Source organism: Dreissena polymorpha, chromosome 11 (assembly GCF_020536995.1).
Source record: "Dreissena polymorpha isolate Duluth1 chromosome 11, UMN_Dpol_1.0, whole genome shotgun sequence".
Lineage (NCBI taxonomy): Eukaryota > Metazoa > Mollusca > Bivalvia > Myida > Dreissenidae > Dreissena > Dreissena polymorpha.
The window spans coordinates 65,171,070-65,232,017 of record NC_068365.1 but is presented as its reverse complement, the minus strand read 5'-3'; the positions used below and the strand labels follow the sequence as shown (position 1 = coordinate 65,232,017).

General features: G+C 34.0%; 1 protein-coding gene and 3 long non-coding RNA genes across 8 annotated transcripts in view; 3 read left to right on the top strand and 1 right to left on the bottom strand.

Moving 5' to 3' along the window:
- The first annotated feature begins 1,809 nt into the window (after window positions 1-1,809).
- LOC127851371 (uncharacterized) lies at window positions 1,810-10,946 on the top strand. The gene is made up of 3 exons (XR_008035745.1): window positions 1,810-1,926; window positions 6,230-6,379; window positions 10,910-10,946. It is a non-coding gene; the product is annotated as an uncharacterized LOC127851371 (long non-coding RNA).
- A 489-nt stretch (window positions 10,947-11,435) lies between these two features.
- On the top strand, window positions 11,436-15,142 carry LOC127851369 (uncharacterized). Its single transcript, XR_008035744.1, has 4 exons — window positions 11,436-11,812; window positions 12,538-12,696; window positions 12,874-12,924; window positions 14,385-15,142. It is a non-coding gene; the product is annotated as an uncharacterized LOC127851369 (long non-coding RNA).
- Window positions 15,143-18,206: 3,064 nt separating this feature from the next.
- On the top strand, window positions 18,207-23,720 carry LOC127850719 (uncharacterized). Of its 3 annotated transcripts, none has more exons than XM_052383996.1 (7): window positions 18,207-18,342; window positions 18,630-19,038; window positions 19,280-19,384; window positions 19,918-20,019; window positions 20,154-20,252; window positions 20,466-20,690; window positions 20,986-23,720. In XM_052383996.1, the coding sequence occupies exons 2-7, from the start codon at window positions 18,888-18,890 to the stop codon at window positions 21,039-21,041; spliced, it is 738 nt and encodes a 245-aa protein (XP_052239956.1). In that variant the 5' UTR covers window positions 18,207-18,342; window positions 18,630-18,887; the 3' UTR covers window positions 21,042-23,720. The 3 variants fall into 3 exon arrangements, with proteins under 3 accessions (XP_052239956.1, XP_052239955.1, XP_052239957.1); XM_052383995.1 differs by having other exon boundaries at window positions 18,230-18,342; window positions 18,703-19,038; XM_052383997.1 differs by lacking the exon at window positions 18,207-18,342 and having other exon boundaries at window positions 18,593-19,038.
- A 29,466-nt stretch (window positions 23,721-53,186) lies between these two features.
- Window positions 53,187-60,948, bottom strand: part of LOC127851619 (uncharacterized) — a 10,904-nt gene continuing 3,142 nt past the window's right edge. Inside the window, exons 3-9 of one of the 3 annotated variants that reach the window (XR_008035851.1) lie at window positions 60,476-60,576; window positions 58,879-58,971; window positions 58,325-58,425; window positions 56,842-56,942; window positions 55,359-55,459; window positions 53,762-53,854; window positions 53,187-53,308 (exon numbers count right to left, since the gene is read on the bottom strand). This is a non-coding gene — a long non-coding RNA (uncharacterized LOC127851619). Of the gene's footprint in view, window positions 53,309-53,761; window positions 53,855-55,358; window positions 55,460-56,841; window positions 56,943-58,298; window positions 58,426-58,878; window positions 58,972-60,475; window positions 60,577-60,948 lie in introns of all 3 variants that reach the window. The other 2 variants (XR_008035852.1, XR_008035850.1) reach the window with 2 other exon arrangements.

The window sequence follows — 60,948 nt, the reverse complement described above, 5'->3', positions numbered from 1 at the left end:
TCTCTCTATATAAACGAGATAACTTATATCATTGTCTCATTCCTATAATGTATAGTTATACCTACTTATGTAATACACTGTAGAATATACATTTCTGTAAATTGTACTTACATGTTTAATATTGTACACTATATTAGCTGCCTTTCCAACTGAAAATTCTAATTTATATCAACATATACTTTTAATATTAAGTATATTTTGCTCAAAGTAGTATGCGTTTTTATGGTAACATAATACCGTTTAAATTAACCGTAGTACAATAAAATAACACATCTCAGTAGCCTATTCTCATCCCGGATTTGAGCATGATCAAGGTAAACATTTTGTTATGAAACAAAGATCGGTTTACATTGATTTGGATGCTAAATATAGCTTTATTACGATATAGTGACTTTTGAATCTAAACGCGTAGTATTCCGCTGCGACACAAAATAATGTGTATTTTGTAATTTCTCACTTTTTCGAAGTAGATGTATGCTTCTTAATATTGTTAAGGAGGAATACTACATTAAACGTCGATGCTGATTCAATGTATACTTAACTTATGGTAAAATCTGGGCCAAGAGTGCGGTCGTGCTGTACCGTTTAACCTTAAACTTATCTACACACGTGTATTAAATGTTTTCGACAAACACAATGAATCTTCCTTTACATCTGCTGGAGAGATGCTCAATTTCTCCCTCGGTCGATTTTGTTGAAATGAAAGTGGCCAAACTGCCTTACGAAGCACAAACGAGCTTGACGAAGGACAAACACAAAGACCACAACACACAAGATCACACGAAACGACATGATCAACACATACTTAATTGATTGTTTAGCCAGACAGTAAAATCATAATGAGTTGCTAAAGAATAGAACATTAACTTCTTGTCGATTAATGAAATGACTTTGGTGCTTTCGTTTCTCTATGCGTGAACATTGTAGTCCATTTATAACTTAATAAAACGAATAAATTATTTAAAACGCACACACGTTTTGTTTGTGTTACACGTTTATGTTTGCTTACATAGTGTGGCAGAGCAATTATATATTACATTCTTAATAGTAATGCATTCTTGTCATACATTTATTTATGGCAATAATTGCAGTGCATTTGCTATTAAAAACCAGTTGGAAAGGTCACAAAGGGCTATTTAAAGGGATCTTTTCACGCTTTGGTAAATTGACAAAATTGAAAAAAGTTGTTTCAGATTCGCAAGGACTCCAGGAGTTACTGGTTCGAAACCAGGTCCGGGCAATGTTCTTTTCCTTTTTTTAATTTTATTCTTGATTTTTTACTGGAGCTTTTACGATCCAATGTTTACATTTATCGATATAAATCATTTAATGAATAAGTTAAAAAATGCCAAAATCTGTGAAAAGGCCCCTTTAAAAGGCATATGTAAATAATGTGTTTCTCAGCATTGTGGCTCATATTTATGCTGTTAGATCTACATTTAATTCATCACGATATAATTATTAGTTGTTACTCACACAAAACGCTTAACTCGTTTGAACGTTTCATTTTGGATCGTAAAGTCCGCCCATGAGCCATATTTTACACTTCGTTCGTTCTACCTTAAACGCGTCGATGTTTAATGTAACTGCGCGAATGTTATAATCTGGAACTGTATTTGTTCTACTTTACTGTTCCACGTTTGATAATCTAGGACATGCATTATTTACACTTCGTTCGTTCTACCTTAAACGCGTCGATTTTTAATGTAACTGCGCGAATGTTATAATCTGGAACTGTATTTGTTCTACTTTACTGTTCCACGTTTGATAATCTAGGACATGGGCACGATGTCCTAATATAGGACATGACAATTTCAGTAAATGTACATCTAAAAATACTATAAATGCACGACAATTGTACCTGTTTACAAGTGCGGGATATTTTGTTTTCAAAGTAATGTTTATATTGGATCTGTGATTGGCATGGTGAGTTACATCTAAGCAAGTGCTATAATAACGTTTTAAACTTATTTTAGTATTATATTTGTATTACATTTGGTATCTGTATTTCATCTATATAACAATATGAACTTTTTGACCTATGAAGGAAAACACTGTTCGTATCGTGTAGTCGAATTGGCAAAATCAAATATTAACGAAGTAAGATCATATGTGTCTTGTTCGGAGAAAACTGGGCTTAATGCGTGTGCGTAAAGTGTCGTCCCAGATTAGCCTGTGCAGTCCGCACAAGCTAATCCGGGACGACCCTTTACGCTTTCATGGTATTTTTAGTTTCAAGGAAGTCCCTTCTTGCCGAAAATCAAGTTTAGGCGGAAAGTGTCGTCCCTGATTAGCCTGTGCGAACTGCACAGGCTAATCTGGCACGATACTTTACGCACATGCATTTTGCCCAGTTTTCTCAGAACAATTCTCATAAAATGTTGCATTAGAGTTTTGCGAAGTTATGCATTACATTTTTGATTGAATGCAAGATTTAGTGACATCCATTTTTTAATTGTCATAATATATTCCACTGCAATATAAATTGATAAATCGTGTACTGTTGTGTATGTCTTTTTTTCCTTTTTTAAGTATGTGCTTTACGACTATAACTATTACCTCCTCTATTAGTTTAAGGTTTTAAAGCGCAAAAGGTATACCCTACAATGAATTATTGATTCAATTGTATTATGCTTTCTTGCATCAGTGGTTGATTTTGTTGAAATGAAAGTGGCCAAACTGCCATACGAAGCAAAAACCAACTTGACAGAGCGCAAACATAAACATACTAAATTGATTGATTAGAGCCGAAACGTGAAATCAGAATGAGTAGTTAAAAAAGAACGTCAACTGTTTGTAAATTTAGGATATGACTTTCGTGGTTTCGTTTTCCTATTCAAGAATATTATAGTCCATATATAACTTAATAAAACGAATTTATGATTGAAAACGCACATACCGTTTGCTTGTCCAACACGTTTATGGTTGCGGTTTTTGCTTACAGAGTGCGACAGATCAATTAAATATTACAATATAAATGATAATGCATTATTTTCATGCATTTATTTATGAAATACAAGTTGGAAAGGCCACACACGCTATTTAAAAGGTCTATGTAAATAATGTGTTTTTCATCATGGTGGCTCATATTTATGCGGTTAGACCTACATTTAATTCATCATAATTGCATCATAAATTGTTATTTTCACCTAACGTTTAATCTGTTTTAACGTTGGATTTGGATCGAATAGTCCGCCCATGAGCCTTAACTCTTAGTTCGTTCTACCTCAAACGCGGCTATGTTGAATGTAACTGCGCCAATGTTATAATCTGGGACTGTTTTTATTCTGTTCATACCATTTGACTGCATGCATGTTATAATCTAGGACATGAGAATTTACGTAAATGCACGTATGTCCTAATACAGGACATGATTATTTTGATACAGGTACATCTAAAAATACTTTATAAGCCAAACAATTTTATCGTGTGTATACGTGCGGGATATTCTGTTTTCACAATAATGTTTATATTGGATCTTTGAATGGCATAGTAATACTAATAAGCGAAATAAATGAATTATGTTCATTATATACACTAGAAACATATGTTGTCATAAAAAAGAGGTTTGGGGGACACCATACAGAATTTCAATTTGGGTTAAAAGCGCTTATGGTAAGATAACTTTTTGTTAACGATCACAAAGATCATTTTACCAAATCGATACAAATATTACACGGTCGCCGTGGCGTAGTAGATATGGTGTCCGCCTAACGACCGGGAGGTTACGTCTTCAATACCTACTTACATCACCCCAAGATAAACGAACTAAAAACGACATAAGATTTCTTCGAACGCCTGTTTGTTGTAGTTTGCCTAATACACATGTGTATCATATTTTATCAAAACCTTTACAAATACAAAAATATACTAATTAAACAAATCTGACCTCAAGGCTATTTTCTTAGGCTCTGCGAAATGTGTTATAAATATATTGAAGCTCATTCACAGCCGAGCCTTCAAGCCGCAATCTAGATTCAGTGGATGCAAAGAATGAATTCTCAATTTAAAAGAATGTGTTTAGTGATATCCTCTAATAGACCTTTTCGGTATTGTTAAGCAGTAACATGGGTCAATATTAGACGTTAGAGAAGGGTCGCAATTCTGAAAATATGGCATACATTTCCAATATTCCAACAAGAAGGCTTTGTGCAAGTATTAACACAAGATTTAAACTAATCACACAAATGGAAGTTTAATTGATGCATTGACTCTTTATGGATACGAGTATCTATTTAATCAAGACCGGGCGTTTTTCCTTCACGTCATTGACCTCCTACTGAGCTATATGACTAAACGGAAGACTGTTAGCGTGTGTATATGTGGAAGCTCGTGGTTGCGCTTATAAATTGAACACTGGCTTGCAAATTCCTGTTTAAGCATTATAATCTTTTTTAGATCATCGACTAATAAAATGTGGGTTTAGTTTAACCCATTTTATTTAAGCTCGATTGAATAGAAAGCCTATGGCTTATTTCAAACGCTATCGAGTCCGTTTCCTGGGACTAGAACTAGTACTTGGTGTATATGCGGGAATCGCAGTGGGGATCGAACCCGTGAGCAAAAGGTGGGTTTGATCATCGTATAGAATTTTAGTTGTGTTATGTTTTTAAGTATGCATATATCTTCTCGAAGTGTGTTCATAGGTCTTTAGCGACAAATTCGGATGACTTTCGATTTTGAAATTGCGTACATGTAAAACAACCTCATTCCTGACATGGCGGATATTCGACCAATGTATATCACTAAATAATTGTTTTCCTTTTAGCTATAGGCGTATTCTATTTCGACATTTTTAAAAAATGTTTTCTTATCGATGGATGATCACGGATACAAACACATTGTTCGGAAAACATATGCTTATAATATTCAATACTGTGTTAGTAATATAATATGCGTAAATATCGACATTTTCGCATTTTATTAGATTCCAATCAGTATCCAACATGTATTGTCGGAGTTTTAAATAAGACAGGGCAGTGGTACCGTCAGCTTGATCTAAAAAGGGATCGCCTGTTCCCGAAAGTAGAGCAGTATTCGTATTGCCTACACAGGTAGAGCTAATGATAGCGGAGATGCGATCAGTATGATGTGTTACCTATTTATATCCCTATACGAGTACTACATTTTCTTGTTGTTGTAACAAAAGCGAAAGTCATTATTATGTATTCACGTGTCGTAATATTTTGTCTTACATGTTCTGTATTGCTTGTTAAAGGTTTTCGATTTTCAGCTACAAACACTCTGTCATCAGCAAATAATACTATAACGTTTTCAGAAAATGTTATTTAGCGTCATTTTTGTGTATTGGTATTTAATTCCATTTAGATTCGTGACAGGGCCTAGTAAAACTCAATGCAATACAGTTTAAATTCTTACCGTATTATTTATGTCAATCCGATGATTTATCATTTACACGTCTGTTCTGGGTAACACTTTTTGCAATGTCAAAGTTTCAATTATTAAAAATATGAGTCTGAGTTTTGCATTATCTGAGCTCTTCTTGTGGCACATATTATCTCCCATTATTAGATCACTGTCTGTTTTCACAAAGTTTTTATAAACTTTAAACCATGATAACATTAAAGAATACAATCTGATTTCAAGTAAGGTACTATTAAATCAGTACTTTGCTATGTCGACTTTAATCCACACGTAGTTAAAACATATCCTGTTTTACTTTAAGCCCTGAATGACAGTAATCTCGTTAACACTTTACCAGCATTTCAAACATTGAGCTCGGTTGTATTTATTTGTGCGCGAGATCTTATCTGATAACAATAATCGTAACTTAGTTTTACCTTTTGTAATGTGATATTGATATTTCGTGTTGTAAGGGTTATCACTTCCATTATTAGACGTTGCATTTTATAATAAAATCCACGGAATACCGTAATTCAGTCAGTATTTACCTTTTGTGCGTAGTCATTTCAACATATTAATCGATTCAGTTACAGTATGTAAAAACATTTTAAATTTCCAATAAGGCGACGAGTGGAATTTTATTTTAAAGCTCGCGTTACCTTGCGACCCTTAGCTTTAATTTGCATTTTAATTTCCGCTCGAGTTTCACATATACCATTTTAATAAAAACATAACAAATACAGACTAAAGGAATACCACTATACGTGTTCCTTACAAGTTAAGCATCACACCAGGCGTGTTAAGAGGTTTTCATTAGGATATAGGATTGGTTTAATATGTTAACGTATCATTTGTTCAATTTCAGGGAAATGGAATGTTCAACGAATTTGTGACCGGACTATATCTTTGAAGAATCGTTGTACTCGCTATGGTCGAATAAACACATACATCGTTTGCATCGTTTTGCATATATGAGCATACTTTGTTCGGGGAAACACGAATAATGAAAGGAAAGGTAAATATCTGTTGACGTCGAAATATACACATAAGCGATAAAGTATTGTACAGAAACAACTATTATAACCATAAGTATCATGCATATACGTTCGTATCAGCTATATAACAATTTACAAATGTAATAGCATGTACATATTTAGAAGAACGTCATATTACTACAAAGGAACCTCACTATAATCGTGTGTGTAAACAAAGAATCAGAATATACACAACTTACTATATAACATTAATATGTATTATAGTTAAGATACAATATGCAGCGTAAACAGCGAAAACGTATTATACAAATATAAAGCGCATCACAAAATTGTTCATGATGTCATTATTAACACGTCGAACGTCATACAACCTATTCATTTCCACGTAAAATAAGGCGTCTTAGAGATTATTGATAGTTATTTCCTAAAATAAGGAATACATTTTTTATGATGGTGTGACAAACAGAAAAGCAGGTAACTATCAGACTCATCAAAATAAAAATAAAACTCGCTTGCAAAGACTTGATTTTGTTTTATCTAAGCATTACGTGGACTTAAAAAAACAAGTAGACAATTACTTATTATTTTCTACGAATATAGTGTACTATAAATAAAACATGCGAAAATAGTCTCTTCCATGTTATTCCACGTTCCTTAGGTGCGTTTGAAATACTTCGACTATGCTTTTTCGCATTTAACGTATGTAATCAGTTCAAAATCTATAGAAAAATGATGCGATGAAATGGTTGCTGTTTGCAGTACTGATAAGTGCGTACAATTAAGAACTCCTGTTTTGTAATAACACCTTACGTTTAGTGTTTATTACCGAGTAAAATACTCGCTAATTGACAGCAAGTGCCAACTTGTGTTATTACAACACTAGAATGCATTATTTATTACGTAACTGACATCACGCGTAACAAGTTAGTATGATAAGAAATGTACACAGCTTTCATTGCAAATGATAAATGATCTTAAAATGACTATGAACGCGCTTATCTCTATGTAGTCTATAAGCCAAATGGGTTGGGGTGTACAACTCAGAGGGGCTAAACAACACCTATCTTGCTTGATTGTAAACTCAATATAAAGAAACAAAATGTGTGATAACAATCTCAGTTGGGCAGCTATAAGTTATTATTGAGCTGTTTCTATGGCAACCGTCAGGCTTTGACGAAATAGCTAGTTTAGCTAGTATAATTTGCAAATATTTCTTCAAAATTGGTTCTAGAAAAAAAAAGTTTGGTGTTAAAATGAAGATTATGATTATTACCTAGTATGATCTGCAGTTAAATATGCAAATTAGTACATTTGCATATCTATGAATATAAATGAGATTGCAAGTTCCTAAAAACTAGCGAGCCTCAAAAATAGTAGGGTCAATATATGAAAATAAGTACCTTCAACCACCAAAAAAATGCTACAAAAGGTATTTTAACTGAACCTGGTCGGATAGAAACTTCTTTAAAACATATCAAAAGTTTACCACAATCGGACATCCGGAAAGTGTTTTTTTTCCAAGATGGCCGCCAAGATGGCCGCCAATAGCTATTAATGATCACAACTATGTAACTATACAATCAAATTTGATGAATTTGATGTCTATTCCTAAGTTTCAAGGGGCAAAGAACACATAAAGATCATCAGACATTGTTTACGTGTACACTAGTACTCACAAATCCAACATGGCGTCGAAAATGGCCGCCAAGATGGCCGCCAAATCCCAGAAATGATCATAACTATGTAAATATCCTCTCGAATTTGATTATTGGATGGCTATATTTGGGTTTCCAAGGGACGAAGAACACATTAGGATCATCATACATTGTATAAGTTTATTATATTACACCCAAAGCCAAAATAGCGTCCAAAATGGCCGCCAAGATATCCACCTAAACCTATTAATGATCATAACTATGTAACTATTCACTCAATTTTAATGGATTTGGTGTCTATACCTACGTTTCACGGGGCAAAGAACACATTAAGATCATCAGACATTGTTTAAGTTAACAATAGTACACACAAATCCAAAATGGCGTCTGAAATGGCCGCCAAGATGACCGCCAAAACCCATTAATGATCATAACGATGTAAATATCCACTCAAATTTGATTTTTTTGGTGGATATACATAGGTTTCAAGGGGCAAAGAACACATTAAGATTATCAGGCATTGTTTAAGTTAACTATATTACACACAAATCCAACATGGCGTCCAAAATGGCCGCCAAGATGGCCACCAAAACCTATTAATAATCATAACTATGTAACTATCCACTCAGATTAAATGATTGTGTTGTCTATACCGAGGTTTCGAGGGGTAAAGAACACATTTCGATTGTCAGACAAATAAGCAACCTAGAGGAAACGCACCCGGACGTTTATCGAAAGTTCGGTATTGGTTTTCACATTGTTTGTAGGAGCCATCATTGCTGGGCTGGGCTGGGACTTGTTCTTGTTATTGAGAAAAAATTGAATATATTTTAATATAGCACATGTGGTCTAACTCGCGGCAGTGGAATGACTGAGGAAATGCCAACCCCTTGGACCCTTTCTGCAACATCCGAGCACAACAGTGCGATGCAGGATTTCACATAACTGACCTATTCTACAAGTCCACAACACAAAGACTCAGCTGAAGCGTTCATCAAAGTGGATTATTCTGATCTAGAGAAAATGCGGACACAGATTACAACCTGATCACCATACACAGCTGACCCTACTCTCAGATACATGGTCAATGGGATAGTTGCTGGGTCACATGTGAATGATCATGCAATTGAGGCGGTTGGGAAAACGATCATAAGAGATATCATAGGAAAGTCGGTCTTTGCTTATAAATTTACGAGAAGTGGGCGAGGATACATATTTGCTCATCTTGATCCTGCATTACTCCGAAAGGGACAATAAGACCATTTTCTTCCGCTTTTATGTAAATAAATAGTCAAAGGAACGCAAAGTGTATAATATTAACCTTTTGAAAGAACTCGTGCTTATTCAGGCTGTAATTAATCAATGATTTTCAGCAACGGTAAAAAATCAAGTCTACAGAAGTTAGTAAAACCTGATCCTATTATGAAGTCATGTGCTGGTTCATTCTCTCTTCCGAATGTCGTAAATTCGATTTTATAATTATTCAACTCCTTAGTGATAACCTAATTCAATTAAAGTGTTTCTTGACTCCTATACTATGGCATTTTACATAACAACCATAACGTTTGAGTAACAAGTTATGGACTTGTGGTCCTTCGTATTGTGTTGATGGCCATTTTGGACGCCGTGTTGGATTTCTGTGTAACATAATTTGCTTACATTTTGTCTGATGATATTAATGTGATATTAATGTGTTGTTTGCTCTCTGAAACCTGGGTATATACACCAAATTCATCAAATTTGAGTGGATAGTTACATAGTTATATTTTATAATCATAAATATGTTTCGGCGGCCATCTTGGCGGCCATTTTGGACGCTGTGCTGGATTTGTGTGTAATATAATAAACTTCAACAGTGGTTGATGATCTTAATTTGTTCTTTGCCCCCTGAAACCTATGTATAAACATCAAAATCGTCAAATTTGAGTGGATAGTAACATTTTGGCGATCATCTTTGCGGCCATTTTGCCGGCCATTTAGGACGCAATGTTAAATTGCTTTGTAACATAATTAACTTACATTTTGTCTGATGATATTAATGTGTTCTTTGCCCCCCAGAAACCTGGGTATAGACACCAAATTCATCAAATTTAAGTTGATAGTTACATAGTTATGATCATAAATAGGTTTTGGCGGCAATCTTGGCGGCCATTTTCGACGCTATGTTGAATTTGTGTGTACTAAATTTAACTTAAACAATTTATGATGATCATTATGTGTTCTTTGCCCCTTGAAACCTAGGTATAGACACCAAATTCATCAAATTTGATTGGATAGTTACATAGTTATGATCATTATTAGGTCTTGGCGGCCATCTTGGCGGCCATTTTGAGAAAAAAATAACTTTCCGGATGTCCGAATGTGGTAAACTTTAAATATATCTTTTTAAGGACCTTCTACCCTACCAGGATCAGTTAAAATACGTTTTGTGGCAATTTTTTGGGGGTCAAATTGTATATTGACCCTACTTCGGTTCAATATCTCCAAGACAATTTATGAAAATTAAGTTGATTGAGGCCCCATCTTCAAAGGAGAAAAAAATACCAAAAGCTGCCAGTACCAGATTGTTATCAACCATTTTCATATGCTACTGGCATGCATCTTTCAAGATATATAGGTGGAGTTTTTCCCACCTTACTGGTACACCCCACCTCAATTTCGGGTACTTGTCTGAAGGACTAATGTAATAGGACGTGCGGCTAATGTTTGGATGACGGATATCCAGGTCCTTTGCTTATATACATACAATTTTATAATCAAGCAACCAATGCATATACCTTACCTCGCTAAGTTAAATTTGAATATCTCATTTTAATTCAATTACATTACTTTAGTGTTTTAAATTATTTTAACGCATGAATCATACCGTTTATTCTTTGTCATTTCATGTTTCAGTGTGTGTTACAGTTATTCAACCTTCTGATATTTAAAGGCAAGTATTTGTTATTGATATTGAAATGCAAGTAGTTGAAGAACAGCGTTATTTGGTTGTTCACATACCGGTTGAACTAATTAGAAAACAATGTTACAAAATTAAACAAAAATTGCCTAATTATGTCACTGAACACGTAGTGAATTATTGTTTACTAAGATGTGATGCTAATATAATTGTGCGTGCATTTGTTCAGAACGTATGTGTTGTTTTCTCATGTAAAACATACTAAGATCATAACCCTTATCTGTGTAACCAGTTTTGCTCCCAGGTAAACACCAGCATATGTATATATATATATATATATATATATATATATATATATATATATATATATATATATATATATATATTAGTTATACTAGGATTAGTAGTAGAAGAAGTAGTGGTAGAAGTAGTAGTAGAACAAGTATTACTTTTTGTCTTTTTGTTATTGTTGTATCAAGAGTATAATTGCTTTAACAAATTTATATTGTTTATTTCAGTTCTGCTAGCTTTCTCAGAACAAATCAGTTTAAATAAAACGATTATCGATGACGTACTTTTGATCGAATGTAACTCGTCATCTTCAGTAACATTTAAATTTAGTGATGAACAACGGGATTCGACAGTGTACATAGCAAAGTGCGAACATGCTGTGCGTCGATGCTATTTTGTTGATAGCAACCATAACAGTAAATTTGAGGTGTCATACACAGGCCATGGAGGACTTCTTCGTGTTATGCCGTTGAATATGGGTGTATGGGGAACATACATATGTTGTGATTCATATAGACCGAGAATATGTAATAGCACAACCGTGTTATTAAATGAGACAATAACAACTATCTTACCAATCAGTCTCAGAAACATAACAGCAACAAGAGGTATTGTTACATATGTCAGAACATTATAATTTATTATAATTTCAATTACATAGTCCGCCCTTATGTTTTTATTATTAAAGCGTCGGAATAGTGCACATAATAGCGACCGGAATTCTGTTCGCATAAACCTTTGAACTTTACATTCGATACTACAACAGTTTGGCTTGGTTTCTTGCCATAAATAGAGCGTCATATGCTGTTACGTTCCTCCCTGGCAGCTGAAGTTTAAATTATATGTAAAGTTGTTCTGTAATGAAGCAATACTTACATTTGTTTAAGTTTGAATAATAAAAGGGTTTTATAAGAAGAAATTTTGGTATTTAATTGTAACCTGCTCAAGACCTTTCTAACAATAAAAGAGCTGTCGATTCAATTTTGCGATACTTAATAACAGTGTTTTATTTTGTTTTGAACATGCGTTTAATTTGAAATTCGATATTTCATATATTTTGACTAGCTTAATTTTTAAATATTAGACACCCGATTTAATTTTGTGTCGGCTTGAAATTTTAAATAAAAAAAAGAATTTCGTAACACAATCAGGTTGGACATTATTACCACCATTCGGTGAACAAGAGCATATACACTACCCCAAACAAACAAAATATGGTGTACTATATATGAAGTTTGTATGTAACAAGAGTCATGAAAACAAACATAATTTGTCGCACAGTTCAACGCATGTAAATAAAATACATATGCAACTTAACTCTTTCTGCTTTTAGGTACAACAATCACTGACGTTAAAACACAATCGCCAAACAAAGACTCAGATGGAAAAGCGATATGGATCGCAGTTGGTGTTTCGGTTTCGGTTTCGGTCGTCGCTATCATTGCCATCAGTCTTGCGATTTGTGCAATGATTCGAACAAATCGACTAGAAGGTATAAACTGTTTATTATGATTCTTGATATAGTATTGTTCGTCGATATGTATTTTAACTAAACGAAAACACATGAATGTTGAACGTTGCATTTTGTTTTTGAAAAGGCATGTGCTCATCTTCATTTACTGGATGTAAAAACTATCTAATAAATATAACGTGTGGTGTATATTTTCAGCCAGAAAACCATATCGCCAGCGAGAACGAACCAGAAGTGAAAACCCGGAAAGTAAAACTATATAATAAATAATATTACTGCTCCGGCTACCATCATGTGCCACTACAATCAACTACTGCTATTCATACTACTGCTACTATAACTATTGCTACTACTACTACTACTAAAAATAATAATAATCTTATTACAACTACTACTATTTTTTCAATTATTACACCAATAACAACAAGTACTACAACAAAAACTACTACTCCTATTACTACTTCTTATATTATTACTACTATTTCTACTACAACTTCAACTACAACAACTCATATAAGTACCACTGCTGCTATAACGTCTGTTACTACTACCATTATTACTACAAATACTAATATTACTTTAACTATTACAACTGCAACAACAAAAACATTTACTACTACTAATACTACTATAACTGCTTCCAATATTACAACTACTACTACTTCTACTACTACTACCACTACTGCTGCTACTACTACTACTACTACTACTACTACTACTACTACTACTTCTACTACTACTACTACTACTACTACTACTACTACTACTACTACTGCTACTACTACTACTACTACTACTACTACTATTACTACCACTACTACTACTGTTACTACTACTACTGTTACTACTACAACTACTACTTCTACTGCTACTATTACTACTACTACTTCTACTACTACTACTACTTTTACTACTGGTACTTTTACTACTTCAACTTCTACTACTACTACTACTACTATAACTACTACTACTTCTAATACTACTACTAGTACTACTAATACAACTACCTCTACGTCTACTACTAATACAACAACTACTACTTCTACTACTACAACTCATTGCACTACTACTACTATTACTACTACTATTACTACTGTTACTAATACTACCACAAATGTTACTGCTTTTACTACAACTACAACAACTACTACAACAACTACTACTACTACTACTACTTCTACTACTGCTACTATTACTACTATTACTACTACTACTACCACTACTACTACTACTACTACTACTTACTACTACTACTACTACTACTACTACTACTACTACTACTACTACTACTACTACTACTACTACTACTACTACTACTACTACTACTACTTCTTCTTCTACTACTACTACTACTACTACTACTACTACTACTACTACTACTACTACTACTACTACTACTACTACTACTACTACTGCCTGATACTTCTACTACTACTACTACTACTACTACTACTACTACTACTACTACTACTACTACTACTACTACTACTACTACTACTACTACTACTACTATTACTACTACATCTTCTTCTTCAACTGCTATTTATACTTTTAGTACCACTACGACCATATTAACCAGTAATCATCAATAATATCATTAATTTACGTTTGTGTGTTTGTTTAACTCGCACTTTTCTGTATATACATTTTTAATAATATAATGTGAAACGAATGAAATTGAAATGTCGTGTTTGAACTTTTTATTTCAGTCATTACAATTGACGATGATGATGCAGAGCTTGAAACCATGTGTGTTTCTCATGTTGGTGAAGATCAGGGACTCATAAAACAAAAAGCTGTCGATCAATTGACGTAAAATGACGTTTCTTGAAGACCCATGCCAATCTAAATACGAACTGTGTTTCGTTGGTTAACTACTTAAATATTTTGGCTGTAGTTTCGCCCTTTTGTTTAAAACGGGCAAGTATATACACTTATCAAATATATTTGTTTTATGCAGCGACATCATCTATAGAAAAAGCAAAACCATAAAAAGGTGAACTTAATTGGAGACAATATACTATTTGAAGTTTGCAAGAAGACAGTTACATGAATTGATATAGCGTTTATTCTTTTTATATGGAAGGACTTGTTCGCCAATCCATTTATGTTGCTAAATGAGAGTTGCATATTGCTTAATGACAATTCTTTTTTGCTTTTCGACAACTTCGTGTAAACATATGATATTTGCGTGTTGGTATGTGAAACATGGTTATTTATTGAATGTTCTAAAAGCTATGTATAAGGAAATGAAATCCTGCGTAAAAGTGCATAAGAAATATACATGTTCATTTGGTACTTACACACAATTAGTTGAGTACGCTGTTACCAATCGATTTTCGTGTAACCTCGGCACCAGACAAGGAGACAAAACAATATCGACAATTTTGTTCCTCTTTACTGACGAGTTATCTACCTTTCTGCGTGCTGTAACTTCCAAGCGCCTTTGTGCTGTGTAAAATCTATATTGGCGGCACATACAAGAAGCTTCATTTCATATGTTGATACTATAAACATGTGAATTACATATTCTTGAGCGTATTAATAAAAACGCATTCATGTAGCATCATTTTGATTTAAGTTCTCATCGCTTTTTTTGGTTGTGCACTTCAATTTACCACTTGTAGTTACAATATCAATAGCACTATAAATTGCACCAGCAATAAGCAATAGTGTTGCAAGATTTTTTACGCAACAAGAAGGAAATTAAATGCGACGTGACAATGTGTAATATGTTTTTCATATAAAGCAGAGAAGCAGACATATCGGGATTATTAAACACCAAGTCATGTGTTGACTATTAAACCAATGGCTATTTTTTTCGAAAAAGTCCAGTCCCTGCGAGTCAGTAAACCGCCCGAGAAAGGCTATTTTTGTGTGTACAAGCTCTTCGATGAAAGCGCCCACGGGTATTACAACAAAAACAAATGGTTTCCATAAATTGACGCAACACAAGATCATGTACGACGTTCGTTTTATTGTGGCATTGGAACTGTGTCCTTTGTCGTCAATGTGTAATTGTTTAGCACTGTAATATTGATTGCATACTGTCAGATTTTTAATCTTGAACATGTTTTGGCAAATTTTGAATCTAGTTGAGGTTCCTCAAAACATACGAACAACACGTTATATCTTCAACACAAAATGCGTTCACTCTAGAAATTACATTTATGACTCGGTCATGATTTTACTTCGTAAGAATGCATTTCTGTGAAATATCAAGGATTAAATCTGGGTCTATTCGTATTTAAACCGTGTCAAAAACATATTTTTAAGCAAAACAAAAACATGTTAACCAGTCAGAAAACAGAATATGTGACTTCAGAATGAAACCTGTTCAGAATTTTCAACTTGACCATATTGTAATTTTAGTACGAGATAATAAACTTAAACCAAACAGGCCAAATAAAGGTGGTCACATCATTTTCATTTAATATGGCTGTAGGTTACCTTCTTATAAATGTTCTAAATTGTCAGCATACCAAACCTATATCACGGAACAAATAAAGAAACATGAAAGGTAATAACAAAGCAGTTCAGTCGTTGGCATAATGACTTCATAAGACTTAATCGACAATATTTAGGCAACATTGGAATCTGGTTCACGTGTTGCTAAAAACAAGGTTTAACTTAACGTTTACAAATCTGTGTAAAACGATTTATACCACTTTTCCAGTCATATGGTTCTCTTTTTCGTCTTGATACTTGGACGGGATGTTTATTTTACGAAATGAAAGTTCTTATCTGTGTGAATTGTGTCAAAGAATGTCAATTGGTCAATTAATGGGACAAACATTAACTACAATCGCACATTCTCGGCCCTTTCCGTCAAACATCGGATAAGTACCTCGAAGGAGATAGTATGAATACACATTTCGGAAGCGGTATTGCGGTCTACCTACGCGGGCCTACGCGAATCAAAATTACATAGTAAAAACAAACATGGCCGGTTTTGCGAGTTGTTTACATTTTGCAAAGATGAAAATGGGGATTTTCTATGCTCTGAAACCAGAGCAAGTACAAACTCTACAGGAATTATGGACGCCATCGTTGTCATTGTTTTTGTTGTTGTAACATTCTTAGAATGGTATCACGTGGGCGGACTACTTTCAACCCGTATTTCTCCCGAGTCCGATTATGATAAACTGCGAGGGGTACCGAATGACATTAACTAGTGAACCGGACACGCACCTGACTCAATAGTGATACGATTTGGTTAAATCAATATATTTACAACAATTTATTTTTTTTTTTTTAATTCGGTCCACATTTGTCCTTAAAATTGTGTTCATAGCTCAAATCATAAACACCAAGAAAAAACTTTAGAACCTTATTCATCACTCAGTCTTGATTAACCATGATTAGAATGTTTATCTTTACAAATATGTGACAAAAGCGATTGCTCAACTCGTATTTCGAACCTAGGTCACCAGTTCAACTATTAGTATAGCTTTTATACCACTCTTGAAGCCTAATGTATGACTCAATCTTAATAAAAAAAGGTCAGATTGTTTATCTTGACATTTTTGAGTGTGAGTTTAAACCTGGGTCGAGTATGTCATTATACTAGGTCATCATTACCTTTCTCTGAAAATCCATAGTGTCCCTCGAGTTATCATATATAAATGACTGAATTTGGTAAATAACACTTGGTTAAAACATTTGTAGTTGCTTTATCAGTTTAATGTTCTTTTCTAGTCAACGGTTTCAAACACTAGGTCAAAATATATATTATGCAACAATTGGTGCACCTGGTACTCATGTGAGCGTTAAGAGAAATCATGATAAGTTTGTTAATAAAAGAATATTTTCTAGCTAGGTCGTAGTATACAACTTTAAAAATACTACTGCAAAACAGGGTAACGCAATTTTAACGGCAACACAAAGGATATGTGGATCCACGTGAACAAAATATACTTTTTTGGTAGATTTTCCTATTTACACGAATGATAAGCGAAATTAAAATTGCGACGCAGCCACGGTAGAACATTTAAATTCGTATGATTATGGTTGAATAAAAACATAACTTCAGAAATAAAACATTTTTTGCAATGCTTTGTCCACTGTTTAATTTGAACTTCCTATGCAACTGGAATAGTGGAGTCATTACATCAAATACGACGTAATCTTACAGAATTACAGTTACACTATTCTATAGTTTAGCTATTGTTCAATGTTTGAAAAAGTAAATTATCACTTTTAAATCGTATATATGTTCCTATAAACCGCATAGCAGCATTAATGTTTACCTTTCACATCTTCTGTTTATTGTAAGGACACTGGTTAAGTATCAATTCATCGCTTGAACAACTTTCACTATTTTCGCTTCATAAAATCTTTATAGATTATGAAGTCCAACAAACATATGTTGTCTTTATGTGCATACGTTTTTTAGTCTGATTATTAACTATTCAATGGGACATTTCGTAGATAGTTATTTAATCACGGTTTTCAACGAAACCATACGGAAACCATACGGAAGTTTATCCAATCATTGTCAATTGTGGCCATCTAAGTTTAAAAGATTTACCCTGCACACCAGGAGAAGATTGATATTAAAATGTGTGTTCTATTCTGGAATTTTATATGTAATTGAAAGCTGGATAATAATGTGCACCTCATTTCTCTTCGTCTACATATTGGTGCTATTATGCACATCAACAAGGCGTTAGTTTTTTCGTGTACATAATATATTTTGACTGGCCTAAGGGCTGGTGTATATAAAACAAATATAAATTTTAATTAAACAAATAGTAATAAAACAAATATAAATAATACTTTTAATAATAATAATAATAATGATAATACAAATAATAATAATAATACAACTAATACTAATTATATAAAATATGTATAATATCGATAATGATATGTGTAATTTGCACTTTGCAAGAGCTTTATTAGTGCATTTATAATTATATCAACCTGTAAATATATATTTGTATGAAAATAAGGTAAATTATCGATTAATTAACATCATTTCACAACGCAAAATAATATGTGATAACTATGCGTGGCTAATAATAGCTAGACCAGTTCTCAATATAGACGTGAGGTCACCAAGGATTTTAGAATTGAAATGTGAAGAGCATGTTGATGGTACGGTGTACACCATATTTGAGAGAAAGAAAGTAGGTACTACAACATATGAAAATATATTTAGTGTGGTAAACAATGCATCGCTGTGCAAGGTTTTAAATCAAACACCAGATATGGATTCGTTTTGTACATGCGAGTACAAGAGTTATGCCTCGTGTACGGTGACCGATATTCACCAGGCCAATGTTAGAGACCAATGGAAGTGTAGGACGTTTATTAACGACCGGTTACACCGGGAGAGCGACCCTTTCAGCATTCCATTTGGTATTTTGAATATATCAGATTATATATAAATATACACGTTTAAGTTCAAAGTATTGTTAAAGATATATAGCGCGGTTTTATAGCTTATTGTGATATGCAAATTCAATATGATTAATGTCATTCTAAATGTAAAACAATCTGTCAAGCATGTATTTGTAAACGAACATAGACACGATGATTAAATGCGTGTCTGAGTTGTTAATTACTGCAGTATCAAGAATTAATACGTATATACTTGCAGTTGAGTATATGATTGCAATTGGAATAACAGGAACTAAACAGTCCATGTCGGATTTGAGCGTTATCAATTTAACAGAACCATCGCTTATATCTACCATGGGGAAAGGTAAAACGTTGATATGCTTGTATCACGTTGCACAGTGTTCTGATTCTAAGGTAGTTCCTTGACTGTGTTACATCAATATGGCATCAGATGTTTTAATTATATGATAAATATTCTAAACAGGGTCCATAACGTAAATTCGAAGCTTTTAATATGTTTTGTATTTTAGCGGTGACTTGTTAGAAATATGTGCATCAGTATAACTTAACTTTGCCGTCAAAGATTACTATCTAAGAGACACCGATTTTACAAAAACTAAAATGTTATATATGTTTTTTAAATATGTTCACAAAAACAGATCAATTCATATAAAATATACGTTCTGTAGTTTAACGATGTTAATCTTAAGTCTAGAAAATACATGCATTTTATAGATTAATATATTTTTTCTGTGAAGTCTTAAATAGAAATGTATTGTTTTCAATATATTATGTGTGTTTACAACTCAATACAGATATATTTATATAAAACATATACGTGTTTATGCTGTATTAAAGGGAAAATTGTTTCATGTTATTTATATCTTACCATTGTAGAAACATCAGTTCAGCTTTCTGAAACAATAACAGCTGTGTATAACGTTACGAACAGTGAACACAAAACAACAGAAGCTACTATTAAAATATTCCCGTTCGGAGGTATACATATTATAATTGACCTATTGTATAGCTAAAACGTCTATTAAGATAAATATAATATTCTAGGCAATATACCCTTTTTTGGTATTGGCAAATTATTACATTTTCAATTGTTTCCATCTGCCCATGTGTAGATCTACCAGTTGTTATTATCATTGCTGCCATGGGGTGTTTGGTCATGATTGCTGTACTGGCAGTTGTATGTATGTTCCGGAAATTGCAACGTTATGCAGGTAATTCTAACAGTATTGCGTTTATTTGCATTGCAAATGCAACAATACACAAGTTTCAACAGATAAAACAAAGATTTGAAAAAAGTGACATTCTTAAGTATTGTATGTGTGAACTTACCAAATTGTGTATGCACAATATTTTGTTTTTTCAAAGTGTGTAACGATATGTTAATAGAAAACATTGTATCACAACGTTTCGTCACTTATCATCAGGTCGATCAACAACAGACGATCAAGCACCTATGTTTGAAGTTGGAAGGATTCCGATGATACCTAGTTCATCTATTACTAGCAATCTGCAAGAGCGCAATATAATGAGTACAACATTTTCCGACTTAGTAAATCTGAATGAACATACCAGTGCAAACGTGCACAATGATGACATTATACCAGAAACGCAAACAGAAACGCAATATGACGAGATAGCAGATTTAAGTGGTAAAATACATACATTATCTAAGTTGCTTGTAAGGCAAGTGAATATTTAACAAAGATATGGAACTGTATAAATACTACACATATTTGTGCGATGTTTCAAATCTACATAACTGGTCTATTTTAAGTATACTAAGGCGCCGATCATTTACGGCCGCATCGTTTCTGAGTATAAAGTAAATACGAGTATCTATCCTGCGTGTACATTTCTGCTACGTTTATTTGTATAGACATATAATGCATTACACTATTTTATTATTTTATCTCTTCTCAATTCCTAGACTTTTTTATGTTTCAGACCAAGATGAAGCATCAACACTGCCAAGGTTTGCATCTCGTTTATGTGCTCTTTAGAGCAGTTCTTATATGTTTGTTTGCTTCAGTTATTTACATGGGTATATTGATGCGTTTATTCATTTAAGTTATCTCACATACGTTTTATACGTGCTTAATGGTAATTTGCATTATTTAAATTGATTTTTCTTCGAAATGATGTATGTTTAGTGCGTACGTCAAACGCATGTTGTCATTTGTATTAGTGTTACTGACGACGAACTGTATATACTTAAATAAAAATAATTAATTATACTATGTTATGTTCTGTTTAATGTTTAGAACACCAAATGTTCGTTATGAAATTCTTCTCCAAAGAAGTGCGGACGATGCGCATTACAATATGGTGGTTCAAAATCACAATTCAGTCTAAAATATCGAGAAGGTTTGTGGATCTTTGATAGCTAATGCAACTAGATGAAGTGGTATCTGCATACATCGATGAAGCACGAACTGGAGTGTTTGAATTCGAAAATACTTCGCCACATAATATGTAACATATTTAATTAATTGTGTAGTTCGTTTTGCTGTCGCAATTGTATACATCAACATGCATGTTAACTATTGGATGTTATTGTTTTTCATACAATGCTATATGACTGAATACTAGTTCATGTTGTGATAAAAATAATGAGAATTAATGAATGAATTGACATTATAATTTCTGAAAAAGAAATTGATTTATAAAGGGAAGAATTTAATACACAAGTATTTTATCCTTACCATATTTAGTTATTTAAACTTTAATAACTTGTTGAAATCATAACATTTTTACATATAACCAATCTGATGATTACTTGATAGCATACATTTTTTCCTAGCTTTAGGCCTGTTGTCATTATTAACATCAAACAAATTTAAATGACAAATCTTGAATAATTAAGTGGGTATATTTATCAAAACTATTCAACTAAATTCAAACACTTCTCATGCAACCTGACAATAAATAGTCGACCAACAAATTATGTAAATGTAGTTGCATGTAATACTTTAAACGTCGCATGTATGTAGTGTTTATTTACGAGTTCGATACTTAAAAGGAACGAAAGTATAGTATTGAACTCTAGCATTATTTAATACAATAATAATGATCGAAAATGATGAAACAATTGTTTATATGATATAAACGTATACATAACTTATCTTACGATTTCCTTGACAACGCAAACTAAATCGAAGCGCTGGCAGCAACGAAAGAGGTCTTGGGGAGATAATGTGTATATTGTTAATGAAACACCTACTGTTTGCAATTTATGTAAATTGAAATGTTCAAATGAACATTATTATGGTATGAAAGTACAAAACGGTGCATTCTTTCAATTAATGAGCATCAGTCAGGGACCTCAAATATGGTTCATGCTTGTTGCTCAGCCTCAGATTGAGAACTTTAATGTATGGTACAATCCTTAAAACATTAGGCATACTCATAAATTTGACCTGAGTTTGCGTTCTTCACCATAACCCTAGAGAACTGTGTCTCACATTTGACTTACTTTCGTTTATTCACATGTTGTGCAAAAAGTCATGTGTTATGTATCTATACCGTCTTAAGTGTCAATATTTTCCTATACAGGCATATATTTTCGTTACTTTTATGTCATAAAGCGAAATATGGTGCTTTGCAATTCGTCAATATAAATATCTAATTATGTTATGCATTTTGTTGAAACATACTTCTTTTCCTTATTGAAGAGGAAATTATTGTGTGTAATGTTGCTTTGCAGACTTTCATTCCAGTTCTATTTTGTAACAAACAGTAGTCATTGTTCAACTAATGCGGCGGATCCAGTATGACCCATTCATATTGTACATTACAATATAAAGAAGTGAAACTCCAGCTGCTGGAGCAGTATTGAATTCTCATTAAAAACAATTAGTTGGTCCTTTATTTAAGGCAAGTGACCGATTGCCCAAACAATACAAAACAGCACAATACAGCACATTACAAACCAACATAAACACAAAATATGAATAAAGCTGGGGTCACCGCCTTGGAACGGTCAATGCAAAGCATACCAGTACTGATTTAAAGGAAGCACTTTATATTGTCCGTTCAGTATCGCACTAAATTGTGGTGATATATATGGGATGAGGTGCCCTTATTAAGCCAGATAGTGTTTTATTTATGTACTTTCGAATCTCGGTCTAAATAATGATATTTTTAACTTTATAGAAATACCTGCATTTTGTTTCTTTTGCTTAACCAAAACATATTAAGCAACACGGAAAGTAATGTACTAAGTTCAACCGGCTTCAAGCAAGTGAAGCAGGTTTACACATTGTGTGAAATACAGTTCAATGGTCCACAAACAAGTTGAACTGGCAACACAATCCTATAGGAATTGACACAGTTTATTTATTGTTTAAGTCGCGTTCTTTATTATATAGTTGTAAATAGATTTAAACAATGAAACGGTTTCACTTTATAGGTTAATGGTTGTCTAACTTGTGTTGAACAATAAGAAATTCGACACATAAGAATATATTTAACTCTTGTATTATATGCGTTACGAAAACTTAATGATAGCTTTCTTACAGGGTGAAATTTATTCGTCGGCCCTATGTTCGTGATCGTTTCAAATCCGCATGTCATTGCTATATGGTCTGGCTTTGAAACAAAGGAGTAACAATTTGAAAATATCCATATGTAAACCTATCGGATATGTTGTTGTTATTACAATTCATCACACACTTGCATTATTGCACACCTTGTTGTTGTTATTGGCGTGTGTGGAGTCTCGATACCATCAAAAGAGATCATCAATTATTTCATTTGTACAAATTCATGTCAAGAAATGATTTGTATGTAATTTGTAAGTGTTTTGATATCTCCCGATAAATTTTGTCATATCTAACTCATTTGTTTATGCTTTGTAGCCTGCATATTTGCCCATATTCGCCCTGGTATATTCCTAAATTTACCTTGCATATAGCATGGTATTCATAGTTTAATCTCCAGATTATTATATACTAAGCAATGCTTTATTGGTTAAAAACCTGCCAGCTGGCAATGAAGGAGTTGATAACACCGCGAGCAACCAATCCGATATTGATTTTTGACAGACACCGTAGAAGCGTCCAATTTCCGCTAATTTGTCTGAAAAAAACACACAGTGATGAATTATTGGAATGAACGTTCCATTGCATTTTTTACTTTAATTTAAGTCGACTTTGTTGAGTAAAATTCGTAAATGTAATAAAAAGCACTATATATGATGCGAATCTTTCTCAGACAGGAAATACATTATTTATGCAAACTTATTGAAATAGGCTATTTGCTTAATCAACAGTCTAATTTGAATGCAAAGTGTATTGCATGCTCACTCTTTTCCGTTCAACAATATAACAAGTGCACCTTGCTATACCTGCGCAATTAATATTCAAACAGAACTATTTGCATGCGTATCCTACAGTTCACTCTGTAATTGTTAGGACAGTCGGTTGACATAATAATATATTTCCAGGCATAGATATATCACCTCATTAATGTGTCACCAGATACGTGCATATGCCATTTTCAGCTTTAGTTATTGCTTATTAAAATATTACTCACTGTGGCATAAACACATAGTTGTACTTGAATTTGTTACAAAATCGTGAAAAATGTGACAATTTTTAATGTATTATGCAATTTATTTATCATTCAATATAGGGTACTGTTGTGGATCTAAACAAACTTACATTAGTATTATTTATATGAACATGGGAAAACTATTTTTTATTATTATTGAATTTATCTATACATGTTAGCGACGATATTGAAAAAAAAACAAATACGTAAATTAAACTAGAGTTTTCATCATTATATTTGCATAGGATACAACAATCAGTACACATGAGGAAAACACTCATTTTGTTTTTTTTGTCATTTTTGAAACATTGAATGTAAGCAAAAGTCAAATCCAAAGTTTAATGTTTATATCTATAATAATGTTTGAGAAATAGGATTTTGAACGCATTCATCCTAACAAGATATTATAGCTAAGCACTGGTTTTTATATTAAGTTTAAGTGACTTGGAAGTTTTGTGTATATTCTGTCAAAACTGTACAAGGAAAATTTTCAAGTCATAAAAGTGCACAGGTTTATCAACATCACTAAACATGCGTCGCACGTTATGCACCGACGTTGAGGGGATGGACACAGGTTTAAGCAACTGCCTTCAGGTAGATGGTCTCTGCATCGCAAAGTCTGGAAAAGTATAAGGCATAAACATCTGTTAAATATTGAAAACATTATTATTATGAAAGACTGACACAATTTTGCGAGTGCTCATTGCAATATGTATAATAACATTGTCAGATCCTAAGTCAATATCTAGTGATGAATATACCTTCAATTTGATCTCAACAGTCCAAAATGTCGATCAGGCTCGAACTGTGTGCGGCAAGCTACCATCATCGAGTACTTCATGTGTGTGTGCCGCCCTAATTTAAAATGAAAATAGTATTAACTCGCATCAGTTTAATAATCTGTTTAGAAAATTATTAAACTAAAGTACACATATAATGCCTTTATTAACCCTTTTTTATTTGTTAAACATAGATCATTCTAGAACATGTGTTAATATGAAAGATTCCATTATTATACAATACATATTTACAGTATAATATGTAAACATTTAATGATTTGTATGTTTTGTCCATAGCATTATCCTTTACAGTGCAAAACTTTCAGGAAATATTATTTTATGTAAATTTAACGTTCTTACCAACAACAACTCTTCACAATGCATACAGAAGTACAAATTGTTTCGCCAGCACACGTATCAAGGTGAACTACTGCATCTTTTTTTCCTGGGCCATAGTGGTGAAGGTAGTGGCGAACATAGCTAACAGCAGTGAATTAGCCTTTCCGGATGATTCGCCCTCATAGACTTAGTAAAACTCCTGTTTTTATGCAAAACAAACAAGAACCGCTGCAGAAAATAAGAAAAATCTCATTAGAACTATGGTTTGATATTAAACTATGCATTTCATGGTTCCCTAAAATAATGCCAAAGATTTTCAATATGGGAGACACGCCATCGGTATAATTGTGCACAGATAATTATGTTTCTCAACAGTCTTGCCCATAACTAATGTTTTTAGATTTTGTAGGGGACACATTTTCATTAAGTTTTAATATTATCAAATCAACATCAATTGTAAAAGTATCAATAAATAATGCTTGTTGGTCTGTTTTGAAAATAAAGTTGGTCAATCAAGTCTAGATATTAAATACACATATCATCGTGGCCCTGGGAGATTTCATATGGGATAGTTCGTGCTGAACCTTCTTGAGACATATTAACAATTCAAAAGAGCCCGCCATTGTAAATGTGTAATCAATAACAAAGTTATCGTAGCAAAGTGTTTTACTTCCGGGTTAACACTTTCGTTTTCCATGTTCTCTTCAAATACACTTGTTTATCGAAATTAAGGATTATATAGAGAATACTATGTTAGTTTGATTGTATACTTAAATTTATACCACGAGTGAAGAAAGGTTAACATGGCGAGGCTTGCCGAGCCTTGTAAGCCTTTATGAGATAAGTGGAATAAATTTAAGTATACAATCACACTAACATAGTATTCTATTTATCCTACATTTTTTTATATAATTTATGCATGCTGCAATCAAAATAGTAGTATTTAATTGATAAAATAAAAGCAAAAACACAAAGTGCGTAGTTATATTAATAGCGATCTTTCCCCCTTAACGGAACTCGAAATAGTCCTAAAGATTTTCACGCAAAGAAGAGTAACGAGACAAAATATCGCTAAACGCCTCGATTCAAATTTAATCAGCGTTCAAAATGTTACACACTCAAGTAAAACACAGACGGTTTTGTTATAACTACAATTCTGTTTCACAACTGTAAAATACCAGAAACACAAATGGCTGCCCTTTTGAAATTTACAAAATGTGTAGACACATACGTGAAGCATGATTCAGCATTTATTCCCGCCGATATTGTTAATTTTAGTCTATAAACAACTCTTCTTTTATTGTTGTACTCACCGAAGTTGTGTAATAACCATGCTTATTTTCGTAAAGTTTAATTTAATTCAATGACGAGTTAAAATTCTGGACACATTTTAGATGTTAACGATGTTTCAAAGATGTTAACGGACGACGTATGACCCAGTGATCAGGGAAAAACTGTATAAGCGCCTTTGAACGAACATCTCGAGTATGAAAAGGGCGCTATATAAATGTGGTATAAATCTTCGCCATCATCTTTTCCATTTTAAAGCACTTGATGTAAGCAGGCAATTCATTGTAGAATAAGATAGACATTCTTTGATCGACTGACAAAAGAACGACTTATTTATCAAAGAAATTGCCCTTTTAATTCAACATTGATTTCCTTCAAAAAGTTAAAAAAACAATTCACTGACACTTTTTCTCAAATTTAATCCATCAATTGTTCAACAAAATATCGCGATAGTCGAGTACATTCGACATTTTAATGAAATCGAAAATGCAGTCTCACCAGTTTCATTCCAGTTTTATATCCTAACACTGTTATTCACATTCATAATATTTTGGAATCGTTCGATGCTTAAAATTGTTGTCCGTAAAATATTTAATTGTTAAATAAAAACCCTCCACGTCTGAATTGTTGTCCTAAAACCCAGAGTCCAGGTAGTTTCGTCATTGAATTTACGTCACATGAGATACGTCATAAATTGCGTAATCAATTGAATGAAAATACAAGTACGGAAAGCTGGTTCTTCATAAATGTTAGTGGAGGACCAAAATAGTATGATAGTATGACTCACAACCTGTGCCCATATATAATTTAGTATTAAAGTAAGATATGTATTATAGACGTTAATGCACGGCTGAGCCGGGCCGGGCAGTGATAATCGGCCCCAGATCGCAAACGGCCCTCGGGCTGTTATGCTCTTTGCGGGCCGATTATCACTGCCCGGCCCGGCTAAGCCGTGTATTAACCTCTAAATAACCCATCGTAAACACACACATTCGTAAACTCGTAAAAGATCTGCGTACCCAATTACCTGAGTCACGCAATCAGGGGTGGAAGGCCAAAAAAGTAGTCCCCATGTACATGTTTCAAAAAATATCAGTGAGATAAACCTGATCTTAAAATATCCGTGGAGAAAACCTTATCTTTTCTCTATGGGTCGTTTTGTGTTCTATAAAATCATTTAGCTGTAGGATAAAAAGGTATTTCACATATCTTACCTGATTTAAACTTTTATCCTTCAATTTCAGAATTGATTTCCACGATTGATGGACAATGTATTCCAAAGTAACTCACAAACAATCAGAGAACAATGTCAATGTATAATAACTACACGCTATTTTTTTAGTAGAGGTCGCTTTCAATAAAGCAACGGTTGCATCAAACCAATAAAATGTAATACCCGTACATTGTCGATCAAAGTTCGGGGCATTTCATTCTTAAACCATATGCATATATATCACGCTTTCAAAATATTTTTGATAATATAATTGTAATTGTATTTCAATTTTTATAACGTTACGCTTCAAGACAGCGTAGCTAAAAACAACGTCGACTTCATACATTTATTTTTCATTCATTGTGTTGGATCGGTTTTTGGGTGCGTAGGCGAAGAATTAAAGCCGAACGGAAATCCATACACCTCACGTTTTTTACACGTTTGTTTTGGATTAATCAATAATTTTAGTCCCTTGGCTTTTGCGACAGGATAAATAGGGCGGTCAGGTAGAGAATTTTTTCAAATTTTATCAGAGGACTTGTAACTGTAATATTGATTAGTATGCGTTTTTGCTTACTCTCGACGATTCAATATTTATTTAATAACACGAATTACAGCTTATTTTTAAAGGACAAACCTTAATAAGTTTTTAATGGTTCATTAGAGCTTGAACAATGTATTGGGTGGTTTCATGAATGTCATTATACGTGCCCTTTCTAGTTTCATAACTTGTTAACAGATGGTTTATTGCCATAAAACTCAAGTTTAAGAGGATACACATTGATCATACTGATTAACGTTGACTCTAAATACATGCAGTAACGTAAATGACGAAAAACCACAAGGTTAAAAATAACTTAAACTGTAAACATGTCTGCGAAAAATAGTTTTGTTGTATAAATGTATTTGGGGTTATATGTTAACCCTCAGTGACACGATACCTGTTTATTACCGAAACCCAGCTTTTAACAAGTTATATAGTAAGTTCGAAATACTAGTACACATTTTAGCTCTCTTGATTATATAGAGGATATGTGTTGGATTCGGTGGATTATCGATTTTAATTCACGAGTGATCAAAGAAAATAGTGTTTTCACGAGTGGCGCAGCCACGAGTGAAAATATTTATTTTCTATGATCACGAGTGAATTAAAATCGATATTCTACTGAATCCAACAAATTTTCTTTTTATTTTATGCCTTTTTCACAGTTTATATACATTGTTAAAGAGTTTAACTAAAGAATTTCGCTGGGATAATGACGTCATTTCGTCAAAAAATGACGTCATTTCACAGTAAACAGTGAAAATTATCGATAATTTTCACTAATAATTTTCATTGTTCAAAACAGTGAAATTATCAGTTTTAATTCACTGATATTTCTCTATAAACCACCGGAAAGCATAAAATAACAAGAGCACCGCCTTGCGGGTGCAGACCGCTCATCTATTTTTCTTTTTAAAGGTGTAGGGACTTGTCTCAATTTCAATCACAAAGGAGGGAGGGGTGGAGTGGAGAGGGGTGTATAGAGTGGGGGTGTGGTCATTTACAATTTACATTATCTTCCAAAAATTCAAAAAAAAAAAAATTTTTTTAGGGGGGGGGGATTCTTGGGTGGGATGGTTGGACGGTATTTCAAAAATAAAATAATAAAAATAAATATTTGTGTTTTTAAACCATGTTTGAAAAAAACAAGAGATGTGTTTGTCAGAAACACGATGCCCCCTATTGCGCCGCTTTGAATTTTTTTTTTTACCTTTGACCTTGAAGGATGACCTTGACCTTGAACTTCCACCACTCAAAATGTACAGCTTTATGAGAAGGCCGCTTTAAAATATTATTTTTTGACCTTTGACCTTAAAGGATGACCTTGACCTTGAAGGATGACCTTGACCTTGAACTTCCACCACTCAAAATGTGCAGCTTCATGATAAGGCCGCTTTGAATTATTTTTTTTTATTTGACCGTGAAGGATGACCTTGACATTGAAGAATGACCGTGACCTTGAACTTCCACCACTCAAAATGTGCAGCTTCATGAAAACGCCGCTTTGAATTTTATTTTTTGAACTTGAAAGATGACCTTGACCTTGAACTTCCACCACTCAAAATGTGCAGCTTCATGAGAACGCCGCTTTGAAATTTATTTTTTTTTACCTTGAAGGTTGACCTTGAACTTCCACCATTCAAAATGTGCAGCTTCATGATAACGCCGCTTTGATTTTATTTTTATTTTGTTTGACCTTTGACCTTGAAGGATGACCTTGACCTTGAAGGATGACCTTGACCTTGAACCTACACCACTCAAAATGTGCAGTTTCATGATAACGCCGCTTTGAATATATATTTTTGACCTTTGACCTTGAAGGATGACCTTGACCTTGAAGAATGACCTTGACCTTGAACTTCCACCACACAAAATGTGCAGCTTCATGATAATGCCGCTTTGAAAATTTTTATTTCTTTTTTACCTTTGACCTTGAAGGATGACCTTGACCTTGAAGAATGACCTTGAACTTCCACCACTCAAAATGTGCAGCTTCATGAGAACGCCGCTTTGAATTTTATTTTTTGAACTTGAAGGATGACCTTGACCTTGAACTTCCACCACTCAAAATGTGCAGCTTCATGAGATACACATGCATGCCAAATATCAAGTTGCTTCAATAATTAAAAAGTTATAGCCGATGTTAAAGTTTTCGGACGGACAGACGCCATATATATGACATTTGTCCTTGAAGGATGACCTTCACCTTCGCCTTTCACCACTCAAAATGTTCAGCTCTATGAGATACACATGCATGCCAAATATCAAGTTGCTATCTTCAATATTGAAAAAGTTATGGCCAATGTTAAAGTTTTCGGACGGACAGACACCATAAATTTGACATTTGACCTTGAAGGATGACCTTGACCTTTCACCACTCAAAATGTGCAGCTCCATGGGATACACATGCATGCCAAATATCAAGTTGCTATCTTAAAAAGTGAAAAAGTTATGGCCAATGTTGAAGGAAGTTTTTTTCGGACGGACAGACAGACTGACTGACACTGACGGACAGTTCAACTGCTATATGCCCTACAGGGGGGCAAAAAAATTATTTCTTTGGGTGGGGGTGGGGGGTATAGTGTGAGGGTGTGGTGGTCATTTATTAGATGATCTTTAATTAAAAAATTATACTGGGGAGTATTGAGGGGGGATTCGGGGGGATTCGGGGGGGAGTGGGGGATGATTTGGACAAAGTCAATTGTGGTATTTTCAGTTAAGAGTTGTTTTGTCAAAGTTTTAAGCGAATCTAATCATAAATAGTTATGGCAATTTTAGCAAAATTTAATCATTTGACCTTGAGAGTCAAGGTCATTCAAAGGTCAAGGTAAAATTCAACTTGCCAGGTACAGTACCCTCATGATAGCATGAAAGTATTTAAAGTTTAAAAGCAGTAGCCTTGATACTTTAGAAGTAAAGTGGATCTAAACACAAAATGTAACCTTATATTCAAAGTTACTAAGTAAAAAAGGGCCATTATTCCTTAAAATGACAACCAGAGTAATGCAACTTGTCCTTTACTGTCCCCTTATGATAGTTTGCGAGTGTTCCAAGTATGAAAGCAATATCTATGATACTTTAGGGGTAAAGTGGACCAAAACACAAAACTTAACCAATTTTTCAAGTATAAAGGGCCCATAATTCCGTCGAAAGCAATGGCTTTGATACTTTAGGAAAAAAGTGGACCTAAACACAAAACTTCACCAAATTTTCAATTTTCTAAGTATAAAAAGGGCACATAATTCTGTCAAAATGCCAGTCAGAGTTACATAACTTTGCCTGCACAGTCTACTTACGATAGTAAGTGAGTGTTGCAAGTATGAAAGCAATGGCTTTGAAACTTTAGGAAAAAAGTGGACCTAAACACAAAACTTAACCAAATTTTCAATTTTCTAAGTGTAAAAAGGGCATATAATTCCGTCAAAATGCCAGTCAGGGTTACATTACTTTGCCTGCACAGTCCCCTTACGATAGTAAGTAAGTGATGCACGTATGAAAGCAATAGCTTTGATACTTAATGAATCAAATGGACCTAAACACAAAACTTTTTTCAATTTTCTAAGTATAAAAAGGGCACATAATTCTGTCAAAATGCAAGCCAGAATTATCTAACTTTGCCTGCCCAGTCCCCTCATGATAGTGAGTAAGTGTACCAAGTTTGAATGCAATAGCATTGATACTTTATGAGAAAAGTGTACCTAAACGCAAAACTTAACCGGACGCCGACGCCGACACCGACGCCGACGCCAAGGTGATTACAATGGCTCATAATAATTTTTTTTCAAAAAATAGATGAGCTAAAAATTATTATCGTACTCGTTTGATTAGAAACCACCCGTTAGAGCTAAACAAATCTCCACAGCATTGATATTGGGGAGGTACAGAATCGGCTGTAATTGGATATGATAATATGCTATGGTTTGTTTGTATTTATACAAATATTGTAGACTTTATAGACATTCGTACTTACACTGTTTATATATACTGGGTTAATGACTGTTGTTGAAGTAACGTATAAAATTATAAAGCCCATAATATTGCCCCCCAAAATGATAAAAACAACAACATTGCAATTGTTTGCATTACTAGCTCCAAACAGGTTTCCGTGGCGTAGTGGATATGGTGTCCTCCTAAAAAATGGGAGGTAACGATTTTGATCCCCACAGTGGCAGCTTTCTTTAGAACTCCCCTAGCTTGATCTTTTAGTGAACGGTCGTTTAGGATAGGGATAACTTTTTTCTTTAAATTTCAATTTAATTAATTTTCATTAGGCTAAGAAATACAAAATACAGTGAGTGTTCGTTACTTTCAAGATCAATTACCTCAGCGTGTTTCACAGTTAAGACTGGTCTTCGACAACTAGTTAATCAGTGTGGCGTTATTCATGATTCCGATTGTATATTGACCAATTTAAATGGCCCCCTCGTTTTTTAACTAGCTGCGATTAATATGTATATTTAACACACTATAGTTATACTTTATTTTGCTTATTTTTCTTAGCATAAACTATTGAGTTAATAGTAATCTTTTTGATATTATTTGTTTTGAACTATTGTGTTGTGTTCTCAATAGTGTGGCACTTATCCCAACGAGTCTGTGATATCGATCACATGTTATCGACCAATGCCGTTGAGCAAACAATGCTTAATGTGCTATAACTCGTAAATGCGCATGAAAGTTATACGTATTCAACACATTATATAAACAGTTGGGCAATTGCACTTTACCGGTACGTAAAACCTAACACCTAACAACACCTAGCACCTCACACAACACCTAACGCCTAACACCTAACGCAACACTCCTAACACCTTATAATCCATTTTATCCTATATATTTCCTTAGTATCGGGGGCTACCGCCCCCAACCCCCAGCTTTGTCAATAGTGGTTAACAACTGCGTACCGGTAAAGTGCAATGTAGCCTTAATAAGTTGTCAATGACAAAATTGTGCCCCTACTTATTGTTCGTATGACTATTATAAATTAAGGAAGCATTTGATATCAATTTTCAGCGTTGTCAATACGTATTAAGATATGGTAAGTCCATTGGTCAGAACCAAAATTCGTTACTTTGTTGCGCTTCTGCAATAGGACATATTATGCACGTGCGTGACTAGCTAGTCGTCAAATACATTGATGCTCTAACGATCGATCAGCCTGAAATCTTCTATTTGGTCAACCGCGCTTTGCATTTCAGACAGAAACATTTATTAATACACATATATATCCTATTAACCAACAGGAGAAATAGTTTCCGCTACACAAACGATACATGTAACCTCACTTTGCATATGATGCTGACTGAAATCGCACCTTCACAGGAAACGACAAAAACAATCCACAGTATTGGTAGGTTGCAGCGTACTTAGATGTTAACCAATCTTTGGCATTGAACACCTAAGTGTGTTTGAATATTTTTATTGAAACTTTAAAAACACAACGCGTTGCAGTGGTACATCGCCATGTTATCTACTTCCAGCTGTTATGACCACCATACACGCCATCACTATATACATATGAAGAAACCACACTACCTCTTGTCAACCAACGTATGTATATCAGAATAAATCACGGTACCACTTATAGTAAATTATATATGTTGGTTAACAAAGTGTTCATCTTACGTACGAAAAGTTAGTTGAAATAGTTTCATAGTGGTCTTTTAAATACCCGGACATAACTCGCTTGGTTACTTGCAATTATTAATGTGAATGTAATCTTGACGATCATCGCCATATTCCTTCTTTAATATTTACTAGGCGTTGACCTAACAAAAATAGCAGCATGAGAAGTATCTATATTATATCTAATTATCAAAATAACAAATAACACCATCTATAGAATATAGGAAGTATCTCAGAAGAAGTGATAATTACTCAATATAATACGCCTGGCAACACAAACCACGTGTGCTTATAATCACGGCCACTTGTGTGTGTGCTGCTTCAGACGATACGGTTTATGATACACTGATAGCAAGCATATCCTTTTCAAACATGCGATACTCAGCTAATTTTGCGTATTGTTTATCGTAAGGGATTCTAAAAGAAGCGTTAATGAACTTTTATTGACAGATACTTATAAATTGTGCATATGATGTTTTAATTTTAAACTGACAGCAGGAACATTCAATAACTAATTAATTAATGTATTCAAATATGTGAAGACAACGATCTGTTTAGGCCATTATGATTGACCTTGTACATTAATCATTAACGTGATAAATTAAGGAGTGCAGTTTTTGTATCAAAGCATAACACCAATCTCAGCTCGTTATAAGGAATATTTTTATAATGTGTGTAATCTCAATGAAACATGCATATGCTTGGGAGCGTTAAAACTTGTTTTGTTATACCAAACAGAGGTTATCGGTTAGTATGTTTATACAGAGAACAAACTGTTCAACTATTTTAGAAATAACCAGCAAGTACTTCAAATCACTAAAATATCGCCCCATTTGTGCAAAAAGGTACCATGAGTCTTCTTATTTCCATGTCACATGGTATCTTTTTGCACCAAGGTGGTTATATAATGTTCATGTCTACTTACGAATGTTGAAGGACTACTGCAGGAACATGTTTACTCTTACAGCCGTATTCCGGATACAGAATCATGCTCTTTTGTCTGGATTTATCAAGTAAGTATTATGAAACCAAATGTTCCGTCTGCGAAACTAACATTTCGTCTGCATATCCAATAGGGCTACGACACTTGCAATCGTCCATAGCCGGGCGCAATTGTGTATTGCCGAAAACAGTTTTAATAATTTTTCAGTGACATAATCATGTTAGGGCTACACGAATCTTTATATACGTATTTCTGTAAAGTGTTAAGTTGCAAACAAAATAGCAGCGTTCGCACTTCTATTCCATTTTTATATTCTTCATTCTTTACCTTCCGAGTTGTACTCTGTATTTTGGTGAGTTAATTGCGTTGTTTTCAACATTTCATTCTTAAGCTTACAACACAATTAAAACAACACAAATTTTGACAAATGACCACATTTTAAAACTCAGTTGGCTTATTTATCAATGTTCCATTTAGAGATAATTTGAAATCTATTTTAATATGTATAATTTTCAAAGTAAATTAAAAATGATACATTATCTCATAATCAACTAGTATAGTAAGAAGAATTGTCAGTTATATGTAAGTACATGTTTACGTGTGAGAAAACGACAAAAGACAAGCGCATAACTTTACTAATGGCAAGCCCACTACATATATGACTAAATGCAACATACTTCTTGTCCATACTTCACCCGATTAGCTTACACAGATGCATCGTTTGAACTTGATTGTGGAAATGGCTTTTAAGTAGTTTTACACGGGACCGAAACTTGTTGGTGTATTAGCATTAACACTAAAACATAACACACAGAATTTCTCGACAGATGATATTGATAGGGTATCAATACAAAGACGGTACTTAATGGTATCAATCTAAATAATGTATGATAATGAAAAACCATGTTAAAATCGTTTCATAATTGGAAGCAATCAATACAATACCTATCTACGAATTATATAGAAAGCCCAGCATATACAGTGTATCTGCGTACAAATCAAGTTCATTTGAGTTTTAATGATCTCGAAAAAATATAACGTAAGAGTGCGTTATTTCAAACAGTGCATCTCCAATCACGTTCTGTTTAATTAATTTCCTGATCTAGTTTTTAAGAGACACTGCTCATTTGTGCCTGATGAGTCTGTGTATGTTTACTAACGATACCAATCATTCTCATGTTATGCTCTCTTTGTTCGTCCTTTTTTCTGCGTCAATCGTCCATTGTTCAGTTATTCGTCGACAATATGTTTATTTCGCAAACAATAGCTGCCGCAATCGTAAGAACATCAAGATCTTCAATTACATTTGATAAAAAACGCACGCGGAAACTTTAAACTTCTTATGTATAAACATGATCACTGTTCATATAAATAAACTTGAAGTGGTAATTTGTCAAATAAGCATGAAACATGCTCAAAGTATTAGCGTGTGCGTATTTGCGTGATTGTGTGTGTGTTCATCCTGCTTACTCACAATATTTAGCAAATATGTCAGAAAATATTTTTTATCCGATTATATATTTATTTTTTGTGTTGATAAGTTGAGAACGAATATAAAGCCATAGTTTTTATTACATGAATTACTGTAAAACCATTGCAAAGTTCATTTTCATTTGAAATTGACATGATAAGTTTCTGTACACATAAACGTATCGATTAAGAAGATTACGCATTTATATAGCATCGTTACTTCATTGTTTTCTAGATAAAACTGGTAAACAACCGGAATACAATTAACTATCGTTTTGCTTACGTCGTTATTACATTTTTCGTTTGCAGATCGCAGCGAAACCAATACATTCCCTTGTTATACGTTCTTAAATTCGTTGACTATTACCGAAATAAGTAACACATAAATATGTATTATTTCAATTGGAAAGGTATTTATTTAAGTCACGAGAAGGTCATGTTAAACAATCATGTAATTTCATGCGATCTTTATAACCAAGACTCAATGTGGCATGCATGTGTATCTAACGCAACTATGGACATTGAAACATGTGTGCTAAAATATTAATCGAATAGCTAAATCAACCATAAAAAAGAGTGTCATTGTCACAACGATGCGCGCATCAATTTATTTTGTTCATTAAAAGATTCTACAAGTCTAAACTTATTTGAATTATTATTAATATAATTGTTTACTTTCGCTTTTTAAATTGACCTTGACTTTGCGTTTCGTTATACAAAGTCATTTTTGTAAGTTATTTGGAAAAAAAACAAACTACATCTGCCCTCAAATCGTGATGTTGGCATTGGACCAACGGATCTGGTTTTTGAGCGTGACGCATCATGCATAATCGTAATCACTTTTGCCTAATTATTTGAAAATACATCCATGCTTAACTAATATGCACTATACACAGTGTTCAGTACTTTTTCAATTACTTTGAGCTTTGACCGTTGATATTATGTTGTGACCTTGACCTTTAACCTAAGAACCGGGTGCGCGCACTATTCAACCTGAAGATGCATACAACTTAGGTTAAGTTATTTTAAAATGCATATAGTTGACCTTTGATCTTGAATTGTGACCTTTGAACGTGGCAATTTTCCGCAGCAATCTGTCGTATTAAGGTGATCAGTTACTCAACAACTCATAATGCTCCACATGAAGTTTTATGGACTAATTTCCACAATTTGACCTGTGACTTGAATTTAAACTTTGAACATGAGCCTTAAGACCTTGCTTTTGTATACGCCGCCTGATCATGATGATGACTTCTGTCAAATAATTTCAATATCAATCCGTGCTTTACAAAGTTATTTTCCGGACAAATAAGTATTGCCAACATGACCCCTTTAAACTTTTCGGCATGTTATAAATAACGCTATTTGGAAAACAATCTCAACGACTGTGGCATTGCCTAACAATGGTTAACACAATTCCTTAACAGGACTAGGCAAATAATGTTCACTGACAAGTCATTGTTTCGCTTGATTAACTTAACATATTACATAAATATAATTTTGCTTTCTATACTTCGTTTAGGAATAATGGTGCTATGAAAATTATAAACAATATTAAACCAAACAAAAAATACAAATCTGCTTTGCGCAGCGCAACGGTGAATTGTATTCACGTTAAAACGTTCCTTTAAGACGTAACTAATACTTTTGCTCTGCGGTTCTAATTTCACAAATTTATTGAAATACTTGTAAAACACGCAGCAATACTACCATCATAGCTTATTACACATAGTTTCGATAATAAAACGATTACATTCATTCTCGAAAAATAACCAAACTATCACATATAAAAATTCAGACCTGATTGACACGATAATGTTTTATTCGTCATAATCGTTTAGTGCATTGACTAAATTTGTCTACGCATGGGGACTAGCGGCGAGATATTGGTAAGAAGACGGCTGGTCGGCGTTAAGTGAGTTCGTCGACCTTATTAAATTGCTGTTATCCAGAACTATAACATCATCCAGCTTTATAATATCTGAAAATATAGTGATGATTTATTTCATAAGGGCTTACCAGTTTTAAAATATAACCAAAGAATAATCTTGTCTTTACATAATTTGAATGAATGCACGTATGTTATTGTCAATTCATATGTTGCATAGAGCTGTAACTATTACCTGTTAAATTCTTATAACAGAATACATCAATTGTCCTTCTTTATTGATGCTTGCATAGTCTTTTAATTAAGTGTATATACAACACACTTGCTGCTAATTACAGTATCAACATGTTTCAAAAACATATTTAACCAAAAGTATTCAAGGACAAAGAGTGATGGTTTTGCTTTAACTTGCTTAAATGGCTTGTGAAAATAACTTTTTGCGAGTTATTTGATACGAAACTCGCAAACATGTCCTGGTGTCCAACAAGTTAAAATCAAGCCCTGCTGTTTCAACATGGTATCTTAATAATTGCAAAACATCGTGAGTCAGCACGCAGGAGAGCGTTTGTGGTTCGTGTTAAACCATTCAGGTGCATTCTACTCAGATAACATGCTCAAATAGAGGCGATGTAGATTTCTGTGCTGATACGTTAATGTGCGTAACATTAGTTATAGCCTTGTTATAGTATTTTGTTTCCTGTTTGCATTTAGTTGAAACCATTTGCTCAGTAGCTAAAATTGTATCTTAATTGTCTATAGGCACTTTTACGAACGCACTGATGCTTAAGATAACATTGAACAAACGCCATGTGAATGGAGGATTAGGCTAGTTAAATACAATACCTTTTGGACGTAATACCACTGCAGCGTGATGGTAAACATGACTTCCCTAAATGGGAGTTTTCTAAAGTGCTATCAAAGTGCTAATCACATTATCAATTGCGATCCATGTTATGCTTTTCAATACATAGCGTGTCGTTTTTAATGTCGTGAAGGTACAGAAAGATGAAATAGCGCAAGCTTTATACAGCAAAAAATTAAGCAAAATGAAAAAAGAACAATGTTTAATGATCTAATTCACAGATTGACTATAATGCAATACTAAAATACGAGAACGTTTTTTTCTACTGGAGATAAATAAAGCGTTTTATCCAACATATACGCGAAATGAAAATAGATGTTTGTTGATAAGTTATCGTCATTTGAAAATGATAGATGTAAAGAGTATATTCCAGTTAAATAACGCTAATATGATACACTTTGCGGGACATTTATCATGATCCATTTTGTTAGTCAGAATTGTGAATATTGCAACTGGATTTGCTTCTTTTCTACACTAGCAACTAGATCTGTTTGACCGTAGATAAAAATAAATTATCCAAACAGCTCTCAAACAGGAGTTTGCGGAAAAGATTTAATAGAAAGCCCTGCGTATCTTTTGGAAAATATGTCCATCAGTCTCTTGAAATTGTTTATATGTACTATTATCCCTCTGTCTTGGAACACATCTGAATGTTTATCAAACAAACCTGTGACAACTGTACAATGTATTTGACAGAAAAGTTCATATACAATGTAGATGGGTTTACATATGTTACTTGTACATCTCTCTAGGGATACACATAAAGCTTCAAATATGCCATTTTCATGAAGTGTTCATGACTACAACACACTGTTTAAGATACCATGAACTCAGCCATTCAAGTGACAAATTGCTTTTTTGATATGGATCAAAACTCTTGCTTAAGTAATGTGTTGTTCATTCAGTCTCAGCAATGATAATCTTCATACAAAAGGCTTTAAAGTTATGAACTATTGACATGATTATCAGCCATCAAACATGAAATGACTGCTCAATAGCTCTAGCAAGAGAATACATGCATAACCGATTGTGTGAATTGACAAGGCATTCGTCCCCATCTTGTGGTTTACGACATATTGTAGTTTGATAGTTTCTTATGAAACATAGAGATAATCGGTGTGTGCTTGACATAGGGCTAAATAAATATCCGCTTTCAATGCTCAAAGGACGAATGTTAAGATTGGTGCAAACAAATAAATCAAGACAAGTGAATTCGTCAAATAAATTAATTTAATGTGCAACAATGTTATTAGTAGGACAACTACAGTTTGTTGTGTTAATAAAATTCGTCGCCAATATGTGTTTACATGAAAGATTTTTGTGGCAACCACATACAGACAGAGCACGTTGTACATTGTGTTGAATACATAGTTGAGTGTCAGTAGGAACAATTAATAACAACGACATAGAAGTTTCCAACACAAATTCGGTTACATAATTGTCTTATTTAGACATCAATTAGTATTTGATGGATTGAATTGGTGTGAATATAAGCTATGATTAATTCAACATGTCTACTCTTGCTATGAATACGATCACCTTTCGGCAACCTTTGGGCGAATTATAAACTGTGCAGGTGCGCGCAACAAAACTCGTTAACTCTTATATTGAAAAAATCTTCCTTATACATCGTCCGAAAGCTCTTAGATTACTAGTAGTTGAGAAGTGACACATGTGGACACGTTGTGGATCGTAGTAATACCCACATTCGAACATAAACTGGTAAGATGTGTATACATACTTTTATTTGATTAAAACACGTTTATTAATTCATGCGTTGTCTCTTGCGGAAAAAAGAGTTTTTATTAAACTTTAAGTAGTTATAACAGCAAGTTTCACATTGCGTACACGTTATGGGTGTAACTATCACTAATGAATGAATGGTATTTTTATATGTTCACTGTGAGATATGAAAAGGAAATGTTACAAAATTGATAATTAATTAATATTCTTTTTAATTGTATATTCAACTAGGAATTATTTTGAATAGTTTACAATACCCACGATCAAAAGATTTCTAATTCGCCTCTTATTACAGGGTCAACCATCTACCAGTTTTGTATTTTAACGTATCCAAATATAGGGCTGTTGATTTTATAAGAACATCTGTTTCATGACAACCATTCAAGTCTACTTACCCATTTATCATTACTAGTATTATTCGCGGTAACACCAGTGGTCAACAAATGTTTGAAACAGTCTATTTTCCTGTAAAATCGGAAACTTCATAGTTAAAATAACTTTGTTAATCTAAATGAAAAATTTGTCAGCACAAATAAGACATTTTACTAAATTGTACATGTCTTTACATCAAAAGAAAGGCAAAATAATGTACACATCAGAATGTTCCTGAGTAGCAGGCCATTTCTAGTAAAACCCTTGCAATCCTGATATGTTCATATTTTTCCGATCAACATGTTAAGTCATTCGTTTGACCGGAGAATGCTAAACTTTTCATATAATATTGATGTGCATCATTAAATGAATCTTCTTTTGAACTGATATCTACCTACAGCAACAAACAGTTTGAAAATGAATATTTAAAAAAGGGCATTCACACAACGTGTGTGGCAAGGTTTGATAAATTGTATGTATTGTTTCTAAACAGAATCTCAAATAACACGCATTTTGAACAAAATAAAAAATCATCTATGAGATTTATAAAAAAACAAACTTTGTTTTATCAGATATATTTCAAAAAATTTATTATGGTGCCCGAATCTTCAAGAATTGAGGTGAGTAAAGAACTCTTACATTTGTAAACATAAAAGTCGCATAATTTAGAAATGGCATGAGAACGAAGTGAATATGGTTAGCTGAGTTGGTCAAATATGTACGGCGTCCGTCGTGTGTCATCAACTTTTAGCTCGTTAAACATCTAAAGGCCACATGTTTCATCTTCATGCAACATGGTCAAAAATTTTATCTTAACAATATCTAGACCATGGTCGACCACCTGGGTTACCTGCATACAAACAACTAGGCCATCAGGTCAAATCTCTATGTTACATAAACTGTAAACGTTCACGTTGTGCAAACAGAATGCATTTTTTGATACATTGAAATTTAATTGACTGGGTGGTACAAAAAATGTTTGCCGTATTTAATTATGTAAAACTCTTTATTTTTTCAAAGAAACTACCATTAGCGCATAAAATGAGTAAGCGTTGTTTGTAGCTGGGGATTTTGGGGATTTTCCAAAGCCCATCGCGTTCAAAGAACAAGTATTTCATGTCTAACGCTTGTTATCGTTTTATCATTATAGTTTTTATTTAACTTCTGTTATAAAACTTTGTAATGTATTTTATCCACCAAGGATTTTAAATTGATCAATTTGTTGTGTAGATTCATGTTCTGTTGTGCATGAGATTCAACAATTTACGTAATATTTATCAAAAGCGTTTTGTCTAACAAATGTCACTTGTTCATATTTTAATTTGTCAGTATTTACGATTCTTGTTTGCGTAGAGAAAAACGTCTTAACGAGGTGTCAAAACCTGTTTTCAGAACGATTACTGAAGATCCGTATTTCAGTATGTTTCTTTATTAATAAATTGATGTTTTTATTAATATCCTCGCATAATATTGGTCGGACGAACGAACAGTCGCCTACGTGTCCGCCTGTCATTCCTGTGTTTGTAATGGATATTTGTTTTTCTTTTATTATTTCATTGAAACTTTGTGGAAATCTCCATTGCTATTGAACGTTTTTTGGGTGAATAATTATAGTGATTATGTGTGTCCGTATATAAACAATTATCTATAAACATTAATTTATTATTGATTTCATTTATAATATCCGCTCTATAGAGAATAACAAATCTTGTTTGTCGAAATTTCAAGTTTGGGTTTCGTCAGCCTGTGTTATGCTTAGGATTGTTGGCATCTATCGTTTACTCAACTTCAATATATTTTCCTCAGCATATAACTAAAGTTGTTCATAAAGAAAAACAAGTATTATCAGCGTTACATTGTATTCAAAGATATATTTATTTTCAAACAAAACCATACTGCAGCCCTGTGATATTTTGATAAAATTGTTCACTCTCGCTCGAAATGCTTAAGTATAATATAAATTGTTATAAACAAAACAAGAGATTGCCAAGCAATATAGTCCCCTACCGGTAAAACTCCACCATTGTCAGTATTTTTTAAATATTTTTTTATATTTGTTGCCATAGCAACAAGAATTATTGACGTTGGAACAAAATGAAATGACGTGCATAATCTCCATATTGCCATCCATCCATGTTTCAAGTTTCATGAACAAATATGAAGAACTTTTTAAGTTATCGCAGGATCCAGAAAAGTGTGACAGACTAACTGACTGACAGACAGACTCACGGACACACAGATCGCAAACCATAAGTCCCCTCCGGTTTCAGCGGTAGGGGACAAAAAGCATTTGTTTCAATAGGAACAAGTCCAAACATGGAAACAGATTAGGGTGATTTTGACTTGGCTCTGCACCTGTCATCAACGTGGTAGCCGCATCTAAGTTACTCGCTGAAATCCGCGGCAAGTCTGGCCCATCGGTCAGCTTTTGTAAGGCAGTCATATGATGTCAACATTCCCGCATAGTTTTGACTGGTTCGAGGTATATCTCGTGACAAATATGAGCCCCCATTTCACATCGATATATAATGGTTGATTCAAATATTATTTTTCTTATACATGTTGATTTATTTAATCCTTATTTCCATGGAGAGTAAGTTGGTTCCTTTTTCCTAGTTCCTTATTCCTTATTCGAATAAGGAATAAGGAACTGTTGCGTATTCCTTATTGAAGCTTAACATATTTGATATAGGGTTTTAAAGAAAAATAATGCATACACTTCTGAAGTAAATCAAAGCAATTTTTTTATTCGAGAAGTGCACTCATGTTCATGAAATTACATAAAGCTTTAAACAACAAATTCTCACAGGTCTGTAACTTTTTTACACGTGAATTTGATGGCTACCGTTAAAACATAACCACTACTAGGAGTTCGATCCGAATAATTCATTGTCCAACTGGCAGGACATCGAACCTTTGCAAAGGTGTTTGCTACACACGTCCAGATAGTCTGGTCCAAGCGTTCAGAAGTAGACTGTGCAAATTCAAAACTTCGATTTTTGTTCTTGTTTTTCTCATTTCAATGTGAACATTATTTAAATACGTTATTCGCCTTCAGTAAAATATATTCTGGCTAAAGTGTTAATATCCAACAAACTTCTATACCTAGACTCCACACTTTTACCAAATTCATAGCTAAATCTTAAGTATATTTTAATGACGGAACAATCTCATTATAATGTTAAATTGCCTGACAACACAAATCTTACGCAACACTATGATTATCTTGTCCATATTTTCGAATGTTGCTCAAACGGTTTAACTACAAATTAGAAATATATATTATGTATTAATGTTTGTGTGTAATTGTAAACAAATTACATGCTTTTTCAAGTGTTCTTAATATAAAGTACAAAGAAATAAGTATTTACTAAATTGGTATCATGGTAATAAACATTTAAAATGTAGGAATTTCATGAGCACTGTAACAAAAACTGGGTACGGTAAGTTATGTTATACACATTCCATCTTTATATGTGTTAACTTAAATTGAAATAATACTAGAATTATATGAGAAAATCCACTTATATTACGCAACAATTTATATAAATGTATTCTGATAGTTTATTTCTCTTTTTCAAAGGTCGCCGTGGTGTAATGGATATGGTGTCCGCCTAGCGACCGGGAGGTCACGGGTTCGATCCCCACCATGGGAGCGTTCTTTAGATCTCCCACAAAGACACCAAGTACTGGTTCTAGGCCCAGGAAACGGACTCGAGAGCATTTATATAAGCCTTAGGCTTTCGATGCAATCGAGCTTAAATAAATAGGTTTAAACTAAATTGTGTATGTTTAATATTGGTTCTCAACTCTATTAGACACGATTTTGTATAACATTGTATTATCGGCCGTTGTCCGTGATTGACAATAAACTTAATTTCCGTTCTGTTCGTTATTTTTGTGTTATCTGTAAAACTTATACGCTTGCATTATTTTAAGCAAGAACATATTCCAACATCAAAATACACTATATGGACATACACAGCACTCGTAAGATATCTGCCACATTTCGCATCGTAGTTACCTGGCTGCTTATTTCGACGTTCCCTAACATTTATTTCGAGGTCCTTTGTTATCTTAGTTTAGTAGAGCAATAATTATGTATTTTGAGAATGCTCATCTTAACAACACGCGGGTATAATAAAAGGATAAAACTCGCGACATCCCAATCTCTTCCAAGTCGTACACTATCTATTCATAGAATCATTGCCACTGCTTTATGGGTGCCAGTAGTCGTGTTGGATATGGAAAACAAAGACAGTCGATTTAGCTCAGTGAATGGAGCGTTAGATTCTCGCTGCTACAGTTTAGTCCAAATCCAAATACTTGAAAGCCGAAGGTGTTAACAGAATATTTTTTAATGAAGACCGATAATTTCTCCTATTTCCGAATGGATGGTTTATGGTTTTACATATCGAGCAGCTGAAGGTGAACTATTGAATACCTCTATTCACACAACATACCATGCAGATGTCTATGAAAGTTACAGTTAGAACACATAGATGGTCCGTAATATGGTCTTGGAATCGTTGTCAATCTACCTAATCCGGACATTTCGAGATTTTGGAAAACATCACTTATATGATGGTTTAAACTAAGCTGACTAAGCCCATTTGGAACCAGACGATAATCACGGTCTATATCAAATTATATACTTACTTAACTAAAACGAAACATTTGGTGCATTAAATGAGTGACTTTTAGTTTAAACCTATTTATTTTAGCTCGATTGCATAGAAAGCCTACGACTTAGTTGAAACGCTCTCGAGACTGTTTCCTGGGACTACCGGAAAAACCAGTACTTGGTGTCTATGGGGGAAATCTATAGAACGCTCCCACCGTGGGGATCAAACCCGTGACCTCCCGATCGCTAGGCGTACAACATATCCACTACACCGCTGAGTGACCTTTTTTTTCATGTAGATTATACGTTGCTCTTTGCAAATTGGATTATACGTTGGTTTATTTTGAAAATTGGATTATACGTTGGTTTCTTTGCACATTGTGGAGGTAAGGATTCAATGACGTACAACAAAGCACTTAGCGGCTACTCGCTCAATATTGAACCTGCTTCTAAACACTAACACGAAAACTCGCAATATCATATTGTGCTAAACATCGTTAAATCATGTGTCTGGTAAGAGGCGAATCATAATGTTCGATGCATCTGGAACGAACTTTTCAATATGGACCTTGCTTTTGGACATAGGATTATTGTTTAGGTATTCGCTGATGTACATTATCCTTTTAAAACACAATTATTGTTTATGTGTGTATATTTTGTTCATTATTGTGACCGAAACATCTCAATAATGTGACATGCCACTCATCGTCTACAGTTTACTATAAATTTGATAAAATTACAATATGCATTTATTAAATTATTATTTGAACCATATGGTAATTATAATACTCAAGTTATTTTTCATTCCCAGTCGGAATCTAATTGCCACAGTATGGACATAGGAAAAAGTTGTGTAAGCCAAGTTTGGAGAGCAATCGCACCCGTATTGAATGTTCCTGACAGTGTATGAGATACCCGAACTCTCTGCACATGTTTTTCCCTTGAGCATTTTGCACCAAATGTGGGTCTTTTACGTTACCTTGGATCAACGCATCACGAAAAACCCTCGCGTTAGATTTGACTAGGAGAAATTTGGTATACTCCCCCATGCCACTAGTAAATTATGACACGTTCTATCAGTGCATCAAGCACAAATACATATTTGACATACCTACATATTTTAACCGGAATGAATGTCTGGGTAAGAGCTTGGTAAATCATGTGTAAGTCAGGATAACTTAGTCGGGAGGGTACTCGGCCTGACAGCGAGATAACCCGGGATCGAGTGCTGGAATCTGCACACAATTTTATCGCCCTGTTACAAATAGTTCACAGAAATTTATACCACCCATCCATCATTTTTGGCGCGTGTTCGTAGGAGAAATACATCTAAAGGATGCTCATTTTTGCATCACATCAGATTTTAACTTAAATACGATATTATGACATCAATATATAAGTCATAACCATTTATTGCGATATTGGACAAATTCACGGAAAAACATGAGATCAAATGAAATGTGGGCTCATTTTAATGTATATGGTATGTTGTTTGATCAATTATGTTATATTTTTTCCTACGAGAACCGGTTGTTTTCGGGAAGCATATTACCAATGCTCACGCAGAAGTGTATGTTTTTACATGATAACAATGCACAAAATCCGGTGTTACTGGCGACCGTATTGACTCATCAAGAGATCACGTGATCGCAACATGGCGTTGTTTGCGAATTTTATTTTCATTTGTTACTTGATTGCACATTTCGCTTAAAACATAACTCAGCAATGAACGGGACACGGTATTTTATCAACAACATACCGATATTGTGCAAAAAAACAGTGAGTTATTTATACCTCACACAGAAACAAACAAGCTGTAGCAATAACCAATGATTTTGAAAATTGACATAAACCCAGTAAAATTTTACATTTTCTGATAGATATTAGTAAACCATTTCCAAATATATATGGTTTGTCTATCTTACATTGTCTAAAGTAATGTTAATGAATGCGGAAACATTGAAAAATCCCTTGTGTAAAAATTGTCAATTTTCATTTTTTTCAAAATACTCAACCTGGGTGTATAATTTGTTTAAAATAATGATTTAAGAACACATTTTTTATCCAAACTTTTAATAATTCATTACAGATACATTTCAGCTATGTTAGATGTCCTTGCAATTGGATGGTCCGGCAGGATTCTGGTCTGAAACACGTTACCCCCCACCAACGCAGGACCCAAAAATTCCTGAAATAGACGATAAAAAGTTGATTTTTCTAAATTGCAAATTTGCATGTGATTCAATATCACAGTTGAAATTATGTACAACAAAACAAGAATAAATGTTGAAAAAATAAAAACTTATTTGGTTAGTATAAAAAAAAAAAACATTATCCAAAACATGTACAACTGCCCCACCCACCCAATACAAATGTGATACAACCTGGTATTTAAGAAAATTTTCAAAGTAATATTATTTCTCTTAAACAAAATTGTATTTATGAACTGGCAGTTAAATTGAACAGGAAAAACACTTACGGTTGAATATGCAGCCAGTAAGCTGAATTCTTATCCAGAATTATGATATGTCGGTTGATTAGGAATGGCAGCACCAGGAATTCTGAAAGATCGACAATGCATTGCTATATTAAATCTTACATACTTTTGTAAGATGAAACAGAAACACTATTTGTTAGAATAGTTTAACACACACCTATTCAAAAAAAGTAAACATATAATAAAATAATTAAAAAAATATTATAATAATTACTGTAAGAAGTTTCGAACTCATAATATGCGAATGTATGTAACAGCTCAATATCTTTAAACAACTTCTTGAATTTAGTAAATAATTGTCGATACATTAATTAAGAGCTTGTTTTCTTCATGAAAGGAACTCCAAAGATGCTGAAATATAATAGTGCACTGCATGCAAATATTAATTAAGTGATACTGACAAACTGAAAGAACAGAACATTTAACCGAAAATGTTTTCTACAAGCTTTTACTGATTCAATGTTTTTTTTTCAAAGTTTGCTATAAAAATCATGCTGAGATCAAAATTAGCCAATTGTAAGGGCAATTAAAATTTCATCTTTTAATGTAGCACCATATGATAAAATAACTGGAATTCCTTTGCCAAATGAAGTAACTTCCAATTTAATTTTAATAGTAATATTAAAATTAATAATAAGATGCAGTCACACATACTGTTTGTAAAAAAAGGCTGTTGAACAACTGGTCTTTCACTGGAATATTCCTGTCAACCAAAAGGTGAAGGTGGTTGTGTCTCCTCAGAGTCCGATATCTATGCAAATGCATAGAAATAAACATATTTTTGTCATCATACTTACAAATTACATTTCCGACAATAATATTATTTCTTACAGTAGGGGCCTATGTATATTCTGTATTATTAAATAATTAAGTTTAAATTCAGGATATAATTGTTAACCATCAAATTCAATGTCTTCAACATGCAACTGCTTAAAATGTTACTTATCACAATGTAACTGTGCTCATGTATTTGTGAACTTCCATCATAATCACTGTCAAATAGATCTTTGTCAGTCATGTTCTCTATAAAAAAAAAAATAAATAAAATAAAATTTCAATACCGGTATGCACAAACCCTGCGACACATAATAACAGAGTCTTAGCATTGCATTCTCAATTTTGCAAAGATTAATTCTAGAACCTAACCTTTATATATAATAATATCCATTAATTTTTTGTATATTAATCATGTAAATGAAATAAGAACTGATATTAATTATAGCAGTTTTAATACGTAAACAAAACTAATAATGAGATGGTGTGTGAAATATAATGCTCCCTAAATGTATAATCAACTTAAAACTAATAACGTAACTTAGCTTTTAAGTTTATGATTATGATCAATCACAGAAGTTACATTTTACATTTGTTACAAATGAAGACAAGTCCGGTACGACATGGCGCGGGTACGATCTGGAACAGATTTTCTTTGACATATTTAACACAATAATTTAGGTGATTTAAGTAAATTCATACCTGCATCGATACCAGATGAGACGATTTCTCTTCCTGCTAAACAAATACTGTGTTTATCGTACCGATATCCGTAAAACCGCTCAAAAGATCGCTCCCGAATTCACCGTAACAACAATGTAATAATTCCGCGGAAAGGGGAGTAACTCTACTGAACAGGTATAGTGGTGTTGGAAATAAATAAATATATATTATTTCACGCGCATATACCTGATTCAAATGGTTAGGATTTATTAAAAAACACAATAATTAATTTATTAAAAGCTAAATTTCAAGTGAATCTGCCTTCTTTCTGCAAAATATTAGCCATCGAATTTTTTACTTTCACTTTTGAGCAATGATTTTTTCTTTTCCGGTCATGGCAAGGTCAGATACCGCTTATTTGGACATATCTCCTCCCACATATGCAAATTTTTCATTTGGATTACTTCTTTTATGCTGGTAGTGAAGCGTTAAAAACACCCCACATTTTTCGGTCAACTTTTTGCCTGAACACCGATTGCGCAATAATTTGCATAGCAGGTGCGTGGTTATTGCTACAAGCTGTTGCATAAGTTCAAATAAAACTTAAAGGAAACTAGTTCTGGCTACCATACATTTAAATGTCGCTTTTTATGATTTTTGACTGGCGAGACTTTATAGTTATGGACCACCCCATTAGGAAAGTCAACCAGATATTCCCGAAAAGTTGACAGTTAACAGAGACCGCTCCAAAACAGCTTTTAAATGCAGTTATTGGCCCAAATCAACCACTTTATCGGAAAGACTGACATTTTTCACATTTAACTGATATATTCTTTCACAAAATACTATCTTAAACATTTAAAATTTATCTATTCTGCTTTTACATATCGAAAAAAACAGCGATGTGACAAACTTTCTTGAAATGCGAATCACCCGAGATTTCACGGTCATATGACGTTATTTCTATTTTTAGTAACATACCATTAGTCCATATAAACGGACTGCCAGAGCCTTTGATAATTTTTGGCTATGGCGGTTCTGGCAGTCCATATGCACCCCTTCATAAACATGGGTGCAGTTCAGCGCTGAGAATCCGTGCGCTTCACTAAACAAACGTCGTTCGAGACAAAATGAGGAAATTAATGAATAAACTTCATAAACATGTTAAATTTACCTGAATGGCAACCTACAGATGTTATCCTTTGCATGCATCCTATAAAAACACGACGATGTTTCAACACACTTTCCTCGCTGACATTTTTTATGTTTAAATTTGAAACAGTGTATTCTGTATCGAATAACACATCGTTATCGTCTTTGTAGGCTCCAACACATAACCCGACATGCAAAATATTGGTGTACTGCGACCTAACCAATATTGAGACAATTTTCCAATATGGTGGCACACTACAGTTTTTTTAGTCTCGGCCAATCGCGTACACAAGCAGGAGCGAACCAATGTCTGGAAACTGGTCACCTCGCAAATCTGAAAATAAACCAAGCACATTGCCAGAATGGTTGAGGCTGTGCCTTCTGAAAAATCAGTAACATTCAAATCAAATGAGTTGGGGCAAAATGTTTTAGTATTGATTATTTCAAATCAAAACATCAGAATTATGTGTGTTTCCGAGCCTTTTTAAGCCAGTTTCAACAACAAACTGCCACTTTCCTGCAGAAGCAAGGTGCCTGGAAACCATGTTTTTACATTGGTAACTTACCAAGTACTAAACAGCAATGGAGAAAATTGGGGGTCAAAGGATTAGATTTTTTGTAATAGTTCAATGTCCGTACGCCCTTTCAAATTTCCAACAGAAATACTGACCGGAGCCAGCATTACACCTGTTTTCGAATTGCATTAATTCTACTTCCTGTATGCAGCTATAGTTAAAATACCAATGTTTTGGTAACTTACAAACATCCAAGAAAAATCACCACAACTCAAACCTGACATTCATTATTATTAAGACACTCAAAATGGTGCTTACTTGAGCAATGTTCTCTTTATTTAGAAATTTGACCGGGGCCAATTCGCATTGGTGGCTAAAAAGTGTGGTGTGCAGCCTTAAGGGCAAGCAAAGTCTTAGAACTGCAAAATATGGACTTGTTTTCTTGAAATTTGGACAAAAACAAGCAAATATAATACATTTTTGACCAAGTCTGAAGGCTTGTTTGTTATTTATAAAGCGTTTAATCCGACCCCTGTTTTCCCTTTTTTTTCTATGCCATTTTCAGGGTCATTGTAGAAGTCATGGTAGTGAAAAGCTACCTCACAGAAACATATTGCAACAATTAAATGAAGTCTTAATCACATTGAGATGACAAATGGTAGTGCAGGTGACTTGGTCAGCCTTTAAATCATAACTTTATCAAAGAAGCAACACAAAAACACGCAGTTTTGGGCCAATAAATACTTGGCATTGCTTAGATTTTTACAGCTCTCACAACAAATGCACATGTTTTTGCTTAAAGTAATAAAAATATAAATAAATTGCATGCTTAGCATGATCTTGAAAGGCAAGTTAAGCATTTGTACCTTTACTCTGTTGTAAAAACACACCATTTAAGGCCCCTGTGAAGTAATCCCTTAAACAGGCCCATGCAAGGGAGATAACCCAATCATAGCATAAATAATTGGGGCTGACATATTGAGGAAATACCCCTGATATGACACTAATGATTGCCTAAAAATTGACATCTGAGATAAATATTAACCCATATTTCTTGGAAACAGAAAAAGTAAAACTTCTAGTAAGCTCAGATCATTGTTAAAAGGCATACAACAATGTGAGGCACTTGCAAGAGTCACTTCTTCACAATAACTTTTTATTTGCTTATATATATCATCAGTTGAATTGCGCACAATGGCGAAAAGTAAGTTATGGCGCAGTTATAGATTAAACAAAGCACGCAGGACATTTCGGTATAGACCAGGAAACACATTCCGACAAACATGCCAACATTTACCTAGCCCACTGAAGATGTCGTTTTACCTTCAGTAACTGCAACGGAGTGTCTTTCCGCTGACAAGGCTGTTGACGTAATTTAGTTCTTCTCCAGGGACTATCTTGCCTTACAAGCAAACGACTAAAACCTGAAATAAATGACATTCCACACTGATTTCAATGCGAAAGCATGCACAATGTTAACATGGAAACAATGTTAACAAGATTGTTACCAGGCGATAGGTCCTTAACCGTACTAAATTCTGCCCAAACGGCCATTTTGAATCATTGCTTTGATTGGATTCTTATATTGTTTGCTATAATTTTTGTCATTATATGAATATAAAGCCCTTCTTCACCACAGAGTAGTAAGTTGTCCATACCGGCTACAAATTGAGCACATTCTTCATACAGAACTGTTTGAGAATTGCAGAAACCAGTAAACATGATTCCGAATTACCTCCCTTGATTTACGAACAGTATTGGTCATACAATAGTGTTATGGGCAAACACTCTGTTAAAAAACAAAACCTTAGGAATATATAATTAAGCAAAAGCATGTTTCATGGGTGTTTGATCATTTTGGAAATTTGTCGTTTTACCTTAAGGTGGCAAACTACAGTTTTTTTAGTCTCGGCCAATCGCGTACACAAGCAGGAGCGAACCAATGTCTGGAAACTGGTCACCTCGCAAATCTGAAAATAAACCAAGCACATTGCCAGAATGGTTGAGGCTGTGCCTTCTGAAAAATCAGTAACATTCAAATCAAATGAGTTGGGGCAAAATGTTTTAGTATTGATTATTTCAAATCAAAACATCAGAATTATGTGTGTTTTCGAGCCTTTTTAAGCCAGTTTCAACAACAAACTGCCACTTTCCTGCAGAAGCAAGGTGCCTGGAAACCATGTTTTTACATTGGTAACTTACCAAGTACTAAACAGCAATGGAGAAAATTGGGGGTCAAAGGATTAGATTTTTTGTAATAGTTCAATGTCCGTACGCCCTTTCAAATTTCCAACAGAAATACTGACCGGAGCCAGCATTACACCTGTTTTCGAATTGCATTAATTCTACTTCCTGTATGCAGCTATAGTTAAAATACCAATGTTTTGGTAACTTACAAACATCCAAGAAAAATCACCACAACTCAAACCTGACATTCATTATTATTAAGACACTCAAAATGGTGCTTACTTGAGCAATGTTCTCTTTATTTAGAAATTTGACCGGGGCCAATTCGCATTGGTGGCTAAAAAGTGTGGTGTGCAGCCTTAAGGGCAAGCAAAGTCTTAGAACTGCAAAATATGGACTTGTTTTCTTGAAATTTGGACAAAAACAAGCAAATATAATACATTTTTGACCAAGTCTGAAGGCTTGTTTGTTATTTATAAAGCGTTTAATCCGACCCCTGTTTTCCCTTTTTTTTCTATGCCATTTTCAGGGTCATTGTAGAAGTCATGGTAGTGAAAAGCTACCTCACAGAAACATATTGCAACAATTAAATGAAGTCTTAATCACATTGAGATGACAAATGGTAGTGCAGGTGACTTGGTCAGCCTTTAAATCATAACTTTATCAAAGAAGCAACACAAAAACACGCAGTTTTGGGCCAATAAATACTTGGCATTGCTTAGATTTTTACAGCTCTCACAACAAATGCACATGTTTTTGCTTAAAGTAATAAAAATATAAATAAATTGCATGCTTAGCATGATCTTGAAAGGCAAGTTAAGCATTTGTACCTTTAATCTGTTGTAAAAACACACCATTTAAGGCCCCTGTGAAGTAATCCCTTAAACAGGCCCATGCAAGGGAGATAACCCAATCATAGCATAAATAATTGGGGCTGACATATTGAGGAAATACCCCTGATATGACACTAATGATTGCCTAAAAATTGACATCTGAGATAAATATTAACCCATATTTCTTGGAAACAGAAAAAGTAAAACTTCTAGTAAGCTCAGATCATTGTTAAAAGGCATACAACAATGTGAGGCACTTGCAAGAGTCACTTCTTCACAATAACTTTTTATTTGCTTATATATATCATCAGTTGAATTGCGCACAATGGCGAAAAGTAAGTTATGGCGCAGTTATAGATTAAACAAAGCACGCAGGACATTTCGGTATAGACCAGGAAACACATTCCGACAAACATGCCAACATTTACCTAGCCCACTGACGATGTCGTTTTACCTTCAGTAACTGCAACGGAGTGTCTTTCCGCTGACAAGGCTGTTGACGTAATTTAGTTCTTCTCCAGGGACTATCTTGCCTTACAAGCAAACGACTAAAACCTGAAATAAATGACATTCCACACTGATTTCAATGCGAAAGCATGCACAATGTTAACATGGAAACAATGTTAACAAGATTGTTACCAGGCGATAGGTCCTTAACCGTACTAAATTCTGCCCAAACGGCCATTTTGAATCATTGCTTTGATTGGATTCTTATATTGTTTGCTATAATTTTTGTCATTATATGAATATAAAGCCCTTCTTCACCACAGAGTAGTAAGTTGTCCATACCGGCTACAAATTGAGCACATTCTTCATACAGAACTGTTTGAGAATTGCAGAAACCAGTAAACATGATTCCGAATTACCTCCCTTGATTTACGAACAGTATTGGTCATACAATAGTGTTATGGGCAAACACTCTGTTAAAAAACAAAACCTTAGGAATATATAATTAAGCAAAAGCATGTTTCATGGGTGTTTGATCATTTTGGAAATTTGTCGTTTTACCTTAAGGGCAAGCAAAGTCTTAGAACTGCAAAATATGGACTTGTTTTCTTGAAATTTGGACAAAAACAAGCAAATATAATACATTTTTGACCAAGTCTGAAGGCTTGTTTGTTATTTATAAAGCGTTTAATCCGACCCCTGTTTTCCCTTTTTTTTCTATGCCATTTTCAGGGTCATTGTAGAAGTCATGGTAGTGAAAAGCTACCTCACAGAAACATATTGCAACAATTAAATGAAGTCTTAATCACATTGAGATGACAAATGGTAGTGCAGGTGACTTGGTCAGCCTTTAAATCATAACTTTATCAAAGAAGCAACACAAAAACACGCAGTTTTGGGCCAATAAATACTTGGCATTGCTTAGATTTTTACAGCTCTCACAACAAATGCACATGTTTTTGCTTAAAGTAATAAAAATATAAATAAATTGCATGCTTAGCATGATCTTGAAAGGCAAGTTAAGCATTTGTACCTTTAATCTGTTGTAAAAACACACCATTTAAGGCCCCTGTGAAGTAATCCCTTAAACAGGCCCATGCAAGGGAGATAACCCAATCATAGCATAAATAATTGGGGCTGACATATTGAGGAAATACCCCTGATATGACACTAATGATTGCCTAAAAATTGACATCTGAGATAAATATTAACCCATATTTCTTGGAAACAGAAAAAGTAAAACTTCTAGTAAGCTCAGATCATTGTTAAAAGGCATACAACAATGTGAGGCACTTGCAAGAGTCACTTCTTCACAATAACTTTTTATTTGCTTATATATATCATCAGTTGAATTGCGCACAATGGCGAAAAGTAAGTTATGGCGCAGTTATAGATTAAACAAAGCACGCAGGACATTTCGGTATAGACCAGGAAACACATTCCGACAAACATGCCAACATTTACCTAGCCCACTGACGATGTCGTTTTACCTTCAGTAACTGCAACGGAGTGTCTTTCCGCTGACAAGGCTGTTGACGTAATTTAGTTCTTCTCCAGGGACTATCTTGCCTTACAAGCAAACGACTAAAACCTGAAATAAATGACATTCCACACTGATTTCAATGCGAAAGCATGCACAATGTTAACATGGAAACAATGTTAACAAGATTGTTACCAGGCGATAGGTCCTTAACCGTACTAAATTCTGCCCAAACGGCCATTTTGAATCATTGCTTTGATTGGATTCTTATATTGTTTGCTATAATTTTTGTCATTATATGAATATAAAGCCCTTCTTCACCACAGAGTAGTAAGTTGTCCATACCGGCTACAAATTGAGCACATTCTTCATACAGAACTGTTTGAGAATTGCAGAAACCAGTAAACATGATTCCGAATTACCTCCCTTGATTTACGAACAGTATTGGTCATACAATAGTGTTATGGGCAAACACTCTGTTAAAAAACAAAACCTTAGGAATATATAATTAAGCAAAAGCATGTTTCATGGGTGTTTGATCATTTTGGAAATTTGTCGTTTTACCTTAAGGGCAAGCAAAGTCTTAGAACTGCAAAATATGGACTTGTTTTCTTGAAATTTGGACAAAAACAAGCAAATATAATACATTTTTGACCAAGTCTGAAGGCTTGTTTGTTATTTATAAAGCGTTTAATCCGACCCCTGTTTTCCCTTTTTTTTCTATGCCATTTTCAGGGTCATTGTAGAAGTCATGGTAGTGAAAAGCTACCTCACAGAAACATATTGCAACAATTAAATGAAGTCTTAATCACATTGAGATGACAAATGGTAGTGCAGGTGACTTGGTCAGCCTTTAAATCATAACTTTATCAAAGAAGCAACACAAAAACACGCAGTTTTGGGCCAATAAATACTTGGCATTGCTTAGATTTTTACAGCTCTCACAACAAATGCACATGTTTTTGCTTAAAGTAATAAAAATATAAATAAATTGCATGCTTAGCATGATCTTGAAAGGCAAGTTAAGCATTTGTACCTTTAATCTGTTGTAAAAACACACCATTTAAGGCCCCTGTGAAGTAATCCCTTAAACAGGCCCATGCAAGGGAGATAACCCAATCATAGCATAAATAATTGGGGCTGACATATTGAGGAAATACCCCTGATATGACACTAATGATTGCCTAAAAATTGACATCTGAGATAAATATTAACCCATATTTCTTGGAAACAGAAAAAGTAAAACTTCTAGTAAGCTCAGATCATTGTTAAAAGGCATACAACAATGTGAGGCACTTGCAAGAGTCACTTCTTCACAATAACTTTTTATTTGCTTATATATATCATCAGTTGAATTGCGCACAATGGCGAAAAGTAAGTTATGGCGCAGTTATAGATTAAACAAAGCACGCAGGACATTTCGGTATAGACCAGGAAACACATTCCGACAAACATGCCAACATTTACCTAGCCCACTGAAGATGTCGTTTTACCTTCAGTAACTGCAACGGAGTGTCTTTCCGCTGACAAGGCTGTTGACGTAATTTAGTTCTTCTCCAGGGACTATCTTGCCTTACAAGCAAACGACTAAAACCTGAAATAAATGACATTCCACACTGATTTCAATGCGAAAGCATGCACAATGTTAACATGGAAACAATGTTAACAAGATTGTTACCAGGCGATAGGTCCTTAACCGTACTAAATTCTGCCCAAACGGCCATTTTGAATCATTGCTTTGATTGGATTCTTATATTGTTTGCTATAATTTTTGTCATTATATGAATATAAAGCCCTTCTTCACCACAGAGTAGTAAGTTGTCCATACCGGCTACAAATTGAGCACATTCTTCATACAGAACTGTTTGAGAATTGCAGAAACCAGTAAACATGATTCCGAATTACCTCCCTTGATTTACGAACAGTATTGGTCATACAATAGTGTTATGGGCAAACACTCTGTTAAAAAACAAAACCTTAGGAATATATAATTAAGCAAAAGCATGTTTCATGGGTGTTTGATCATTTTGGAAATTTGTCGTTTTACCTTAAGGTGGCACACTACAGTTTTTTTAGTCTCGGCCAATCGCGTACACAAGCAGGAGCGAACCAATGTCTGGAAACTGGTCACCTCGCAAATCTGAAAATAAACCAAGCACATTGCCAGAATGGTTGAGGCTGTGCCTTTTGAAAAATCAGTAACATTCAAATCAAATGAGTTGGGGCAAAATGTTTTAGTATTGATTATTTCAAATCAAAACATCAGAATTATGTGTGTTTCCGAGCCTTTTTAAGCCAGTTTCAACAACAAACTGCCACTTTCCTGCAGAAGCAAGGTGCCTGGAAACCATGTTTTTACATTGGTAACTTACCAAGTACTAAACAGCAATGGAGAAAATTGGGGGTCAAAGGATTAGATTTTTTGTAATAGTTCAATGTCCGTACGCCCTTTCAAATTTCCAACAGAAATACTGACCGGAGCCAGCATTACACCTGTTTTCGAATTGCATTAATTCTACTTCCTGTATGCAGCTATAGTTAAAATACCAATGTTTTGGTAACTTACAAACATCCAAGAAAAATCACCACAACTCAAACCTGACATTCATTATTATTAAGACACTCAAAATGGTGCTTACTTGAGCAATGTTCTCTTTATTTAGAAATTTGACCGGGGCCAATTCGCATTGGTGGCTAAAAAGTGTGGTGTGCAGCCTTAAGGGCAAGCAAAGTCTTAGAACTGCAAAATATGGACTTGTTTTCTTGAAATTTGGACAAAAACAAGCAAATATAATACATTTTTGACCAAGTCTGAAGGCTTGTTTGTTATTTATAAAGCGTTTAATCCGACCCCTGTTTTCCCTTTTTTTTCTATGCCATTTTCAGGGTCATTGTAGAAGTCATGGTAGTGAAAAGCTACCTCACAGAAACATATTGCAACAATTAAATGAAGTCTTAATCACATTGAGATGACAAATGGTAGTGCAGGTGACTTGGTCAGCCTTTAAATCATAACTTTATCAAAGAAGCAACACAAAAACACGCAGTTTTGGGCCAATAAATACTTGGCATTGCTTAGATTTTTACAGCTCTCACAACAAATGCACATGTTTTTGCTTAAAGTAATAAAAATATAAATAAATTGCATGCTTAGCATGATCTTGAAAGGCAAGTTAAGCATTTGTACCTTTAATCTGTTGTAAAAACACACCATTTAAGGCCCCTGTGAAGTAATCCCTTAAACAGGCCCATGCAAGGGAGATAACCCAATCATAGCATAAATAATTGGGGCTGACATATTGAGGAAATACCCCTGATATGACACTAATGATTGCCTAAAAATTGACATCTGAGATAAATATTAACCCATATTTCTTGGAAACAGAAAAAGTAAAACTTCTAGTAAGCTCAGATCATTGTTAAAAGGCATACAACAATGTGAGGCACTTGCAAGAGTCACTTCTTCACAATAACTTTTTATTTGCTTATATATATCATCAGTTGAATTGCGCACAATGGCGAAAAGTAAGTTATGGCGCAGTTATAGATTAAACAAAGCACGCAGGACATTTCGGTATAGACCAGGAAACACATTCCGACAAACATGCCAACATTTACCTAGCCCACTGAAGATGTCGTTTTACCTTCAGTAACTGCAACGGAGTGTCTTTCCGCTGACAAGGCTGTTGACGTAATTTAGTTCTTCTCCAGGGACTATCTTGCCTTACAAGCAAACGACTAAAACCTGAAATAAATGACATTCCACACTGATTTCAATGCGAAAGCATGCACAATGTTAACATGGAAACAATGTTAACAAGATTGTTACCAGGCGATAGGTCCTTAACTGTACTAAATTCTGCCCAAACGGCCATTTTGAATCATTGCTTTGATTGGATTCTTATATTGTTTGCTATAATTTTTGTCATTATATGAATATAAAGCCCTTCTTCACCACAGAGTAGTAAGTTGTCCATACCGGCTACAAATTGAGCACATTCTTCATACAGAACTGTTTGAGAATTGCAGAAACCAGTAAACATGATTCCGAATTACCTCCCTTGATTTACGAACAGTATTGGTCATACAATAGTGTTATGGGCAAACACTCTGTTAA

What these genes read in the sequence shown, in the direction of transcription:
- LOC127850719 (XM_052383995.1), top strand. Translation starts at nt 18,285, where the DNA reads ATGTGCACCTCATTTCTCTTCGTCTACATATTGGTGCTATTATGCACA. An exon ending in TATATCTACCATGGGGAAAG is followed by an intron (nt 19,385 to 19,917) that starts GTAAAACGTTGA and finishes TTACCATTGTAG; the next exon opens with AAACATCAGTTCAGCTTTCT. An exon ending in TAAAATATTCCCGTTCGGAG is followed by an intron (nt 20,020 to 20,153) that starts GTATACATATTA and finishes GCCCATGTGTAG; the next exon opens with ATCTACCAGTTGTTATTATC.